The sequence below is a fragment of the Lytechinus pictus genome, chromosome 14, assembly GCF_037042905.1.
Source record: "Lytechinus pictus isolate F3 Inbred chromosome 14, Lp3.0, whole genome shotgun sequence".
NCBI classification, from domain to species: Eukaryota; Metazoa; Echinodermata; class Echinoidea; order Temnopleuroida; family Toxopneustidae; genus Lytechinus; species Lytechinus pictus.
The window spans coordinates 17,944,036-18,009,305 of record NC_087258.1 but is presented as its reverse complement, the minus strand read 5'-3'; the positions used below and the strand labels follow the sequence as shown (position 1 = coordinate 18,009,305).

Below are 65,270 nucleotides of genomic sequence, written 5' to 3'. Positions count from 1 at the left end.
AGGTGGTTTGTATAAAAATGAATAAAACGGCTGTTCTCGACTCGCCTTACGGCCGCCGTAGAGCAAATATGACCGAGGTATATAGCTGAAGCTAATGTACACTGTTTTGGCTCCTTCCCTCCTAAAAGACTGATCAATGAGCACATGTGTAAAAAAAAAAAAAAAAAACATATGCAGCCGCGGATATAGGATTTTTTTAAAAAGAGGGTGCATTTTGTTCCAGTCTATACACGTCGGAAGGACTATAGTTATTGATATATATTCATATTCCACAAATCCTCGAAGTAGGATTTCATAATAAATCATTTTTACAATGAAAAGATGCATTAACTGCAAAACACATGCATGGTTGAAACGTACACATGAAATGAAAAAGGTGGGGGTTTACTGAAAAGCAAAGCTTGTAAGAAGTTAGAGTAAAAATAATCAGCAAAATTCTATAAATTTGTATAGATATAAACCCTGTAACACGAATGTATATACACTATATACACAATTAAATATTGACTTTAATCAACACTACCGTGGATTATGAAGTATGAAGTTTACAAAATATTTGATTGAATCAGTAAGAATTCAGAAGAAAATTTTTGATGAGTATTATCTTGGTCACATTTGCTCTACGGCGGCCGCACGGCGAGTCGAAAACAGCCGTTTTATTACTTTTAATTCAAACCACCTCTATGTAGTTGGTACAAAAAAAAATATTAAAACGGCTGTTTTCGACTCGCCGTACGGCCGCCGTAGAGCAAATGTGACCAAGGTATAATTTAAATCGGTTCAGATTAGCTGCCTCTTTTATTACTCTGTCCAGAGAATTCCAGTTTTGGTACTGTGAAAAATACAGTTTTGCTAGTAAATGCTGTTCTACTTTTAGGTAAGTGATAGTCATTTGACTGTCTCGTATTATATGAATGCAAAGGATTGAATCTCATAAATTTCTTTTGTATGACATTCTAAAGGTATGCTACACTATTTTTATCTATCTGATACATGAATTGGAATGGTTGTAAGCGGTACAGGTCACCGACTTTAAGGATACGTTTGTGACGAAACAAGTCATATGTATGAGCTTTAAAGGACATGTTGCATCCAGGGGCGGATCCAGACTTCGCCAATAGGGGGGGGGGGGCGGAATTTTTTCAGCCATATTTTCCCCGATCGGCCGCTCGAAGATGTGGCTAAAGGAAAGTGGTAAATTAAAAAAGTGGATTTAGCTCCTTTTGGAAAAACTCTTCCTAATCAGACTTTTATCATTTCAAATCCAGCAATTTTGGGGGAAACTTTATTGGAACATTGTGTCTTGTCGATTGAGAAAGGTCATTCACATTCATGAGAATAGAACACAGCCTAATTTGCATATTAATGTTATGTTCTCACGTGGACATCGATCGGAGATTTATGAGACAAATTTTGAGGGCCCCAGATATGGCGTATCCGGCAAAATTCATAACAAGATGAGAGGCGAAGCGAGCGAGCAAATATTTTGACATTTACAAAATCCATTTTTTTAAATGAATTATGACATAATGTTCAGAATTCAGAAAATAATATATTTTACCCTTCTCGCTACTAGCGTACATCCGAGCGGTAAACCTGTTGTTCGGGAGGGGGGTTGACCTATTGTCTCACCCCCCCCCCTTGTATGACGTCACGGATTTACGCCACCCCCTCTCTTTTTCCTTTTCTCTTCTATTTTCTTGTCGTGATTTTTTGTTTGGGGGAGGGGGCAAGAGCTTCACCAAGCCCCCTATCTGTATGCCACTGATGGACATAAGAAATAAGAGAAAAACAAAAACAAAACAATGTAAGGAAAGCGGAACAGCTAGGGTACAAGATGCCGGATGATACTGAGGATAATGCGATGGGGGAATTTTTCGAGGAGGGGGAGGGGTTAAGAAACGCTCGAGGGAGATATACAAAAAGTTTTGAGATCATGATGAATGGAATTTAAAAAAAAGGTAACAAAGAATAGGGGCTAAGGAGGTAAAGTGGGGAGGGGAAGGGTGAGTGGTCGGGAGAAAACGTGTGAACGATGTGGAGAAAAAAAAGAACCAACTAAAGAAGTGAAAGTAGTTGTGGATATTTAAGGGTGGGTAGGGATGGTGGGGTAGTAATAAACCAACTAACAAAAGAGGTGGGAGGGGTAGATGAATACCAAATAATCAGCAGAGGATGAGATTGGATTTAACGAAAACAGAAACCCCTACTTCAACCTTTTTATCCGGTAAAGAAATAGGGCTGCTCAAAATTTTCTTTAGAGCACGGGGGCCCTTCCACCTATTCCTTTCAACCCTACGCTTGGTGCGGGGGGTCCCCTAATCACAATCCATATACCAAGCTCATCCCACTTTCTTTGTGTGCTAATTACGCCCTAATTACAATGAAAATATCTAATTATCGAGGCATTGTCACCTCTAATGCCCCCTTTACATGTCAAAGATACCCCTCTCGAGGCTACGGCCTACAATACTAAAGACTGGTGGATTTTGTGGAGTTGGAAACTAATGACTTGGAAAAGGTACAATCATGATTTTCGACTAAATCTTATGTTTTTCGTCTTTTTATTGGTCACTTTCAAGAGGGATTCAAAAAAGAGTTTCAAGTACAGGGGCACGCTTCGCACACGCGTCTTATCTTTGTGTGTTAATGGAATTTGTTTTATTTTTCAGGAAAGATTGGGAACTGAAATCCATCAGATCCTTTGAGCATTTTCACTTTACAAAATCTTCTTACCAGAGTATTGGAGGGTTTGTGCATATAGTTATGTCAATCAAGCGATACTTTCCTTTTATTCCATACACGTAGATAAGTTCCCTTTTATTACTACTGGAAAGAATAGCAAAGACACTTTGAAAATCAACTTAGGTTATAAACAAACGTAGACTCGGATATAATTTTTGAAACATCCACGGCTAGTTACTTAACTAAATCATGCCCAAACAAGACTGAGAACAAGGAATATTAGGCCTCACGTTATTGAACTAAACATAACACAAAAATTATATCCCCCTTTAAGGGTTACATCCGATTGCAATTAGCGTGTTTCGGGTAAGGGGCATTAACATTTACATTTTCATGATTGCAAAATTCTTAAAACTCTTGTTTATCAACATCAAAATTGTAATAATTTTCCTTTACTAGCTGGCCAACAAAGCCCTTTGAATTGCCAAATTAATTACAAATTGTATCACTAATCCAAAAATGTTTTTAACTTGCTTGCTTTCATCGCTCACATATTTCCCCCAAAAGTGCACCATTTATAAGACTCGGCCCTTCTAATTTTTTTTTCTAATTTACGCCACTGCCCATTACTATCAAAGCCTTGGGATAATGTTTGCAATCAATAAAATTGCAAAATGGCAATGTCCAAGATTTTGTATATTTTATGAACATTTTGTTTAAAACATTAACAATGGGGCAGGGAAACCTTGATTGCAATCGACTGTTGAGCCATGTTACCATGGCAATCATAATAGCAAAATTAACAGTTATAACTCATAATGGTACGCCCCCGAACCAATCACAATCCATACCAAATCTTTGTGTTATAAAATATTACGGGCATAGCATGGAACCGTTTTACAGAAATAATGTTTGTGCTATTCATTTAAGTACAAGTTTGCGCCTTTGAATGTTTTAACAAAAATACGACGCACGCAATATAAATGCTGCGGATCATCACATTCTTATATCAATTAAAAAGAGGAACATGAATGCATGAAAATGCATTTTTTACGTCACAGACATGCAATTGAAGATGGGAACCGGCCAATACGAGCAGTAGCGTACTACGGATTTTTGAAGGGAGGGCCCCCCCCCCCCTCCCTTCAAAAATCCGTAGTACGCTACTGCTCGTATTGGCCGGACCCCATCTTCAATTGTTCGTGATGAATGAAAAGTTGACAAGTGAGGTCATTTCGTACCAAAAAAATTGACAAGCAATAAAAAAAATGGGTTAAAAACGGGTTAAATAAAAATTAAGGGGGGAGATCCCCTGTAACCCCCCCCCCCCCCGCGTACGCTACTGAATACGAGAGTCATTGAAAGGCCGCAAACAAAAACATGTGACATTTCTTATACTTAATATTCAAACAGAGCATTAATGTGAACTAAATGAGGAACATGGACAATTCGTGTAGTTAAAAGCCGAAAAATTTGGCATTCCCATAGAATTAAACAGTTCTCAGGAGTTTATTGCATAAACTTCAAGGAACATTTGGCAGATCAACCATTTGTGGAGATGGTTTTAAAGAATGAAGCAGCCACATCAATGCGATGGTTAACAAATGGCCAAGGTTCGCATAAAGCGTATCAATTACAATATCAGAACTCTGTGTAAATTTTTGTCTCGGCTTATCAAATGGCATCATCCAAAAATGTGTCTGTAACTTGCCATTAAAAGACAAGTCCACCCCTGAAAAATGTTGATTTGAATAAATAGAGAAAAATAAAACTAGCATAACACTGGAAATTTCATCAAAATCGGATGTAAAATAAGAGAATTTTAGTTATGACATTTTAAAGTTTCGCTCATTTTCTAAAAACAGTTAAATGCACAACTCAGTGATATGCAAATGAGACAGTTGATGATTTCCATCACACTATTTTTTGTTTTTTGTTTAAATTATACAATATTTCATTGTTAACAGATTTGACCATACGGACCAACTTGACTGAACCATATAGTTTTAAACAATGCTAATTCCACATGTTCAGAGAGGAATTAATCGTTTTTTCACTTGACAATGAACAAATTAGAATATGTCATATAAGTAAATACAAAAGAAATAGTGAGTGGATGACATCACCAGTCTCCTCATTTGCATACAGACTAGGATGTGCATATATTGTTTTGAGAAATTCAGCAAAACTTCAAAATGTCATAACTTTCTTATTTTACCTCCGATTTTGGTGAAATTTTCAGTGTTATGCTTGTTGTAATTTTCTCTTTTTATTCAAATCAACATTTTGATGGGGGTGGACTTGTTCTTTAAAGCCCAGTTTTCTAAATACAGTCACTGGCTCGCTAAATTTATTCAACAGAGGGCGATCATTCACTTAAATAGTCGGAGTCATTGATTGTTTCTGTAAAGTAGTAGTCCATTATATTCAGTTGGATAACATTTCGAAACCTTGAACATTTCGAAACATTTCGAAACCTTGAGTTTGATTGGGTGTTCAATAATTTTGCTATAGTATTAACTGAAAGTGAGTCATTGTTAGTGGATATTTCTATCACAAATTTCAATGGCTTTTAATCTTAAGCATAGATGGATTTTGGGCCTATTTGCGGATAAAAAAAGGGAAAGAAAGAAAAAGGGAAAAGAGAAGTGAACAAAATAAGGTAAGGAAAAGACTTGGAAAATAATTTTTAAAAATATTTCACTGATGTCACTCTATAAAATTCTAAATCCAGTCACTGACTCATTTGATGGAAGTGAAATAAATAAATTTTAATTTTAATTTTAATTAAATTTATTCAACAGAGGGCGATCTTTCACTTGAATAGTCAGGGCCATTAATAGCTCTGTTATGTGTCACAAGAGAGTCTTGCACGTAAACCTTAACGTTGACTGAAAATGACCTTCGACCTGACCATGTGACCTCCGACTGCAGTATAACATGCAGGTCCCCGAAGTACATCTACCATCCAAGTTTGGTTTAAAAGTGACTTACGGTTGCGGAGTTATGTGTCATAAGAGAGTCTTGCACGTAAACTTTAACGTTGACCTGAAAATGACATTTGACCTTACCATGTTACCTCTAACTAAAGCATAACATGCAGGTCCCCTAAGTGTGTGTGTATATGTTTGAATTTTGTCAGACGTGTAGCAATCAGATATGATTATTTACGTCTGGGGCCGACCTTTAACGTCACCATCCGAAAGACGTGACCAGGGCTTGAACCTCGAACCTCTGTATCAATTTTCAACTTCCCCCACATAGCTTGGATTACAGGCGCACGCCACAAGGCCTAAGTACATCTACCATCCAAGTTTGGTTGAAAAGTGACTAACGGTTGCGTAGTTATGTGTCATAACGTTTGTGACGGACGGACGATCGACGGACGGACGACAGACGGACGACATTTGGATCCCTTAGTCTCGCCTGCACCTCTGGTGGGCGAGACAAATATGATGCAAGTCCTTTTCTGTTTAAAATGGATGGCACTTCATATGATGTACAGTTCATTAAGCGCTGTGAGATGAGTTTGATTGAATTGTTCTGAGGAAGAGACATCATTAGAGAGATGAAATGGATATAAAATCACCCACGTTAATGGCTGCTTTCGTTGTGCAAGGGCGTTACCTGGTTTTGTGCACCAACTAATACATACCGTATGTAAGATCCTCAAAAAGCTGTGAGCACCGGAATAGTTAGACTAGCATAGCTGGGGTAATATAGGAGCGCCTTGAGCACCTATGACAAGGTGGATACGCGCGTTATATAAATACTATATTATTTATCTATTTATTTTAATATGGATAAGTATTCTGAATTGAGATAATTTGTTTAGGATTCTTTTTATCGTATATACACTCAGCAAAAAAGTTCTTGGACACTTATAAAAGTTAAAATATTCCATATAGATATTTGATTAAAGGCAAATTATTGTATGTCAACATGACCAGACATTATTCCTCTTCCAGTATGACATGATATTTTCATGTGAACAGTCATGCATGGGTGGTTAAATGCTTTAAACAATAGCAATGTCAGTCAAAGAAAATTGCAAGAAATAGACCACTCAAATGCTAATGATCATGGCCATCCTGTAGGCATACATTCAACAATTTCGAAAGGTGGTTATCATTTGAATTGAATGCTTAGGGATGCATCATGAGATGCATAATGAGATGGATCATTTGGACACTCACTTTCAAGATGAAGCTTTCCAACCAAGAGCAATAGGAATGTTGCAGTCTGGGCAGTCATTTAGAAAAGTGGCTCGATATTTCCAAGTTTCACCAACAACAATGTCAAATTTGAACCAGCGGTATTTGGCCCACTGATGAAGTTAGAGACCGCCCTAGGAGTGGTCGACCTAGGGCCACCACCCCTGCAGAAGATAGGAGGATAAGAATAATTTTCTTTTGCTTATGCCAGGATACTGAAATTCGACATTTTTTTCATCGACTAACTTTGACTTAAAATTCCAGTGGAATAGTGATGCATCCAAGGTGGATAACTTTCTCTTCACTTTTAGAGTGGTATTTGACTTTATTTATGCCACACAAACATTTACAACTGAAAGAATGACTAATCGTTTTCTTGCAACTTTCTTTTACCGACATTGCTACTGTTTAATGCCTATAACCAGCCATGCACTGACTGATCCATTTCTTGCAATTTTCTTTTACTGACATTGCTATTGTTTAAAGCATTTAACCACCCATGCATGACTGTTCACATGAAAATGTCATGTCATACTGGAAGAGGAATATTGTCTGGTCACGTTGACATACAATGATTTGCCTTTAATCAAATATCTATATGGAATATTTTAACTTTTATAAGTGTCCAAGAACTTTTTTTGCCGAGTGTATAAATAAATAATTTCTTCAAATGCCTGTGGGCAAATTCTAGTTGGATTGTTGTCTGCTTAATTTTGGCATATACATGTAGGGCCTGGTGACGCCCTTGCACATAACAGAGTCACCGCGTGAAGGTAGCAGCATGACCCCGGGTTAGTAAAAATTAAAGGTGATCGGAAATCAAAATAAAGAACAAAAATATGCAATGACAAATAACGTAAGTATAAAAAACCCCAATGAATGGAAGGTGAATAAATGATAAAAAATACATGCATAGCAAATTTCACAAACAAATATATAAAAGCACAGGCACAATTATGCACAAATATACATAAATACATAGGCACTTACTGGCACAAATATGCACAAATATAAACATATAGGCACCAGACGGACACATGTATGCCAAAATATGCACAAATATACAAAGACATTTATATATTAAACAAAATGATAGGCAAAAACACAAAGCCGGAGCAAGCGACGCGGAGGCAAAGCGAAGCGCCGCTGCGGTAACCGTATAGAATTCACGGCGAATGTAACTGGCCAAAGAGTCGTGACGGGGAAATGACAAGGCCAAAGGTAACCGGCGAAAAGGCCGTGATGACGGTAACCGGAGATACAAGGCGAATGCAGCAGGCGAACAAGGCGATGGTGAATGGGGGTGAATGCCTAGGCCTACATAGGGGGGGGGGGGGTAAAATGATTAGGATTTCAATTACAATATTCCATCAGGAAAGATAATATTAACCAATGCTGCTGTCCTTTATGTCACTGGATTTCTGTAAAAAAAATAATTAAATAAAATGAACAGTAGCATGCAGGAGAATGATCAAAACGAGATTAAAGTCAAAACAGAACATAAGCAGGAAAATTTACACTCTATTCAAGATAGCCAGAGCAACCACCAATATGTCTGCTTATATGGTAAAAGCAGAGCTTGGTGGGAAACAAACATCTGAAATGGGTAAAGAAACGTTAAGGTTGAAATAAAATGGAGTTAAACGAAGCCAGCTGGAAGACCTGACTTGGACTCCCTGCTTGGGTAAAATAACAGTGATTAAGGATAATAACGTACATGTTATCACGGTTATTTCTAACACGATCAGCTGCATGGGTTGACTACAGGTAAAGCATGGAAGATTTCTCTATAACAGTAATTATTACAGGAAATAGGATTATATCATGTTCAGCAATTAAGGCCTGCTAGAAGTCTGCAAATAAGTACCGAAGCGACTACCCTGAATTTAATAAAGAAACAGGAGTTATTTTCCAGGGTGAATAAAGTTCATTATTATGGGAAATAAAATTATATCGTGTTCAGCGATGAAGCCTTAAGGCCTGCTGGAAGACAGCGAATAAATGCTTTAGTGACTACCCTGGATTTCACGTATTCAAATTTGAAAATGCATCCAACAATTACAATTATACAGTCATTATGGAGGCAAAATGATACCACAATGTTAATGATGTTTAGCAGAATCTAACGGAAGACCGATAAAGGCTCCTGGGTAAATAAGAACATTCATTAATAAGATTTTTAATGCGGGTAAGCCGGAGGAGAGTCCGGAAGTAAACAATGAAGTTGTCACCCTGCATCAAATAAAAAATAAAAATGTATAAATTATTGGGCCTGTTTGGAATGCTGCCATTATGGGGATTTATAATATTGCGTGAAAACTACGGCCTCCAGCCCTGAAAGAGATATTTCGACGTAAGAAGTAAAAAAAATGCTATATTCAACAATCATCTAGGATAAGTTTACATTTCAAATAATATATATATATATGTGTCGCATTATACCGTATCAACTTTGGTACTTCTGTTTTCTTATAACCCCATCTACTGAATAGGAAAATAATATCAATTTTAGAAGACAACCGGAAAAACCCGCAAGGGCTCCCCTGGAGAATTAAGGGTCTTAATTAAGAATGAAAACATACTAATTCTGTCAGCAATACAGCTGAGAGATCGTCAAAAAAATGCGAGCGAAGTGGCTACCTGATATAAAGAGTCACTATTTAAAAACGGAATAAAAAGTTCAGTAGAATGACCAACAATAAAAGCGAAAGTGTCTATGCTGGGTAAAAAACAGGCATCAATGTAACGCTTAAGACGCATCCAGTCTGAAAAGAGAATGGTCAAAAGTTACAGACTGTGGCAATCCACATAATATTATCGAAACTTGAATTTTTTAAATGGGACATCTGCCTTAAATGTTTCAGTGTCACTGGGTTGCCGCCTAAAATGTCAAATTCGTTACACTGGGTAAATAAAAGATATTACAAACAAGTAATATAACACACTAGTAGGGCCATTGGAAGCCGACCGCCAATAAAACTGCTGAAATTGACAAACATTAAACAGAGCCTGGTTGCACGTCCACTACGATCTGGAATGGACTCCCTCTGTAAATATGAACCTTTTCTTGAATAAGAGTAATTATTGTATTTTGTGAAAGGTGAGTCCGGTAGTAAACACTGAAGTAGGAAATACTACTGCATCACTATAAAGTTTATATAGGGCCTTGGGACTGTTAGAATGCTGCCACCAACGGTCATTAATTGTACTGCGTTAAAGGTATCCAATCCTGAAAGAGAATTAGATTTCGGCGTAAAAGTATAAAGAAAATAAAATTATGATCATCCTGGATAATTATACTTTTCAATATTTGCCTCATATGGAATTTAAAATAGGTCGTTCTGTCTTATCACCATCTCTGCTTTTACGAATGAAAAAAAAAACCCTAATACTCGAAGTAAAAATATATTTCATTATGTTAGCAATACAGCTGGAAGATATCAAATAAAACCCATGAGTGGCTACCTTAAAAATCAGTATTACCGGGAATACAAACTTCATGTTAAGCAGGGCCTGTTGAAAGACAACAAATAAAAGCTGAAGTCGCTATCCTGAGTATTATCTAAGATGCATTATCGACATTTTAAAACGCATCCAGCCTGAAAAGAGAATAATAATCAAATGTTAACATATAACATGCTATGTAAATCCACATAATACAAAAGAAAAGTAATCTTTAAACCGGACGTCTGCTTTTTATGATGCCGTGTCACTCACTGGACAGCCGCCATTACGTCCAACTGGATAAACTGGGCAATTGAAAGTTTATTACGGCCATTTGATGTCATGCAATAAAAGCCTAAGTGGCTACTAATGAATTAATATGAGCCATTATAAATGTTATGCGTAAATACTTATCCAGCCTGAAATAAGAATGTATCAGAAGGTATGAGAAACGGATATGCACGCGAATTACAGCTAATATATTAACCAATTATACAATTGAAAATATATACAATTTGAAACTTGACTTTTCTGTCTTTTATCAGCAACTCTCCTTTTGAAAATGAAAGAATTGAAATAAAATATTGTGCACATGTTAGCAGGGCATGCTAGAACACCGTCAATAATAGCTGAGTTGGCTATCAGAGAGGGAGCAAAATTAGGGCTATTATAAAGGGTATAAACAATTAAAAAATATCAAAACAGGGTCCCCTCTCCAGGAATACTGCCAATATATGCTAGAGTGAAGTGGCTACCCTTAGTAAGATAAGAATTGTTTATTTGGTTTTGTCACGTCTACCCTGTAAAGAAAATGATATATCAGAATGAAATATCAATTTAGCTCTTGAAACTATCGTAGCGGTATTTTCTGTACATCAATATCTTCATTGGTCATGGTCGCCATCATACCAAATGTGTGGTAACTGAAGCTCTCCTGAATATAACAGAAACAACATTGTTAAACCGACGTTATATAAATAATTCATGAAGTTTTAAAAAAGGTTACATTTGACTCTTATTCTATCTCCTGAATAAACATCAAATTATACACTTATAGGCATTTTTATTCAAAATTGGCCCCATAAATGATATATTCGATCTTCCTTTCAAAATCAGAGACTGAGCTTAATAAATGAAATATGTTAAATAAAATGTTTGGACATTATTATTCAAATTTGATATGAGGATGCTATTAAGTTCGCTGAATCGTTGAAAATTTTATTTTGCCACCTAATTTTACTTTCATTCCTGCTCTATTGTTGAAAATGTATTGCATTAAACATGTTAGAAATGTTATTTTTTTACGGAATTGATTAATGTCAAACCGAGATGTACCGCTTAAAACTATCCATTATCACTTACCGTTTTCATTAGAGAAAGGGTGACTTGATGCTCTTTGATGAAAGGGAGATGAAGGGTAACTTAATGCTCTTTTATTAAAGGTTGAGGAAGAGTGACTCTTTGATGAAAGGGTGACGAAGAGTTTTAGATGAAAGGTGACTTGTTGCTCTATGATGAAAGGGTGGCGAAGAGCGACTTTGTGCTCTTTGATGAAAAGGTGCCGAAGGACGACTTGATGTTCTTTGATGAAAGGGAGGCAAAATGTGACTTTAAGCTCTTTGATGAAAGGGTGACGTAAGGTGATTTGATGCTCTTTGATGGAGGGTGACGAAAAGTGACTTGATACTCTTTGATGAAAGGGAGACGAAAAACAACTTGATGCTCTTTTTTTAAATGACGCCAAATGACAACTTGATGCTCTTTGGTGACATGGTGACGAGGGGGAATTGATGTTCTTTGATGAAACTGTGACGAAGGGTGACTTAATGCTTTTTGATGAAAGGGTGACGAAATGCTCTTTGATGAAAGCGATACGAAAAATGACTTGGTGATCGTTGGTGATAGGGTGACGAAAGGTTACGATGCTCTTTGATGAATAGTGACGAAGAGTGAATTAATACTCTTTGATGAAAGGAAGACGAAATGTGTTGATGTTCTTTGATGAAAGGGAGACGAAAAAATAACTTGATGCTTTTTGTTGAAAGGGAGACGAAAAGGGACTTAATGCTCTTTGATGAAAGAATGGCGAAAAGTGACTTGATGCGCTTTGATTAAAGAGTGACGAAAACAGACTTCATGCTCTTTGTTGAAAGGGTGACGAAGAGTGACTTACTCTGTCATGAAAGGGAGACAAAAATTAAATTGCTGCTCTTTAATGAAAGGGAGGTGAAGGTTGAATTCATGCTCTTTAATGAAGGGTGACGAAGAATGACTTGGTGAACTTTGACGAAAGGGTGACGGAAAGTGACTTGATGCTCTTTGATAAAAGGGAGAGGAAAAGTGACTTGATATGCACTTTGATGAAATTGAGACCAGAAGTAACTTGATGCTCTTTTATAAAAGGGTGCCGAAGGACGACTTGATGCTCTTTGATGACAGAGTGACGAAAATTGATTTGATGCTCTTTGTTGAAAGGGAGAAGAAAATGGAATTTATGCTCTTTGATGAAATGATGAAGAAAAGCAAATTAATGCTCTCTGATGAAAGGGTGCCGAGGGACGACTTGATGCTCTTTGATGACAGGGTGGCGAATAGTGACTTGATGCTCTTTGATGAAAGGGAGACAAAAAGAGAATTAATGCTCTTTTATAAAAGGATGAAGACAAGCGAATTGATGCTCTCTGATGAAAGGGTGCCGTGGGACGACTTGATGCTCTTTGATGACAGAGTGACGAATAGTGACTTGGTCTTTGATGAAAGGGAGACGAATAGTGACTTGATGCTCTTTGATGAAAGGGAAACGAAAAAAAAAACTTGATGCTCTTTGTTGAAAGGGAGACGAAAAGGGACTTAATGCTCTTTGATGAAAGAAATGGATGCAAAAAGTCACTTGGTGATCTTTGGTGAAAGGGAGAAGGTGACTTGATGCTTTTTGATAAGGGATGATGAAAAGTATTGATGTTCTTTGGTGAAAGGTTGATGAAAAGTTACGATGCCCTTTCATGAGAGGGTGACGAAAGGTGACTTTATCTTCTTTGTTGAAAGGGTGACGAAAAATCACGACGCTCTTTGATCAAAGGGCGACGAAAAGTGACTCGATATTCTTTGACGAAAGAGTGACGAAATGTTACGACGCTCTTTGATCAAAAGGCGACGAAAAGTGATTCGATATTCTTTGATGAAAGGGTGACGAAAAATCACGACGCTCTTTGATCAAAGGGCGACGAAAAGTGATTCGACAATCTTTGATGAAAAGGTGACGAAAAATCACGACGCTCTTTGATCAAAGGGCGACGAAAAGTGACTCGATATTCTTTGATGAAAAGGTGACGAAATGTTACGATGCCCTTTGATCAAAAGGCGACGAAAAGTGATTCGATATTCTTTGATGAAAGGGAGATGAATGGTGACTTGGTGCTCTTCGATGAAAGGGTGCCGAAGATTTGTAGATGAAAGGTAACTTTTTGCTGTATGATGAAAGGGTGACAAAAAGTGACTCGATGCTCTTTGATGAAAGGATGACGAAAGTGAATTGATATTCTTTGATGAAAGGGCGACAAAGACTTGATGCTATTTGATAAAAGAGAGATGAATGGCGACTTGATGCTTTTTGATGGAATGACATAAAGTAACTCGATGCTCTTTGATGAAAGGGTGACAAAGAGTGACTTGATGATCGTTGATAGGAGATGAATGGTGACTTGATGCTCTTTGATGAAATGGTGACGAAGGGTGGCTTAATGTTCTTTGCTGAAAGGGTTCCGAAGATTTGCTGATGAAAGGCGACTTCTTGCTGTATAAGGAAAGGACTGCTCTTTGTTGGAAGGGTGACCTAAAGAGACTTAATGCTCTTTGTTGAAGGGATGACCAAAAGTGACTTGAAGCTCTGACGAAAGGGTGACGAAAAGAGACTGAATGTTATTTGATGAAAGGGAGACGAAAAGTGAATTGATGCTCTTTGATGAAAGGGAGATGAATGGTAACTTGATGCTCTTTGATGAAATGGTGACGAAGGGTGACTTGATGCTCTTAGCTGAAAGGGTGCCGAAGATTTGTAGATGAAAGGTGGCTTGTTACTATATGAAGGGTGACAAAGGGTGACTTGATGCTCTCTGATGAACGGGTGACCTAAAATGACTCAATGCTCTTTGATGAACGGGTGACGAAAAGTGAAATGATGCTCTTTGATGAAAGGGAGATGCTAGGTGACTTGATATTATTTGATGAAAGGGTGACGAAGGGTAACTTGATGAAAGTTGACTTGTTATTCTGTGATAAAAGGGAGAAGAAGAGTGGCAGATCTTTGATGGAAGGTTGACGAAGGGTGACTTGATGCTCTTTCATGAAAGGCAACTTGTTGATGTAGGATGAAAGGGCGACGAAAGGTGACTCGATGCTCTTTGATAAAAGGATGACGAAAGTGAATTGATATTCTTTGATGAAAGGGCGACAAAGACTTGATGCTATTTGATGAAAGAGAGATGAATGGCGACTTGATGCTTTTTGATGGAATGACATAAAGTAACTCGATGCTCTTTGATGAAAGGGTGACAAAGAGTGACTTGATGATCGTTGATAGGAGATGAATGGTGACTTGATGCTCTTTGATGAAATGGTGACGAAGGGTGGCTTAATGTTCTTTGCTGAAAGGGTTCCGAAGATTTGCTGATGAAAGGCGACTTCTTGCTGTGTAAGGAAAGGACTACGATAATTGATTCGATGCTCTTTGATGAAAGGTGACGTAAAGTGACTCGATGCTCTTTGATGAAAGGATGACGAAAAGTGAAATGATGCTCTTTGATGAAAGGGAGATGCTAGGTGACTTGATATTATTTGATGAAAGGGTGACGAAGGGTAACTTGATGAAAGTTGACTTGTTATTCTGTGATAAAAGGAAGAAGAAGAGTGGCAGATCTTTGATGGAAGGTTGACGAAGGGTGACTTGATGCTCTTTCATGAAAGGCAACTTGTTGATGTAGGATGAAAGGGCGACGAAAGGTGACTCGATGCTCTTTGATAAAAGGATGACGAAAGTGAATTGGTATTCTTTGATGAAAGAGCGACAAAGACTTGATGCTATTTGATGAAAGAGAGATGAATGGCGACTTGATGCTTTTTGATGGAATGACATAAAGTAACTCGATGCTCTTTGATGAAAGGGTGACAAAGAGTGACTTGATGATCGTTGATAGGAGATGAATGGTGACTTGATGCTCTTTGATGAAATGGTGACGAAGGGTGGCTTAATGTTCTTTGCTGAAAGGGTTCCGAAGATTTGCTGATGAAAGGCGACTTCTTGCTGTATAAGGAAAGGACTACGATAATTGATTCGATGCTCTTTGATGAAAGGTGACGTAAAGTGACTCGATGCTCTTTGATGAAAGGATGACGAAAAGTGAAATGATGCTATTTGATGATAGGGAGATGAAGTGAGACTCGAAGTTCTTTGATGAAAGGGCGACGAAGGAATACTTGATGGTTTTCGATGAAAGTGTGATGAAACGTAAATTGATGCTCTTTGTTGAAAGGGTGATGCAAAGAAAATTCATGCTCTTTGTTGAAAGGGTGACCTAAAGAGACTTAATGCTCTTTGTTGAAGGGATGACCAAAAGTGACTTGAAGCTCTCGACGAAAGGGTGACGAAAAGAGACTGAATGTTATTTGATGAAAGGGAGACGAAAAGTGAATTGATGCTCTTTGATGAAAGGGAGATGAATGGTGACTTGATGCTCTTTGATAAAATGGTGACGAAGGGTGACTTGATGCTCTTAGCTGAAAGGGTGTCGAAGATTTGTAGATGAAAGGTGACTTGTTACTATATGAAGGGTGACGAAGGGTGACTTGATGCTCTTTGATGGACGGGTGACCTAAAATGACTCAATGCTCTTTGATGAACGGGTGACGAAAAGTGAAATGATGCTCTTTGATGAAAGGGAGATGCTAGGTGACTTGATATTATTTGATGAAAGGGTGACGAAGGGTAACTTGATGAAAGTTGACTTGTTATTCTGTGATAAAAGGGAGAAGAAGAGTGGCAGATCTTTGATGAAAGGTTGACGAAGGGTGACTTGATGCTCTTTCATGAAAGGCAACTTGTTGATGTAGGATGAAAGGGCGACGAAAGGTGACTCGATGCTCTTTGATGAAAGGGTGACGAAAATATACGATGCTCTTTGACGAAAGGGTGACGAAAAGTGACTAGATATATTTTTATGAAATTGTGACAAAGGGTAATTTAATGCTCTTAGCTGAAAGGGTGCCAAAGATTTGTAGAAGAAAGGTGACATGATGCTGTATGAAGGGTGACGAAAGGTGACTTGCTGCTCTTTGATGAAAGGGTGACCTAATATGACTCGATGCTCTTTGATGAAAGGATGACGAAAAGTGAAATGATGCTCTTTGATGAAAGGGAGATGGGTGACTTGATGTTTTTTAATGAAAGGGTGACGAAGGATGACTTGATGTTCTATGATGAAAGGGAGACGAAAAGTGGCAGATCTTTGATGAAATATTGACGAAGGGTGACTTGACGCTCTTTGATCAAAGGGTGACGAAGATTTGTAGATGAAAGGCGACTTGTTGATGTATGATGAAAAGGCGACGAAGAGTTGTAGATGAAAGGGTGACGAAGAAAGGTGACTAGTTGCTCTATGCTATAAAAACAAAATAATCATAACAACCTAATATCAACCATACACTATATATATCTGTATTTGCTTTACTTAATACCCCTATTTCTAACTCGTCTTGAAAGAATCAATAAAACGTTCAGTTATATGTTCGTTGCTGTGACATTCCTTTTTTCTTCCATCGGCATGTGGCTCGAGCAGAGCTTGGTTCATTTTTACGAGCCTTTTTTCCTCGTCAACATTGTTGCAGAAACTTCTCTCCTAAACTGCGCGAAGATGTATTGACATTTCATTCCAGACCTGTAAGAAACAAGATAAAGTATTTTTGTTCTGATGGTCGAGTGTCATTTTTTTTTTATTACACTTGAATTATAATTACATATAATTATCATGTACCATATAGATCTAGAATATGAAATATACTTCCATAGAATGTTGTCAATTCATAATGTAGGCCTACTCGTTATTTCTATTTTTACCTAGATCTAATATCCAATCAATGTTCCTACTAGTTTCATAATCACCATTAGAAAATTCAGCGTTTTGTAAAACTAGTTTTAAATTCAAAATAGTTTTACTAAGTAAAATGTCTCCATCACTAAATTATGCGTATGCGCATAATGTAGTACTAAACAAGCCTAATTACGAAAATTTGAAAAACATTCATTGTCTTTTGTTTGACAATGATTATCATCACTTTTATCATGTCCATACTCATCATCATAAACTTGTTTCTCCAAGATTTTTTTGTTTGTTAGCCTCTAAATAACCGAAAATTGGGCCCTTTCCTATCAACGAGTAACATTATTTATTTCTATATTACGTGTGTGGGACTGCGCATGGGACGGTTGTAGCTTTAAACTGCCGAACAAGAATGACGAAAATTATCAGCTGTGCATATTAAATCTAGGCCCTACGTGTATGAAGATGTGGAATTCGAAACCGCCTCTTGTCCTTATCCACATTTTGGCACTGAATATCAGATCTATCTCACCAAATCAATGTTGCTACAAGTTTATCATCATTATTAGTATAAGCGCTTTGTCTATAACTAATTAGTCTAAACTCCCCTTTCATATTTCTAAAATTCAAGAAAATTTCACTAAGAAATATGTCTCCATCATCGTACATACACTTGCAGGAGAATGTGGTTCCATACAAAAATGTTAAAATCAAAGAAAGTTGATTTACAGCAATAAATCAATGACGAATGAAAATATCTATATCAGTGAATGATGTTTTCAAAGAAAATTTCAAAAAGAGTGTTAATGATTTTAAACTTACCGCGATCATTCAAAGAACGAGACGATCGATGAGTTATGATGTGCATGATGAGTTTATAATGACGATTAAAAGCGAAAAACATACGACCGCACGACTTGATTAACAACGGATATTTGCTAATCAAAAGTCTTACTTTAGAAAGCAAAAAGCTAAACGAAACAATCGAACTATCCCAATGAAGTTGAAAACAAGTTACCAGTAGGTGACATTACAGTAATTTTCTTGACATGAAATAATAAATCTTAACGAGCTAGTTTAAGAACAAGCTTAAACTGCCAGGCGCCTATTGGGGACCTAATGTGTGAATTTTACCTAGAAATCCCGACACTAAACTTGGCCTCAACAAACCAGCTCGATAAAATTCATAGTTTCATTAAGATCATAAGTGATATTACTGTATTGTTCTACAGGTAAATAATTCTTGCAGAATTTTGGTTTACTCAGGTCGACAGGCCGAAAAAAATAAGCAACGGTTTTTTTTTTAAATCAATCTAAACAGCTCCTGTATCGGTGTATTGTGAAGATATTTTGAGCATTCCATACCTGAAACATAAACACACAAATAGATCAATGTTAATGAAATAGCTTGGTTTTTATAATAGATTCTTAATCTAATAAAGTATGCACTAGATCTAGAATATAAAACAAACTTCATTGTGCTTTACAATTGACAATGATCATTATCATCATCATTAACCGATTTGTTTCAGCAAGGTTTTCTGTTTCAGTTACATTCTTCATAAACTTAATTTTCTTTCATATTTGACAATAATCATCATTATAATCACTTTCAAAATCATTATAAACCTTTTTATTTAGCAATGTTTTCTGTTTGTTAGATTCTAAACAAAATTCATTGTCTTTTATATTTGACAATAATCATCATAACTTTCATAATCATAAACCTCTTTGTTTCAGCAAGGTTTTCTGTATCAGATAGATACTAAGTAAACTTCATTTTTTTAATATTTGACAACAATCATCATTATAATAACTTTCATAATCATCATAAACCGTTTTGTTTAGCAAGGTTTTCTGTATCACATAGATTCTAAGTAAACTTCATTTTTTTCATATTTGACAACAATCATCATTATAATAACTTTCATAATCATCATAAACCGTTTTGTTTAGCAAGGTTTTCTGTTTCAGTTAGATTCTAAACAAAATTCATTGTCTTTTATATTTGACAATAATCATAACTTTCATAATCATAAACCTTTTTGTTTCAGCAAGGTTTTCTGTATCAGATAGATACTAAGTAAACTTCATTTTTTTCATATTTGACACTAATCATTATAACTTTCATAATCATAAACCTTTTTGTGTCAGCAAGGTTTTCTGTATCAGATAGATACTAAATAAACTTAATTTTCTTTCATAATTGACAATATTCATCATTATAATAACTTTCATAATCATCATAAACCGTTTTGTTTAGCAAGGTTTTCTGTTTCAGTTAGATTCTAAACAAAATTCATTATCTTTTATATTTGACAATAATCATTATAACTTTCATAATCATAAACCTTTTTGTTTCAGCAAGATTTTCTGTATCAGATAGATTCTAAGTAAACTTTTTTTTTTCATATTTGACAACAATCATTATAATAACTTTCATAATCATAAACATTTTTGTTTCAGCGAGGATTATTGTATCAATTAGATTCTAAATAAAATTCATCGTCTTTTATATTTGACAATGATCATCATTACTTTTATAAAAATCATAAACTTTTTTTGTTTCGGCAAGGTTTTCTGTATCAGATAGATTCTAAATAAACTTCCTTTTCTTTCATATTTGACAATAAACATCATAATTACTTTCATATCATCGTAAACCTTTTCGTTTCAGCAAGGTTTTCTGTGTCAGTTAAGTTCTAAATATCTGAAAAACTAGGTTTTTGTCAAGTAGTCTATAATTATCATCACCTTCCCCACTGTATGCACCAATGACCATTTTTCATCCACGATCCTTTGAGTAACCATGGCAACGATCTCTAGATCTATTTCTATATTATGTGTGGGACTGTGAATTGGACTGTTGGTGGAGCTTGAAACTGCCGAGCAAGAATTACGAAAATTGCCATCTGAGCATATTAAGAAAATTATAAAAAAAAGAAAAAAGAATATACTTACCATGCCATATTGAAATATACGATTTAAGAACGTAAAAAAATAAATGAAACGAAATATGAACGGAAAAAAAAAGAAATGAAACTCACCTTGTAAACATACGAAACGGGTATTTCAACGAGGACAAACGTGATGTCCATTTTCGGATGCGAAATCGAGTATCGAATATTGTTGACGTTTTGCGCAAATTTCACCACCCAAAATCTTGGCATGGTAAAGTATTTATATTCAGGGGCGGTGCCGGGGAATTAGGGGCAAGGCTACCAAAAGGTAACATATTTTTTTTACCAATTCAATGATAGGGGTCTATTTATCGACCCAAAACTTGAATGCTTGAATTTCGTTCTTTATTCGCTTTTTTCCTCTTTTGTGTGTTGATTTTCATCGGGGATGAAGCCCCGTGCCCCCTCATTGTGGCACCGTCCCTGTTTCATACATAAACGAACAATTCTACAAGAATTGTCTGGAACAGTAAAAGCGTTACCACCTTTTTATACAAAAAAGTTGTAAAGCTTTCGGCGAACAATCAACATTGTTTTTAAATATGAAATTTAATGTCATTACCCGCAGGTGACAACACAGCAATCTTTTTGACATGATGCATTACATTTTATGGAAAAGGGCTGAAGAATAAGTTTCGACCAGGCGCCTATTCTAAGCCTACGGGGGGGGGGGCTAAATTAACTTACGCTACGAATCCTGGCACTAAAACCTAGACTTAACCAATTTCCATAAAATTTAAAGTTTCATTAAGTGATATTGCCGTATTGTTCTACGGGTAAAAGGACTCACTCATACAGCAACGTTTGGTCAGTCTCGGCATGTTCATCTGTCCTCTCTTTGGTGTCGCCATGCATCCATGATCCAAGTAACACAAATTCAGCAACATTACAAATTGTCATTAAGATCCAATAAAGAATATTTCTCCAAAGCTCCACAAACATGTCTGTCCGCTGATAGTCACAAAATTATCAAGTTCAAATTGATGAAGCAGGGGCAGAACAACCGTCCAGAGACCCATCAACAAACCTCCCGTGAGCTGGGGCTGAGGTTCGGATTAGCCTCGGCGAAGCTCTGCCGTAAAAATGGTGTCTTGTCCGCACACAATAATTGAAGACTTTCTGTCCAAGAAAAAACTTTGTAAAGTCATTCTGAATATCTCAAGTTCTTCCTGTTGATATTCCAATGTATAGGGATTCGCCAACTGCCAAATATATCTTATTAGATATAAATTATATCCCGTTTGAGTAGCTTCGGTATTACTATTAGACCTGTTGTGCCTGTCCTCGGGGAAAAAGGATTCTGCTTGGTCACGTGACTTAAAATATGACGCATTAATTTTGGTGAGATGGATGCAGTTGCCGCCAATATAAACGCAACATGCACCTGTGCAGTGGAGCGAGGAATGTATCGCAAGGAATGTTTTGTACATATTCTCCGTTCTTCGTGTCCATAGTCTACAATTGCAGCCTTCTTATCTGAAGCCACCAGGTCTCACCGGCTGCACTTCTCATTGAGGTTACGGCATTGGAGGGGTGTGGTATTTTGGCAGTACTAAAGTTGACGATGAATGAATTAAAACACAGTCTTTATTGTTAAAGTGTTCGTCGTACATTCCATTTCATCTTCATTTCCAGATTTCGGAACGAATTTTTGATAACTTCGAATTCCCCAAATCCGTCAAAACTGTGGAAATGAATAAAACACACAAAAAGGATTGTGAATACAAGAACAATAAGGGTTATAAATATAAATAAAGTAAGTTGTCACAAACCTACGCAATATCTGAATTATGATGTCAAATTTGGTATTATCCTGAATCAAAGTGCTCCAGGCTGAAAATGATTTGAAAATATAAAAAAAGAAAATTGAGAAAAACAAAACACTGTACATTTGTTCACACTTGGACAAGGAATATCAAAGTTATATAATGACACGATAAAGATTTGCAATAATTCGGTGAAACAGTTCTATGCATTTCTTCAATATTCAATAAGCAAATTTATGTCATATCCCTACTTGTTCTTTTGTATTTTATTAAATGAAATGAATTAATAATTTATTATGTTTAATCGAATTTTGTCCAAGAATTATCGCCAAAAATGGTATGGCAGCTGAATTATTGCATTAGATATTTTTGCTGCAACTCATATCATTATGACTATGAGGGAGACATATCATACACACATGTATGAAAATGTGAAATAATTATGATTTCATATAACATAAGACAAGAGAAAGTGGGGACATTACATTAGCCCACCCATATTGCCAATATTCAAAAGTAATTAACTTATTTGTGTTCAGATGTTGATGAAATTTTGAGCATTTTGCTCTGAGAATTTTACTTTTGTTTATTCAAATATGATTATTTTCCACCCGGGGTACCCGTCTGCTTAGAAATGACAGTCCGCACGTGCCGCGCACACTTCATCCGTCAACATCAACGGGTCGTGAAATTTACATCTTTTTTAATGAGCGCGTGCTGGCATCCGTGAAAAGTACAAATTTCTCTGGTAGAACGCAAAATCGAAATACCTTGCTTGTTATTTCATAAACTTACTGGCAGCTAACTACGATCAAGAATTTGGGCTCGTGAGATCGAAGAATGCGAGAGAGTGAGAGAGAGAAAGAAAGAGAAAGAGAGGAGAAGATGCAGTGGCGGCAACAAGGCGAGGGGGCGCATGAGGTAATTGCCCCCTCTGAAATTTTTGACAATTAAAAAAGATGTTGTGGAGTTAATCCATCCTCCCTCGCCCCTAAACATTTTCCTTTGTCCTTCACTGCCCCTAACTTAAAAAAAATCCTGGTGCCGCCACTGAACAGATGAAAATGTTTAGTCTTCCGCACGTTTTACAAGAGTAAAATATAAACACAAGCATTACAAACTATTGGATTCTCACGTATACGTTTCTTTTTTCGTTCTCTCAATTTGAGAACTTAAATAATTCCTCAAACAGAAATATCTATTGCTTTCTGAATTTTGCTGTAACCTCAAGCACAATAGTTGACTTTTGTAAGATGGTTACAAGTCAATATATCTTTTTATTATCCATGTAATACTAGTATTTTTTCCAGGTTGTATACCATTTGGGGAAAATATGTCAAAATTCACGATATTTCCCAAACTGCCTCAAATTCTCAAAAGGTCATAAAAGTGGTATCAACTTGTAGGAAATGTAATATTCTTCCATTGTAGAGTACTTACTATTCTTCCATCGCTCTCGTTACAGGATAGGCTATCGGCACTGAGACGGTAATGCCTTCTGTTCTGGGCTGATCTTACAATAACTGTAGAGTTGCTTCCTTGTCTCAAATTATTCTACAGTGACTTGCCTTCTGCTGTTCGTCGAGGCTGACCTATCCTTAAAAAAAAAAAATAATAATTAGTCAAGATGGAAGTCTTTCATTTTAACGCCATCTGAGATCTGAACATATTCTTTAGGGGCAAATATTTTAAATCTTGTGTCTTATAAGATGTGACTTTAAAAACATTTTCCCTGTTTTTTTTTCAATTCATCGGAGTGGACATATGGAACTCTTGTCCCTTTCTGATCCGGTCAATACTGTCTTCTGGTTAAACTTGGATTAAAAGTCTTACTGTATCGCACAATTATTTTACTTTGAATTCAGTGTTCAAGAAATAAGCTTCACCGTCCGTCTTAATTCAATGCAAAGGTAAATTAATTATTGTATTTTAAATTCAACCATCGAGAAATAAAATTAATGATCTATCTTCACGATTCAATGGAAATGTAAAATGCATTTGACCATTGCCTTAACATGCTTTTGTGCCCTTTATATTAACAAAATTTTGTTGTGTCAAGTAACAAAATAATATACAAATTCCCTTCATACCTAATAATATTTCATAAAAATAAAAGATTCAAATAATAAACTAACCTCTTTGTTTGCATTTCAGATGACATTAATTGTCTACACTTGTAGGATGAAACTGATAAACGTGGAACTGCAGCCTTCATCCAAACAACTAGAATGATTGAGCTGATAATGAGCTGTGATTACAGCGCGGATGAATACACATCTACGCATCCAGATCATGCGGTCTTGCAAGTCGGCGGCGCAGTACAAAAGGTGTTTATTCCGACGTCGCAACAATTAAGCATGGTATGCTATCCCCTTGAACGTTAATCCATGGTTAATCCAACAACCAGTCACTGGTAACCAGGAGCTGGTACTGCATTTCATATGTGGGGGAGGGGCACGAAAAAAACTAATTATCTCCGAGAAAGGAGATATCACAAACATTCAAGAATTACATAATTTCCTCCTTTTTGAGGGCCGGGTCTCCCCCACTCCCCGATCCATTAGGAAGAGAAAGCACAAGCATCGACCCTGGACAGAACGGTGTTTCATCAGTATCAATATATTATATTTATATTATATTTTAGTATCTTTATATAAAATTTTGGAAATTAGCCTTTGTGAAGAATACATTAATTTTGACGCAGGCTTTTCCATATATTTCCCCCTTTGTATTTTGTTAAACAATTGCTAAAAATTCATGAGGTTATTTCTTTCCCCCCTTCAGCCCCTACTAACGTGGCGTCGTCCCAGGGCGTCGTCTATGCACTTTTTTGTTCAGTCGGATAAATAAATTCGAATTGAGTAAAACGGTCATTTGAATAGACAGCTCTTCCAAAAAATATGTTTGAGGTCGAAATATTCTTGTCACCTGCATTTTCACTGGTCATTATGGGGGGTGTATTTCAAAAAATAAATAGTCAATGGTTTTTAATGGCAAATTGGCTCTGAGCCAATTGGGTGCATGGATTTAAGTAGCTTGTAACAATCACTGATTATATTTGTTTCGTGAAATGCTCCTCATTGAAACTTACATTGTTGTTGGCATAGTTGTACCAAATACTTTCTGACCCATCAAAGTACCTTGCAACAGCTGTGTAGCATTCTTACGTCAAGACGTTTTTTTTTTTCGCTCTCGGCTTGCCCGAACGAATTAATCAATGGATTTGGATTCCTTGTTATGTTGTTAATTCATTGGTAATGATATGGATAAGTAAATTCAATTCAATAGAGTATTAATCTGGGCAACTTGTTATATTGAAAGGGAACACTTGGGAAATGGAAAAAATAAATATAGCAAACCGTAAACAGATCAGACGTTTGGATCGTTTATATCCCTGTTCGATTGAGAAAAAAATGACCCTTTTAGGTCATCTAGCTGACTTGCTCCCCATCCATAGGCGGATCCAGGGGGGGGGGGATCGGGTTATATTATTCTCAATACTTTTTTCTGAAGTAGCAAGCAGTGGCGTAACAGGCGGGGGGCAGGGGGGGCAAGCTGCCCCCCCCCCCCCTGGCGGATTTCACCGGGAAAAAAAAACGGGAAAAAAATAAAAGGGGGAGAAAGAAAGGGAAAGGGGAAGGAAAGAGGGAAAGGAAAGGAGGAAAAGGAAAGAGAAAGGGAAAAGTGGAAAGAATACAAAGAATTTTTTTTTTTTTGGGAATGGAAAAGGAAGGAAAGCTGGAAGAAGAACAAAAGAAGAACATTTGAGAAAGAACAAATCATTCCGAAATAGACCCAAGTAGCGCAATAGCATGATGGGAAATAGATTAAAAGATGGCAAAATGGCAAACAATAGCGGGAAATGAAGGTAGAATGGAATTAGTCAAAAGCTAAATTGGAAAACAAAGAAAAGGGACAAGAAATAAAAACTTAATAACACGACCGGGCTGACGAGGATAGAAAATAAAGAGCGGGAAAAAAGATGGAGTGCATACAACATTGTGCTATTAGCTTGCTAAATTTTACGCAAATAAGCTACCTGGGCTTCGCCCCAGACCCCAAGCAGTAGGGGCTCTTCATCTATGACCTGCAAATGGCTCTATTACGCCCCCTGTAGGGACCCTTCCTACATTAAGCTTAACGTTCAATCACTGGCGTACAGGCGCGGGGGGGGGGGGGTCTTGGTTCAACACCAAAGAGGAAATAAAAGAAATTATAGGAGAGAACATAATATGAAATGAATGGAAACAATGAAATGTGTTATTTGCTGAATATAATGGAGAAATCTATCACATGATTAGAATTTAATTTCAATAGGCAATTTTTTTCCAGCTCGCTTTACTCGCTGGCGACTGTTTTTTTTTTTTTTAAACAAATTTTCCCACATTGCTATGTTTTGACCCCTCAAAATATTTGGTTCAACTGGGTTGAATAGATATGTTGTGTAAAAGCTATATTCTGTATATACCCGCGATTTGATTAAATAGCGGCAATCTGCGAGGTTTAAATGTCTTTGATATCAAGAACTTCCGGGGGCTCCGCCACAGACCCCAACCGCATAGCACTGCCGTATATTAGTATGGAAGGGTTGGGCCATGGTCTCCAAAAGTTCTACCTAGAAAAAAAGGAGGAAAGAAAAGCAAAGGAAAAGTGTAGGATATGGTTTTATTTACTGAATATAACGTCAAAAATATCTCAAAGTTAGATTCTCATGAAAAGGTGATTTTTTTCTCGCTCGCTTCGCTCGCTCGGGACTTATATCATGCAGCTTTTTAGCAAATGTGCCATACTACGCCCCTCGTTGTTTTTTTTTTTTACTCTGCACGCTACTTCCGCAAATAATCCTGTTCACAGTGGCGTACAGATCACAATAAAAGGAATGGAAAGAGAGACGAGTGAAATATATTCTCTGGATATCATGTCAAAATCTATCACAAAATTGGATATTTATATTAAAAATGTCAAAATTTTTGCTCGCTCGCTTCGCTCGCTACTCAAAAGATAAAATCTGCCTGATCCGCAATGTCTGGCCCTCTCAAAATCGTCGCCTCATTACGCCTGTTCATACCATGATATGACCGGGAAATTTTTGGCTCTTGCCCCCCCTGGCCACCGACCCCTGTTACGCCGCTGGTAGCAAGACTTTGTTTAGTCTCGTTTACTTTTTTTTTCGACTGGGATATGAAAGTCTTAAGGCCTAAACAAACAATAGAAACATGACGGGCGAGCCGATTTTGTGTGAACTATCAATAGGCTACTTTAAACACAATTTAAATTTATTATCATAGTCCGTATCTTGTACAACATAATATAGCGCGAATCACGAGATGAAATTTGTTGAGATACTGATCTTATAAAGGGTACAGTTTTAAAGATTTTCTAATGATGAACTAATAAACAGAACAGGAGGTATCTCTTCAAATGAATAATAATATAGAGAGACCTGAAATTGGGTGGTATTCTGGAACACTGTCATAACTTTTGTCATAAATTTTATAATTTCTCTCCGAGATGTGACACCGCTATGATTGTCACAAATCGGTATTCTGAACATTGTCTTTTCCCTGTCATATCTCTTAAAGTTCCCGCCCTTCTTTTCGGAAGCAAACCGATCAAAATCATCGTTAGTTCCCAGTGGGAGCCCTTCTAGCCAATAGGAAGGCTCCGTTGCAGGTAGGGCGTATCCCCAATACATGTTACCGTGTTTACACTTAATCGGCTTTTGAATCGGCTCGCGGTTCTGAACCGCGAGCCGATGCAGCATCGGCTTTTTCATAGCGTGTAAACGCGAGTAACTTGCATTGGCTCGCGGTTCAGAACCGGCAATTTGCACCACCAAAGTAGTTGGTTCAGAACCGCGAGCCGATGCAGAATCGGCTTTTTTACTACGTGTAAACAGAAAGCCGATTCTGCATCGGCAATTTGTGCGCATTTCATTTACTTTACCACTGTGACGTAATTGTAAGCGCACTGATCCAGCGTTGTCTTTATTATGACGTATATTGTTGGTGTGCGTATCATTTCAGGTTTTTGCATCGGCTCGCGGTTCTGAACCGCGAGCTGTAACAACGTGTAAACGCAAACCAAAAGCCGATTCTGCATCGGCTTTTGGTTCTGAACCAAAAGCCGATCAAGTGTAAACACGGTAACAGTTGCTGCTATCGCGCAACTACGCGTATATTGATGCGCTTAATTACAAATAGAGACAGGGAGCTGTGGAGGATTTTAGAAGAGAAGTAGAAAAAGAAGGAAAACAGAGAAAAAAGGAGTAATTTATATGTAGGGCCTAACTAATTGTAAAAATAATTTTGAAAATTGTCATGGATGATGAGTGAAACTAATACCAAACTCTTATCTAAATAATATCATTATATGCTTGACATTCAGTCGGCAGGGTATCGGCATATTTGGTACTAAAAGATATGACAAAATTTATGACTGCTACCCCCCTGTCATAACTTTTGTCATATCTTTTCCTTGTAAAAAAGGATTACGCGCATTTAAAGCCGCGTATGTTTGGTGCGCGCTAAAGAGAAGAGACAAAAAAATGACAATTTTTGTGAAAAAAATTATGACATCCACCAGAATACCGATTTTGTCATATCTCTGAGAAAAGATAAAATATGGAGAAAAGACAATGTTCAGAATACCGCCTTGTAACCGGAAAAAATGCAATCGCAAAGCGCATGCAAAAGTTTTGAATAATAATCTTCTTTTAAAAAAAGAGAAGAATTTCAGAGAATTTGTTTCCTACAAACGAGCACGGTCCGAACTTAATTGAGTTTTAGATTGAATTGATTTAATGTATATGATGCGGATGCAGGTTTCTATATAACAAAGAATGCGTGTGTGAAGGGCAAGCTGCCATTCTAGTAGCTATTTTTTGCATTGGCTTTTACTTTTTAGTTGTTTTTGTTTCGGGGAAGGCAAAACATTGAAGGGGTCACAATTTTGTTACTGTGTGAGATTCTCCGCGAGGATTCGACTTAGGAATACAGCTTTCACCAAAACCGTATCTCCCCGAAAGGCCTCAAAATTAAGCTGTTCGGGTTTTTCTTCCTAAAAAAAATGAAGACTTCCAGTCATTAAAGGGCCTATAAACCCGAATTCTTATACTCTAAAATTAATGATTGCATTAAATCATGCATAATTTATATTCCCATCATCATATCTGAATATCTATAATATTGATTAAATTTCCTCATTTCTCGCAGTTGTTACATTCTATTTACAAAATTAACAGTTAATTTATAAAATATGTTTATAGAAATTCCCATTTTCTTCATGCACACTCCCTCGCCCAGTCCCATATTTTTAAGAATGATGCATCATATTGCGTGCTAAAATATGCCCCTCCCCCCCCCCCCCCCCCCACTATCCTGGCCAGCTGCTTTTGCCGAATTGGGAAATAGTGGCGGTAAGTAACTGTAAATACCGCCTAGATAATTTTTTAGGAAAATGGGAAATAGTTGGAAATGCAGGGACAATGATAATGACAATGACAGTTATTCCCATGTCACCCATAAAGTGGGTATTGGAGAAACAATCATACAAATGTACAAAATCATCAATAGTATTTCATCAAAATATTTACAATTCATTTAGAGTACATTTAATAAAAAATCAATTAAAAAAATACTAATTTTAGCATAAAAATAATTTCATTATTACGGTTCAAATAGTACCATGAAGCTTTAAAAATATAATCAAAATTTACATATGATTAAAAAAAAAAATCCAAGTAACGATATAGTCACATCGTTGGCTATTAAACCACCGTTAAAAAAAGTATCATATTTCGAGCATAGCAAAGTTTAGAAAATTTTATAATTAGGCCGACAGTTGAGATAATGGATTAATGCCCTGAAGCTTATCATTGGCTGTTATATATACCACTATTTAATTAACAGCTCCTTAAAACCCTTGCGGGCTCCCTAAAAAAGTGCTTGAGAAGCCTGGCTGGCTCCCTAGGAAAAAAGTAAAGGTCAGGCCCTGTTAATCACAAAATTTATCCAGTTTTTCTGTTTCTCTTGAAGTAACCCCCATAGGAACTCGGCAAAGCAGCTTTCCGCTGCATCAACACCAAGCTGGTATATATTTTAACCAGTTACATAGGAAACATAAGGTGTTTAATTAACAGCTTAAAATATTGAATTTCGAGCATAACTTAATAGAAACGAAGCATAATTTTCTTGCAAAATTTTACCAGGTTGGAAGGGATTTCTGGTTTTTCACAATGAAATAGCTGATTAATTTTTAGTGTATTCTGTCTTAATATTTTCTAAGATGAAACTTTCTTTCTTTATCAAAAGAAGGACAAACGAATAGATAGTGAAATTCATCACCAATTGATTAAAGGCTGCATTATTTACAAAGCCTCATGCTTCTTTGACGGTTTCATATCTTCATGAGGCAATAGAAAGTCGATGATAGGGAAATATGCCTAACCACACACGTCTTTCGAAAAAAAAATCGTTAATATCTTCATTGTGACGTAGGCGCGCGCAAATGATGAAGCAGACAACGTTTTGCATTGTTTCGCAAACGGCGCGAAATAAAAAGCGCGTAAAATTGTTACGTAATTTTTGCGCTTGGTAACCGTCTCCAAAATAAAAACTACACTGGCGCTAGCGCAAATATCGCACGTGCACAATACCAATTGACTTCCAACTAAATTTGCGATTTTTCGTTATTTTTATACAATTTCAAAGGAATAACAGAAATTCATGTTTGGTTGCTATCATTTTCTTCATGGTACGATAAAATGCATCTTGAAGTATTACCATATGTAATGTCATGGTAATTCGATTACAAAGAGACGGAAATTTTTTCTTGTTGGTGATCATTTGCAGCGTCAGAGGTGAGCCGAATTATCAAGTTTGAGTCTAACATTAGTTTCTAACTTCTAAGAAATATCAGATAGATTTAGTTTTAGACCCTAATGAATAATTGTCAGATCTTCCTATTATAAGCCTAACGTTAGATCTACCTTTGCATATTGACACGGTTTGTTTATTAAAGAGAACCCGAACTGTTTAACGTTAGGTCTATGGGTCTATTCTAAATTTTATCGACCTCGGCATAGATCTAACGGTAACTTGTCTTATTTTAAGCTTAATTGGACTTATTTTATTGATGACAGACCTACTCTAAAATATTATATCTAGATCTATGAATCTGAATGACTAAAACAAAAAAAGATTTAGGGCCTACATCCAGTGCCACAGCTTCAGAGCCGTGCCTTGCACGTAGGCCTAGGCCTAAATTAGCCGGTTTTAGTCATTCAGATTCCCTAGATCTAGATATAATATTTTAGAGTAGGGCCTAGGTCTAGATCTCGGAACCCGGGATATGATTTTGTATGTGTGTGTGTGTTGAAACCCATATCAATAACAGTTGGAAGGCCTTCTGCCATTAAAGATGGAAAAAAAAAAAACAATTTGCATATTATTTTGTTATTTGGTAACAATAGTCTTCTGCGACTCACTGGATGGGTTAGCCCCGTGGCAGCCATGGACGAGATGCAGTGTGTCGTGTGGAAAGGGAGAACAGACACGGAGACGAGAATGTCCTCTTCCTTCGCTTCCAGGCAAGGAGGAGAACATACAGAAGATGCTTTCCGAAGAGAATGGTTGCCGAGACAACAAGAGTGTGATAATAAGGCGGCCTTGCAATATGATACCATGCTCATGTAAGTTGATTCAATAGCTTTCTTCATCATCTTCATCATCATCATCATCACCACCACCATCATCATCATTACCATCATCATCAGCAGCATTCATCATCAGCATCATCATCATCATTACCTTTATCATTATCATCATTGTCATCATCTTGATCAATTTTAATCTTCATCAACGTCATCATCATTATCATCATCATCATCACCTTCACCTTCACCATCATCGTCCATCATCATCATCATCATCTTCATCACATCCACATATCCCATCATTATAATCCTTATCATCATCATCACCATCACCCTCCCTAGCATCACCATCATCCCCATTATCGTCCTCATCGCTATCGTCATCACCAACATCACTATCATCACCATCATCATCATCATAATCGTCTACATCTTAATTTTCATCACTTCATTCTCGATCATCTTCATCTAGTAAAATATCTATTCTTTTGTTCTTCTCATTATTCTTGTTCATTTTCTTCCTCTTCCCGTTCTTCTTTTCATTCTCATTCATCTTATTATTTTCATTCATCATTAAAAACATAGGCCTACACCAATAATACCACTCCTACCAAATCCACCACCAGATCTTTGTTATAATCGTATTCTACACTTATTGTAACCACTGATGATTTGAAACGCCATTATCCATTGTGATTGGCGATAATTGTTGATTATCTTTGTCTTTCTTTCCGAACATAATTTATATAAAAGGAGAAAAAGAATATAATACGAAAATTTGTCTTCTTCTCTTCTTCTGTATCCTTCCTCCGCTGTATCGGAGATCCGCAGTTTAATACTGCATTAATATTTAATAGCGTTACATATTTTGACGTGAGAGTAAGGTAGACCGAGAATGGTGAATCTTATTCAAGAAATTTAAGACAAGTAGGTTGAGGTCGTTTCTGGAGGAATCTGTTTATTCGACGTCAGGTAGAAACAGGACGGAAACGGTAAATTGTTGAGGTTCTTGATCATTGAAATGCTCAGAAAAATACTGCAGTTCCTCGTCTTCAAACATAATATCACATAGAGAAGAAATCGGGGGGGGGGGTAGCCCATTTTGATCAATACTCTTCTGCCTTGGGGTGAAAGAGGGGGAATGAAAATATTGCTCATATTTATCTCAGCTTAATTCGAACCAGACATTAAATGCTGATTTAACCATTTCAATTTTTAGAATGCGTTTACGATTGTTTGAGACAATACAAAAAATGTCCTGATAATCGTCTTCTATAATATTAGAAAATGCATCAAGAGAAGTTTTGACTTATCTAAAATCACGACCCCATGATTCCTGTCTACAACTCTCTGAGTATTCCTTTTTTTCGTTATTTCGCTTTAGCTATTAGTATTAGATGTCCCTAATTTTCTTCATAAACAGATTTTGAAGCAGAAATCGACCCTTCATCTCTCTCATCGTATTCTTACTCACTGACGGATCCGGCAAAACTTTTCCCCAACAAAGATGACTCGACTGCAACTGTCGACCAATACGGCCTCGTCGATTATGATGACAGTTCGGCAGTGGAGATGGCATATGATGCAGGGTGTTCCGAGCTCGACCAGTCAGCAGCATGCAGCAATTCTACCGAGGAGCGTCACAGGCTAAGAAGGGCAATACGTAAGTTCTTGAAATCTTTTCCCTCCTGTTTAATGGATAGGTACGGCAGCTTTTAAGTGCCATCGACTTGACGAGATGGCGAAATATTTTATCTTGCCAAGTCGAATTAATAGCGTAATTATATTTGACATGACAAGATCCGTCCATCACGTATCTTGTCATGCTGACGATTGTTGTTGTTGTCTATAAAAGAGGAATGTGATCTAATAAATGCATACTGTACTTCTCTGCAACACTTAACTACTTCTTAAAAGGATGCGGTATGTATATAATGTGATTGTAGTAATAATAACAATACGCTTTTATATAGCGCTTAATACATCGGAACGACGTGTCTAAGCGCTTTACAGGTATATTATTACCCCGGTTATCGGATTTAATCAGTCATTTCCACATACAATGTGTGCACATCATCCACTCCCTGGGGGGTATTCCAGTCAGTCGCCGGTGAGGCGCACACAGTACTGAACAAGCTACAATGACTTTCTGACTTTCACGTCCTACCGGGTACCCATTTAGCACCTGAGTCGAGAGTGGCAAACTGTGGATTAACGCCTTGCCAAAGGACGCCAGACCGTGGTGAGATTCAAACACACGACGCTCTGGTTACAAGGCGAGAGTCAGAGGCCCGTATTCTAAATTCGGGTTTAATTTAAACTCGGGTTTAAAGTTGTGGTTTAAGTATGGATAGCCAATTGTTACATAAATCACTAACAGTACAAATATCAAACTTCAGCTCATTTGGCTCTCAAATCATTCATAATTGTCTAGGAAGTATACATAGATGATTGTCTTCGCCATCGATGAATCAGGAAAGAGCACAGTAAACATAAGAAACATACAACTAAATAAAAATTTTGATACTTTTGGCTTCCCATACTTAAACCACAACTTTAAACCTGAGTTTAAGTTAAACCCGACTTCAGAATATGGGCCAGAACCACTACACCACGGCTCCTCCAAGTAGTCTAGTGAATGCATTTTTTTATTCTTTGAATAGTTTGAATACAGGCTAATGTTCGTTTAACATTTAATATGTATTTCAATTACAAATGCATTTCATTTTATATCAACCAACCTTATCAATCTTAGGCCTATCTCTTGGGGAGATGATATACTCCAACTGGACACCATGGTCAACGTGTTCGTGTGACACTGAAACCAATAAACGCTATCGCTTTTGCATCGTCAATAAGCGGCAGTGCCTTCGGATCAAGGGACTGTTCCCGACCGTCGAAACGTCACCCTGCTCGTGCTGGGAGTCCACGAAGAGGACAACCAAGTACAGGTCTCGAAGTAAGTAATAGATCGAGTAGGCCTACATCCACTTTGATGAATTCTGAGATACTGAGTTATTTGCTGAAATGGTTTACGGTACACCATGTTGTGAGTTCTAGAAGGACAAAGAAAAGAAGATAGAGGTAGAAGTGCAATGAAGAGGTGTAGGCGAGAAATTGAAAGGTGAGTTGTTAGTGTTATCATACCTTATATTCTAAGGATGACTAGCAATCTACCAATGATAAGATTAGGCCTATATTGAAAGGATTGGCAATTGTAAAACAAAATGCTCATAAAGAAGGAGAATTCATTTTTCTTTCTAATGTTGTCTCCAATTATCTCAAGGCATCTCTTATCTATAAATGCAAATCATCTGCGTTTTTTCATTTTGACAGAGTTCCCCTACGATAAATATGACCCTTATAGTCCTTGGTCTAAATGGAGTGGGTGTCCCTGTGAGAAAGACGCATTCCGTAGTCGAAGCCGGATGTGCCGTCCAGGACACGAAGTGGCCTGCTTTGAGAGAAAGCAGAAAACCGGCATCGGCATCGCTCAACTCAAGAGATGCAAACCGACTCCGGGATGCAACCGGATCGGTCCCATGAGTAATCTTGTGGACGAACGGAATCTTCTTCTGGAATATCCACAACAACCATACCCAGCCCCTGCTAGGCAGGTGCCCCCTCGACCTTCAAACACGATGACTGTCGGACACAGAGTGCCAGCGATTCCTCCACAACCCGCGGTGAACTTTGAAAGTCCTGGAACGGAAGAATACAGTCCAGGGATGGAGGAAGAGTATCCAGAGGAATCCGAATCAGAGGAAGGCTACACAGAGAGCGTAGCAAGCTGGTCAGCTTGGAGTGAATGGGAATCGTGCAGCAAGTCGTGTGGTACCGGTCAAGCAACGCGATGGCGCGAATGTCTTGATGGGAACGATCAACTCACGCAAGGTTGCGGTGGTGGTGATTATTCAGAATCGCAGAATTGTAACACTCAATCCTGTCCAGTTGCAGGTGAGTATAAAAACTCATCACAATGTACATGTATGTCTTCACAATAGATTATTTCAAGTTTGGTGTTAAACTTCTTTGGTGCTTCGGCAAGTAAAACAAACACCGACCACAAACACCGGATTGAAACAATGATTGTTGTTTTGACTATTAACCTCCTAAAGGGCAGTGCAACGTAGTCACCTCTTACAAAAACAGATAGTGCCTACGATTTTAATTTCGGGTAGGGTTTTAATTTTAATCATTTTACTGGTAGTGAACTAAGACTAGTGATAAACGATGTTGTTATTGTTTTGGGGTGCAAGATTGAAGCCTTTCCCGCAATATTAATAACTTTAGTCAAACATAATTAAAGGGACTTGCGACATCTTTTATAATATTCGTTAACGTCGTGATGAATTCACTTTCTGCTTCATTTCTTCTCCCTCTTTTTTTTACACAACGTAAGAAACGGCACCTGTGTATAATCAAATGTCTGCATCACCAGCGGTCGAAGAGTCGTCATACGGTCAGGAATCATCAGCGAATTTTGACGGCGTTTGCCGGGCGTTTACCAGTGACATGGTGAGGACGAGGCCGACCAGTCGTCAGCCGATCACTGCTGGCCTGCTTGACACACGACCAGAATACGACGAATGCCCGGCGTATTACGGATTCGTGGGGGAATAATAAAATAAAATGACAAAATCATTGTTATGTTGACAACGTATAGGCCTTCCACCATACTTGGAGAAGTGACGCATGACGTAAGCGTGACGTAAATGGGGGGAGCTTTTGAAAATACAACGGCAGGCAAAGAAGAGGCAAGATCAGAATGAAAAGTGTTTCTGCACATTCTTGGTCTTTCGTCATCCCGACCAAAACAGTCCGAATTCGTGAAGGATGTTTGGAATTCGCGGTTCAAACCGACTTGGTTAATGCAGATTTCATGTAAGCCCTGTCATAGGCTGAATACACGCTTTTGTCACAGGGCACTGAATAGACTTTATGCATCGACGTCATCATGCCGCCAAATGTCGTTGGTGATCTGCTGCTGGCGCATCTCTGACAACTCCGTTGAAGCGTATTCCTATAGCTCATGTGGAAGGGTGTTATATATATATCTGCTATAGCCTTATGCTATATATGCTGTATGTAAATAAGATGTTCTTAAAGAAATAAAAAGGAGTTCTTTTTCATCCTTCGATGTGGGTTGCTTCGTCGTCTTGTTCCAAAGCTTCGAACGTTCGCTCTTCAAGACAGTAAACCCTTCGCGCTTTATTCTTTCCGCCGTGTTTTCGAAGGCTGTCTGCTGCTATTACCAATCTACAATAACGTACGAAATGTTAGGCTATATCACCTGGCTTTGCTAAAATTGTCCAAGGGGCTGACCAAAGTATGCCGTCAATGCATATGACGTCATAATCTCATAGCGCCCTCACTCAGAGAATATATGAATGCGCATAAACAGAGTTGTCAGAGATGAGCCAGCTGTAGATCACCAACCCATGCAAGGCAATGGCTTCAGCCTCTAAGATGGCGGCGAGATGCCGTCACTGCATAAGGTCTATATAGGCTCAGGCCAACATAAATGAAGGAGGGACTACGGATATTGAAAAAAAAGGTTAGTTCACTGAGGGAAATAGTCGCATATACCCTACTTATAACCGTCACTCTCCTTCATGTAATATTTGTTTATCAAACGCTTTTGATTTTCATTTTGTATGATAATGTATTATCGTTCAAAATTGATCTTTAGTTTTTCATCAATCCTTTAATTTATTCATTCAATCGGTTACTAATATACCTCCCTTATGAAATTAGTTCTATTTTCAAGTTAAAAAAACCGTGATTTATGTTTTCTATCTAGTTTGCAATAAATTCATGAAAGCCATGATTTATTCTTTTTCACTTCAACTAGAGACAAAATTATGAATCAATGAAAAGACATTACTGTAAATCTGAATGCCGAAACGTGTCTATACACCCATCATCCTTAGGTTGTGCAGTAAGGTTTTTCCGAGCGTTCCTAATTTTATCTGTCTCTCACTTGGAAAAATATCCTAATGAATATGACAAATAAAAGATTTCCTTTACTAATTTTCACGTTTTGACAATCAGAACCTTAAACAGTCAATACACTTTGTAAAATAATGTGAGCAAAAATGACGTGTATTGTAGTGTCGAAGAAGATCATGGTCTATTGATATTCAAAACATGTTGTTTGTAGATAAAGTATTGTTATTCAATATTTCTACATGCATATGCTTTTAAAAGGAAGTCATAGAAAAATAACGTGATCTTATGAATTTCAATTTAAGATAGTTTATAGTTTCGGTTTTATTCTTTGACGGCAACGATAATTTTCTTGCATTTAAAACTTGGAGAGTGGAGAGTCCGTATACTAGAATTTGCAAATTTTTTTTGAATGGACTATTGTGGTATATCTTTTTCATTCAATGACATCCAATCCTTCATTCATTCTTGAATCATTTGATTGAATTTTGTACTTTGTTGACATGGTAGTTACGAGTGAAATGGCATGCAATGGGGGTATAAGCTTTTATCTAGTGGGGTCACTTTAATTGTAGAACTGCAGTAGATTTGTGAATGACGTGTTTTAGTAAAATGCATAATAAAATTTCGTTTCGCGAATGACAAGGTGTTTAGCTTTTATACCTTTATCTTTATTTGAGTAAGAGCATATCAAGCAAGAGTGTTATTATATAGGATGGCGCTATTGGGAGATATACCCCAAACCGATTTTTTGAAAAGGAGGAAACACGAAGGGCATTTTTCCTAAAAATAACTTTTAAGTTTTCCTTTATCATGTTTATCGTGGAATGTACAGTGCTTCCAGAAAATAAAACACAATACCGGGAAGATCAACGGCCACAACCATTCACTCATCAATGGCGACAAGAGAAGAACATAATTATGAGGGCGTAGAGACATGCAGATAACGTGGTGTGTGGTGTTTATTAACCATAAACAGAAACAGAAACAGAAAAAACGGAAACCTCTGTATTGTACAGAAGACAAAAGAAAACATCATGAGTATAAGATAACATAAATCATTAGTTTTTTCTTCAGTTATCAGACTTATGTACAAATAAGCAGTTTAATATCAGTAAATCGATATGGAATATCAATTGTAGTTATTTCACCAAACAATTCATATTATCTTATTTTATAAAATAGCTGTATTATTTCAAGCATCGCGATTGGTCAATACGCGTCACATGACATCCAACTTTTTTTGTGCACTGCACGGTAGTGCAAAAGGTGTGCAACGAAAATTGACATTGCACGCTCGAGCAAACCAGTGCGGTAGAAGTCCAACAAAACTGTACTGTAACTTTTTTTAAAATTGTTTCTGTGTTGCTATTTTATAAAACAAATAATGCACTTGCTCTGTCGTGCGTAAAAGTAAATGCAGAGAAAGCTCGGTTTCTTCAGATGGAGCACACTGGGCACTCGCCGCAAGCGGCTCGTGCACAGTGCGACTCCTATCTAAAGAAACCTCGCGTGCTCTGCATTTCCACTAACGCACTCGGCTGCATGCATTATTTGTATAATAATAATGTCACTGCCCAGCTACCGGGCCTTTCCTAATATATCTCCGCATATAAATATTCATGACGACACATTCTAATGCATCGAAATATGATATGCTAGTGAATATAAAGTTATATCGACATTATTGTGTAATATATATATATGTGTATATTTATATTCATGCATATATGTCCAACAATTGAATAGTAATATATGTTTTAAAATTATAAAGGGGAGGACTATTTTTCTTCGGTGGGATGACACGAGCCCCACGTGATCCCAAAAAGTAATTAGGTTTCGCGGTCTGTGATAAAAATTTTCCACACCCGCATTGGTCGTATGGTGGTAAAAAAAAATAGAAAAATCAAACAGAAAAATTAAGAAATCAGTTTGGTCACTACAGATGCATTATCACGACTTGATCACAAATATGATTAACAAAATGACACATCTTTGTGAAGTTTAAAGTCTCTACTGTCGTCTTGTACAATTCATGTAATACATAGGCATACTGACGCCTGATTGGGAACAAATTGAAGAGAAAATACCAAAAAAGACAGCAGAAGTAAAAGAAAAAAAAGGGTTACAAAAAAAGAATGTCATTTTGTCCCACGTAAAATATGAAATGCAAAAAAGGTCCTCACTTGTGAATGAACGACATATTACAAATATTTTCTGTGACTTTCAAAAGGAGGGGGGCACACTTCTGTATGAACGTCATATTACATTTAAAAAATTGAATTTGCTTCTCCAAGGGGGGGGGGGCACGGGCCGGATGCGAAATTATTTTTCCACCGAGTTCTGGACCAACATATGAATATTCATGACTTGCGTCTTCGGATTAAGAGTACGCATGCGCGTGGACTTACACGTTCAAGCATTTCAAGCATTCACGTTCAGTTGCTCAGAATGAATTAGCATCGCCAAATTACCGGTACCCTTACATAGTTACATAGGCCTTACAGGCTTAGATCTATATAAATATATATATATATCCAATTCTTAAACACTTATCAAACTAGATTCCATTAATGGCAAGACATGTGCTAGGCTAGGGCTCGCTTAGGCTAGCGCAGTAAGTTTGAAATGCCTTGACCTTGAGGTTTTCAGGCCTTGGCCTTGGGTTTCCATGCCTTGGCCTTGGCCTTTGATATTTAGGCCTTGGCCTTGGCCTTAGAGGTTTGAGCCTTGACTACAACACTGAATAGCCGAGTACTGCCATGGTTAACTTCGAACTGGTTAATTCCGAACTTTACGTTTAATTAGGTTTAGACAAATGTTAGCTTATTTGCCATGGTTTGTCTAGTCCGTATACAAAACCAGTCCTATATCTAATTTTTTTTATATATCTTAGTTCGAGTCTAGTCTCTAGATCTAGACTCTGATCTACGATTTATCAGCATGGAACAACTAGTGTACCAAGGGGGGGGGGGGGGGAGACTGCCCCTCTGACGAGTCATAACTGATTCAGGGGACGTGCCCCCCCCCCCTCCTTGAGAAGCCAAATTAATAATTTGTAATGTAAAAATGCAATGAAAAAGACGTATGCCCCCTCTTTTGAACGTGAAGATCTTCTTCTTTTTTTTTTTTTTTTGGGGGGGGCTTGTCACATTTTTTCGCGGACGAAATATCCTCCAAAAATTTGCCCCCCTTTTGGAAAATCCTAGGTACGCCAGTGCATCAGTGGCGTTGATACGGGTGGGGGGCCTGGGGGGCACGTGCCCCCCCCCCCCCCCAGAAAAAAATTGGCAGAGCAAAAAAAAAGGGGAGGAGAAATAAGAAAAGAAAAAGGAAAAGAAGAATAAAGACAGAAGAAAAAAAAAGAAGAGGAAAATAAGTGGAGGAAGGTGAGGGAATGAAATAATGTGAGGGGAAGACTTGAAAAAAAAAATCTTTCATGTTACTATATAAACATTTTTGCTTGCGCTTCGCGCCAGAATTGCCTGTTCGATGATATTCATATCTTGCTCAATAGGCTGATATGGAGCAAGTTTTGAAGTCAATAGACAAATCATATTTTAGCTCGCACTTTGTTCGAGCTTTCATTATTATTTATTTTCATTTACAAATTTAAGTGCTCTGTATCTGTAAAACGTCCGTTTTATGGTCTACATATCAGCATTTTAAGCTCACGCTGCGTGGTCACATTGTTTGATTTGCCAAGTTCATAATGTCTACGTGTATTCCATAATGTTCCATTAGACAAATGTATTCAGAATGCCCAGATTCTAGGTCTAAATCTCAAACATGCGCGATAGCCTGCATGTTCTTTATTTAAAATTTACTTAAATTATCCAGTTTCACATCAGAATATCAATAATTGTCTGCTCACGCTTCACGATCGCATTATTAATGATACCCAATTACCACTATCCTATTTATGATTACAAAAATGAATAGAGTGTCCTGCTTTTAGGTCTAAAATCTCAATTTTCTTCCTCTCACGCTTTGCGCTCGCTTCAATTGTTTAGTTTCATACCTATCCCATTTATTAATACAAATTTTTTTAGGTCGGAATGTCAAAAATTGCTCGCGCTTCGCGCTCGCATTTTTGAAATATATACCGTCTTCGTGGGTAACTGAAAGTAGTCCTTAACAGGTCCCTTTTCGATAATGCTAGAACAGTTAATACAAATTTCTGCTCGTACTTGGCGTTTGCAGTAACCATCTAGCAGGGGCGTCGATCCATTTTTCAGATTGGGGGGGCGAAATCATTAACGTTCCAAAGGCGCTCGATCGTACAAAACACCCACCCACACACACACACACACACACACACATACATATATATATATATATTATATACACACACACACACACACACACACACACACACACATATATATATATATATATATATATATATATATGTATATATCTATATATATGTATGACTCATGAGACACAGACACGTATCTCACTACACAGATAGTACGAGTGCCGAGAGTGAGCTCAAATTTCTTTATATTCTGAGCTGAAAACTTGATATTCTAAGCATTTTTGGTACCAATGATTAAGATTTGTATCTAAAAGAGAATAGATGCGAGCGCGAAGCGCGAGCTGAAAATTTTGATATTTCGATCTGAAAAAAATGACAGTTTACTGGACGTTTTTGATAAAGAACAAGCTATATATCCAAGAAAAGATGATTGCAAATTGAAGCAGTTCTTTTGAGGCTTAGAACTGAAAATGGGACATTTACATTCACCAATTTAATCATGAAAAGTATGGGTTTTTGCTACAGAAATGATGCGAGCGCGAAGCGCGAGCTGAAAATTTTTATATTCCAATCTGAAAAGCGGACATTTTGAGCACGATTTTAAATAAAGAACGAGTTGTGTATCTCAATCTCGCTTGCTGAACATTACTTTTTTTTTTTTTAATGCATATCCGGAATTATTGGGGGGGCAAAATGATATGTTTGCCCCCCCAATATTTTCATTGGTGGGGCGATCGCCCCCCCTGCCCCCCCCAGGATCGACGCCTCTGCCATCTAGTTACATACGAATCTTGTTCAGGATCACACATACCATTGCCCAAAATCGCTCGCGCTTCGCGCTCACACTTTTTATAAGGCTTATGAGATTATTTCATGTTTATGTTGTTTTATAAGAATAAAACTAAGAAATTACTGCTCGGGAAAATATAGGTGAAGATAATTTTGGGCCCCGTCCCCTATTGGCGAAAGTCCGATCCGCCCTTGTGACACATACACACACACCGGAAAAAATGGCCGGTGTCCCCCTTCTGAAAAAGCAAGGACCCCCCAGTGCCCCCCAGGAAAAAAATCCTAGCTACGCCACTGCAGTGCATGGAACGTATTCTAACGTCAGGCACAAACTAACGTCAGTGATCTTGATCCCCGTCTTCACACCAAATTAAGGATTTCTTAGCTGAAAAAAATTTGACAAGCAAAAAAAAAAAAAAAAAAAAAAAGATCTTCACGTTCAAAAGAGGGGACATAAGTCTTTTTTTGTTGCATTTTGACATTAAAAATTATTAATTTGGCTTCTCAAAGGGGGGGGCACGTCCCCTGGATCAATTGTAAATCGTCGTCAGGGGGGCAGTCTGCCCCCCCCCCCCCCTTTGGTACACTAGTTGTTCCATGCTGATACAGCGTAGATCAGAGTCTAGATCTAGAGACTAGACTAGAACTAAGATATCTTTTTTTAGATCTAGGACTGGTTCTGTATACGGACTAGACATATTAAACCATGGTAAATAAAATCAAACGTAAAGTTCGGAATTTACCGGTTCGAAGTTAACCATGGCATTAGTCGGCTATTACTATTAGGTTTAGGCATTAGACAGGTCCAGATTTGAGGTATTAAAAGTTAATGCGCTAGCCTAAGCTAGCCCTAGCCTAGCACATGTCTTGCCATTAATGGCAGCTAGTTTGATAAGTGTTTAAGAATTTGATGTATATATATATATATATATATATAGATCTAAGCCTATAAGGCCTATGTAACTATGTAAGGGTACCGGGTAATTTGACGATGCTAATTCATTCTGAGCAACGTGAATGCTTACGACCGGCACTGGTCGAGACGAAGTCCACGCGCATGCGTACTCTTAATCCGAAGACGCAATTCATGAATATTCATATGTTTATGTTGGTCCAGAACTCGGTGGGAAAAATAATTTCGCGGGCGGGATAGCCCCCCCCCCCCCCCTAGATCCGCCGCTGGATTGCAGTATTAAATTTGCAATGGATGCAGATCCATTAAAAATTTTGCAAAGTGATTTCAGTCTTCTATTGTAATACACAGGCCAAGAAGAGTCAACTCTTAATTTGTACTTGTGAACATTGATTTAAAGGACTACATCGACTGCGTTGCCATACTCAGACTCTTTCTTTTATCCTGGTGGGGATGGGGGAGGGGCAAGATCCGAACAAAGTTTCGAAGAAACTCGAAAGCGAGAGAGGAAATCTACTGAGCTTTTCACGGGAGCGCTTTTCTTTCCATATTTGTATTTTTTAAAGTGAAATTGGCGACTTTGGTGAAAATCTTCAGTAATTTTTTATTTATTTCAACCTCCCCCTCTCACTGAGTATGGCCATGTTTGATTTCAAGTTGTTTTATTTTTCAAGGTCCTTTCTATCTCGTTTCTATATAGCTTGTGAAAACATCAAAACCTAGCGTTCAATGGCACAAACTTTGAAAGGTTCTGGAGTCATGGATAACCCAAACCTTCCTCGCATACTATGGGTTGGCTGGTTTGGAGGAAACCTGAATTCAAACTGCTGGAAGAGATTGGTGAAGAGCAAAAACATCTCCATCTTGGCGAGTTGAAGCCCCAGACAATCGCGACGGCCTGCGAAAAAAAAACACTTTGTACGTTTGAAAATTAATCAATTAAGATTCGAGTAACACTTTTCTCTACACTGTTAAAAAAAACCTGATTTTACAGAAAAAAAAGATGATTTTTCAGAAAGCAATAGCAGAATCATTCTGTAAATTCATAAAACAGGATTTTTTCTGCAATTTAACAGAACAGGGGGCCGTTTCATAAAGCTGTTCGTAAGTTAAGAGCGACTTTAAGAACGGCTGGTGAGCCTTTCTTACGCGCTAAACCATCGCCAATGAATATACCGTTTACCACAAGAAAGGATCACCAGTCGTTCTTAAAGTCGCTCTTATCTTACGAACAGCTTTATGAAACACCCACCAGGGGTCCGTTGCAGAAAGAGTTGCAATCAATCGCAACTCTAAAAATCATGCGCAACTTGATTTTCAACCAATCAACAGCGCGCATTTGGGACTTGCGATTGATTTTTTGACTTGCGTTAAGGACGTTCCACAGTTATGTTTGTGCGCATTATAATCTGCGCATAGTTTACACTCTGCGCGCTGACGTCACAATGGATGAACAGGTGACTAATTAGCTGCGGGTATGAGCTGATTTTTCTCATCTTCTGCACTTTAACTGCAGATCCGATGCGTTATTTCATGAAGCTAATAAATGGAATTATTCCATGGACCATTCAAAGAAAAAATTCTCTACAATTTCAAAATACTTTACTCTGCAGTGCTGCCAAGAATCACGAATATTACCCCGAGTTTGAATAAATGGTAGAGTGGTTTTGATTTTTTCTTCACATAGATACAAAGCATTCGGCGCATTTTTGGTGTTTTAAAAAGCACATTTGCTCTAATAAAAATGCTGTTGGTTTAAAAACAAGCACATGAACCCCTATTTTTTAATGTTTGTACCTCTTAGGTATACCTTCCTCTACAACTCTGCAAATTTTGGTGAAAATGACATGGATTTTGAATAAAGTGCAGCATTTATTGTACGTTTGTAGTTTGTTACTGAAATTTCACATTTTTTTAATTGGGATTTTGTTATCTTTTACGCCATTTTTAAGAAATGACAGTTCTGTTAAACTTAAAATTGCAAAACAAATAGCACTATAAATAGATTCTCCATTCTAATGATACAATTATTAACTCTCTTGCGAAATTTCATGACTTTTTCGTGTATTTTGACAGAGTAATAGAGGTTTAAACTCATTGTAGTAATCTTGGGCGGTCTAAAAATGCCAAATTCTTGTGAATACGCGATTCTTAAGAACATCAATTTGGGTGAACTTTGAAGCTTTATAGCAAAAAATCAAGCACATGGACCTATGTTAATTTTTGCATATTTCGAATGTTAAGGTTCTAAAGTATATATGTACAAAGTTTGGTGAAAATGACATGGATTTCACTTTAACTGTGGAACGTCCTTAAACGCAACTCTTTCTGCAACGGACCCCAGGTATGTTAAAAAGGGGAAAGGGGTGTTTTCTTTAAGGAAGATTGTAAGGTTCCATACACCAAATACCAATTTCCTGTAAGATTACACAATCTGGTAAGATTACAGGTGTTCTCGAGACTCTGCTGCAGGAACTTCTTTTATTTTAAGGATAAATTTTCTAACAGTGTAGACACTGACATTTATTGCTCTAAAACTGTCCCGACCCGGGTGTGTGTTTTTACTTACAGCGCTCTACTCGGTCCTTCAGTAAAGGTACTTGATCAGAATCTATGACCATCATCATCATTAATAGTATTATCAACACCTTGAATAGAAACTGTCTTTAATTCTTTGACATTATGTTCCCTTGATTCAAATACGCATATACAGAAATCTATGGGCAGAGATCTTTAAACCATATTGTTTCATTACTGACACCATCTGGAGCCTGATGCATACAACTTTTGCCATAAAAAAAAATTCTGGCAAACAAAATTATACCACTGAATTTTACACATTAAAAACTCTGGCAACAACAATTGGCAAAGTTTTTCTTTTATGCAACCGGCCCTGGTGTCGATTTCAACGTCCCAGTTTTTACACTGTCAGGTGCCAATTCATAAAAGTTCATAAAGCTGTTCGTAAGTTAAGAGTTAGTTTAAGATGACTGGTGATCCTTTCTTGTGGTACATGATATTCATTATAAAATGTCCATTGGTGATTATTTAGCACTTAAGAAGGTTTCGCCAGTCGTTCTTTAAGTCGCTTTTAACTAACGAACAGCTTTATGAAACACACACCGCACTGGCGGATCCAGGGGGGGGGGGGCAGAGCCGGCCGTGCCCCCCCCCCTTTTGAGAAGCAAAATTAAAATTTGTAATGTAAAAATGCCGTTGAAACAAAAGTGTGCCCCCCCCCCTTAATCCGCCCCTGACCCACCGGATGGCTTACCAACGCTGAAAGGCATCCAGGCATCGTGTTTCACCACTTTCTGACCGTCAGCACTTAAGAACCTGTCCGGGTTGAATTCAGAAGGATCACGCCACTCCTTCGGGTCGTGATGGACCGCCCATATGTTAGGAACAATGATGGTTCCTTTAGGAATCGTGTAAGCTCCAAGGGGGACATCTGCTGACGTCATGTGAGGCAGAGAGATTGGAAGGACGGGGCGGATCCGCATTATCTCTAGCACAGTGGCGTCGCAGTATGGAAGATTTGGACGGTCGTCGATGGTTGGCTGTCGGCCACGCCCGACAACTTCATCGAGCTCTCTCTGTACCTGTTTGGAATGATAAGAGGGGGAAGTTATGTCTTAATTTTCTTTACATTTTGTAGCAAGCAATGTCCCTACCCATGGTAATTGGATCGATCAAATGAACGAAATTAAATAACAAACAAATAAACAAACAAACTGAAATAAGAAGAGGTTAGGTGCTAAACAACGAGATTACAGGGAAAGGGAAACAGTGTAATGTTTTGTATGAAAACTCTCTTAAATTCACAATAATTGTTTATTTTAAAAAAGTAGTAGATTTTGCCTCGTTTCCATCATGTTCTCTGCAAGCAAAGTTTGTTCAAGGCGCACGAGAGTGATATTATTACTTCTTTAGATTTGGGGGTTTTGGGGGCGCTTTGTACCTCATAAAACATACCCGAGTTTAATTCCATTTTCCACATGTTATTACGGGATATTTCTCGAGAATTCAAAAATCGCTAAATGACACGATTTTTATCGGCAGATTACGTACAGGCCTTAATTTGTTTATTTAAAGATTTCTCCACCAAAGCAAATATAAACGGAGAGACCAAGAGCAAATTTTTATTCTAAAAAATGCCTGAGGTTCAAATGGAATCAGCATTGGAAATGAAACCTCTAGTATTCCTCATGAATAGAATACAGAGGAAGGAAGCAAGGATATATTCATACCTTCGTCTGTATATCAGTGTAAGAAGCTAGATAAAGCATCGCCCATGAAGCAAACACTGATGTTGTTTCAGTACCTCCGGCAAAGAAGTCTAGGGTGATTCTTGAGAATTCGTTAATGGAGTAGTCTTTCGAGATGCCATGAGACAGAAATGCATCGGAGAAGTCGCGAATGTTGTCTTCCTGGAGCGTTTCTTGGTGACTGGAGAGATGAGAGACGATAAAGTCCCTTAGCTTGATCATGCTGTCGCGGTACTGCTTATACCGTGGCAAGTGGACGAGTGGTTCGAAGATATTGACTGGGTCAGTATCAGAGACCAAACCGAAGGCACGCGTCATTGCCTTCATAACGTCAATGAATTCAGAATCATCGTATTCATACCGACGACCGAAGAGCAATTGTACTATGATGTTTGCAGTTGCTTTGTTCAAGATGGTCGAAGGATCCATGGGTTCACCACGAAAAGCCTTGATTTCCTCGGCCAGATAGCGAGCCTCAAGGTTGATCTGTGGCACGAGGCTCCTCTTTCCCAAGCCAAATGAGCGCAGAGCAGGAAGCGAGAATTTCCGTTGGTCATCCCATGGTTTACCTTGGCTCCAAGCAATAGCAGCTATTGGGGGGAAATACAGTTGAAGGAGGGGTTATAGAAGAACATCGCTTCAAACGTTTCATTATTACCGATAAGCCACGACAGATCCCAATTGACAGAGTAATGATTATGATGATGATGATGATGACGACGATGATGATGATTATGATGATGATGATGATGATGATGAAGAAGATGATGATGACGATGGTGATGAGGATGATGGTAATGAACATAGCGTCATTATGTTAAACAAATTCTACGGCGCTGGCTGGCACATGTAGTCTTTCATAGTTACATTATTCTTACAGTTTCTGGAAAAGATAGGCATTAATGTTAAAATTCAAGAGCTGAATGTTACAATTACAGAGTTGGATTTGTAAAGAATTCCAAAGGCGCAACGCAACCATGCAACGAGGTTGTGTCAGAAAACTGTCAACACTGACTTAAATCCTTGGTTTTAATTGTTACCATGGTAACTGTAGAAACCGATATTTTGGATAAGTGCTGGCACTATATTGTTGAAAAACCCCAAAGATAACCAACAAAAAGACGAAGCCCTATTCTTATATTGGTATTAAAGCATACCGCTTTCAATTTCGATCACAAGGATTTAGTTATATTCATACATCCATTTATGTTCTTTCACCCCTTTCTCGATTCCCGTTAGACTTAAAGTTGAATTAAGAAGGGGGTTTTCATAAATATGGGTTCCACATAGTCCCGAACGAAAACAAGGCATTAGAATCGTCTAAAATCGCTACAAAGAAGAACAGTTTTAACAATGTAGGGACATATAATTGACTATATGACTTTGAATAATTATTACTTCCTTTCAATGTCGTTCACATAAAATCAATAGCGATAAAATGAAGTTTTGACACAAAAGTAAATATGAAGGCGTACGTGCATACCGGGACCGAATACCCCCCCCCCCCCCCCCCCCGGTGACGTCACAGTCAGAGAACATCCGTCTCGGTAGGCATTGCAGGAGCGAACTCAGGGGAAATGGGTAGGGATAAATCGTTCAAATTCACTATTTTGAAAAAAGAAAATGGAGGGTCGAATCACCTCTTAGTGTTTGGGGGGTTGTAAGGTTGCTATTAATGTTAATATCTCAATATTTGGAATCGTCTTCTTAATTCAACTTTAATCTTCATTGCATCAATAATTGCTTGTGGTGAGAAACTTCTGGTTAGGGAGACAGAGATGGCAAGCATGTCAATCCCTTCAATCTTCTTCATTATTTAACAGTAATGTACGCAAGCATTACATGATATTTCCTCACCCTGTTACCCTAGCATCTCCGAGTCATTTTGGGGGGATAAGAAATCTCTAAAGCTGACCAAAATGAATACTTTACCATTCTTTTTAGCATCCGGAATGCCCCATCTGACATGCCCGGGTATGAAACGATCCGAAAAGAACTCCCCTGCCTTCACAAGCGCTTGTACCATGCTATCCTTGTCATTCAGAACCACAAAGAGCAAAGGACCTCGGCGGATGCTGAAGACCGGACCATACTTCCTGGCCAACTCGGCGTAGGTTTCATGAATCAATCCCGAACCGAACCGGTACCCGATTAGGGGCAGAGACCATGGCCCCGGTGGAAGATCTTTTGGACGCCGAACGAACCAAAAAAGAAAGAGGAACGCTGCAAGTCCAAGCAGTGCCGAAGAGGACAAGAGAATCATTTTCAAACCGTTGAAGAAATTTTTAAAATGCCCGGAAATATAGTAAGAGACCACTACTCTATGTTCTGTGATAGATGTGGGGGATCCCTCGCATTTATGACGAAGTAAATGTAGTTTGTTTACTTTTGATCGATCGGTGCTTGAGCCCAAAGATTTTGAGAGGAGGTACATGAAAATCTCGCAATGGAAGGGTTGGGGTCTGCTACAACCGATAATGTCGCATCAACGCATAATGTCACAACAGGGCCTGATCTCATAAGCATAAGTTATTTTTTGCTTTTTGGAAGGGTGAGAGTACTGTTTGATGAGGTCAGTTTATTTATATTTACCACGTGATTTCTATTTTGCGTTGTATTCATATTTCGGATCGCTTTTATCTGTTATTATAATCACAAAGACACCCGTTGAAAAGTCGAAGAAATGTATAGGTGGAACTGTCAGTAGATTTGCATGGGGAAGGTGTTCAGTGGGGTATGGAATGTAAATGGATATATATGGAGAATGTTTTTAAGGAATATGTCAAACTCTCAGGGGGTTTCATCCGACATAAATTGCAATCCAACATGACAGTTTTAATTTAGTGGCAGTACACTCAAATTAAATCCAATCCGTGCACATGCCAAAACGTGGGCGTCTATGCCCATGCCCTATACTGACGTTAGGTAAATTGATCTTTCTTAAATGTGTCGAAAATTAACAAAAGGACTTTCCGAATGAAAGGAATGTGAAATGCCAAAATAAGGAGGTTTTTTTTTTCTTTAATCATGGCTTGATGTCTGAGTAAAATTGGGATTGTATTTTGAAATAACCCCAGTGGATTTGTCATCTTAATATAATTTGCATCTTTCGTTTTGATCTACTTGAACTAATCATGAGAATATATGTATTTTTAGCCACAATTGCAGAGTTTGTTAAATTACGTATTGATTTATGAATGGTAATGACACTTATTTTATCATACCAGCTGATATGACTTTACGAACTGCTTGAACTGCTTATGCAACAACCCATAATGGTCTACACTGTTTTCTTATATTTCAAAACAATTTCTTATGTCTTTTTTTTCTTCATTATTTATTGCTTTCGTTTTCTAGTGTTTTTTTTTCTTCATAAATGCTGTCGCGACAGTTTGAGTTTGCCGACGGTATGATATTGCGCAGAGTGTGTGTGTGTGGGGGGAGAATGTTATCCCCCATCTTCCCTATAATAATTTGGCTGCGGCCCAGTATGTCAACCACGTGATGTCATCATCACGTGGTTACTGTTTCAAGAATGTCAAAGATCACCTTGAACTGTTGACGACAGGTCTCTTCAAATAGGCATATCCTCTTCATGGATAGATACTCGTTTGGCCTTGATCCCCAATACATTATACACTGGTTTATATCTTTGACACTGACCCATTATCCCTAATGTGTATATATCGTTTTCTCTATACACAAGCGAATAAGTCCCCATTATTCTTCATTGTTTGATATATATTTTCTTATCCACTAAACAGCATTGCTTGTAGAGCGTGGATCCCCTCATGTCCATACAGGGATTTGTTATAATGTTGTAATCATATTTGATTTTTATTTGTATTTGTTTATATATATGATATTATGTTTGATTTGTATTTGTTTCATCATAAGTATGTCCATTTACATAGCGCAGTTACTATGTGCATATATACTCAACTGCGCTTTGATACTTGGTATCAGAACTATTATCACCCCGGCTGTAGCTGAGCCGCCATATTCATAGCTAAAGCGTTCAAGGTATAAATCCTACCGGGTACCCATTCACCTCACCTGGGTCGAGTGCAGCACAATGCGGATATATTTCTTGCCGAAGGAAATTACGCCATGACTGGGATTCGAACACACGACCTTCTGTTTCAAAGTCCGAAGACTAATCCACTGGGCCACAAGGCTCCAATAATGTTAATGATGGAAAAAACAACCTGAACTGAACTTGAACTTGAACTATATATATGAAACATAGACAAAGTCAATTTCCACATCGTTCAATAAATCACTTGAATTTGATGTTAAGTGATCTCGCATGTAGAGTTGCTGACCTATCACGTCCCGAACGAAATATGACTACCCTGTTTGTTTGAATTTTATTAGCTAAAGTTTGATATCAGATGTTGAATGGCGTTATTAATAGATTGACACACAACATGTTTTTACTCATGTTTTAGTTGAAAGCAATACTTTCGTCCATTGGAGTATAATGAGCCAAAACTGTGAGGGGGCAGAAATGGAGTATGGGGCAAAATTTATAGAAAGATATGGGAGAGCGAAGCGAGGGAGCAAACGTTTGAACTTTATTCAGTACAAAAATCTTGGTTTATTTTTTTTAGGATTTGATTTATTCAGAAAATGGTTCCATATTTCACACTTTTTCCTTAATTTTCTTCCCTCTTCTCTTTCATTTTTCTTGGTAGTAAAATTATTAGGGGGTACATGGCCCCATGCCCCCTCCCCATCTGTACACCAATAATCTCGTCTAAAATTTATTAACTCATCTTTTGGCCTGTCACTTTTCAGTCATTCCAAAGTCCACAGTCGCACGTGACTTCAGTGTTTTTATCAAATTAAAAACATAGTATTTCTCTGAAGGGAAAAAATTCGTTGCATCCACTAACTTATTTGTATTGATTTCATTGTCAGACATCACGCATTCTCGATTCTTCTTCGACATTTTTGACAGGATATTTTTACGAAGAAAAAAAATGCAGAGAATTGTTTTCTAAAAATATAATCATAAGAATTTAACTTTGTTTTAAAGTGCTATTACATATATTCTGACGACTTTATACTTAATTATTCAATACCAAGGGATCCTTTCACTGTTCTGTTGTTCTTTTACCAATTTTGTTTTATATGTTCTATTGTTTTTATTTACTTTAAATTAATAAAAAAGCAATTACCTGAATTTACCTCATTTTCGGAAAGACTATCAATGTATATTTCAGCTCTGTAATACAATCATGATACTGCTTCACTTGTTTTTTGACACTGGACATTGCTATTTAGGGGCCGCGGAAACGGGGGGGGGGGTGCGGGGGGCACTTTTTTTTCTAAAACCGTGTACAATAACGTAGAAATGACCATCTGGTTATGATTTATTGAATGGTCAGCCCCCTCGCTCTCCAAACCGTTCCGCGGCTCATGCTATTGAAAAATTAGTCCGCGATGGATGAAATATCGGGGGGCGGGTCACCGAGAGCCACTTTTTTTATCCTAGCACAAACCACAAAGTATATAAAAATACCAATACTCATAGCCCAAGCCCCCCCCCAAAAAAAAAAAAAAAAAAAAAAAAAAACACACACACACACACTTACTCACTTCGTTTGGTTGAAATTAACGGAAAGCAGTTGAGACTTTAACCAACATTTACAAAGACAGTAATACTGCCATCTTGCTTCTGTTAAACGGGCTACCACACAATCGACAGTTTCGCGATGGCGGTTCACGGCATTTTCCCCCGACGTTGGATGCAACCGTGACAATTTAAAACTTTATCCAATTATGGGTGCAGGTTTTAAACCAATAATGTGTGCTTTGGGTGAAAATTTTAAAGTATTGGTTGAAAACTACCCAGAGGTGGATTTTTTTAAAACACATTGTTGTGTGGACATATGTTGCCCAACATTATAAGAGTGTAGGAGGAGAGATAACTATCACACTATCATCCACATTTTCCCGCTAAAAGCTGATTTTTTTAAATTGCTTTTTAGAGGGGTAGACCTATTAATCGTACAAAGAAGATAAAGTATCTCATGAGGCCTAAATATATCGTTCGAGCGCAAATAACAATATTAAATTTTTATTTGATTCATTTGAATTTATATTACGCATTTCCATTTAATGTACGTAGACCTGAAAATTGAACATTCTGACAAGTTTTTGTAGTCATGAACAAGACACGAAGCGCGAGCCCAAATTTGTATTACATTAGACTGAAAAGGGAACTGTTATGGACTGTTGCAGTGACTCATGAAGATGGTGGCCATTTAATTAAACAAATGATTAATTGAATTGCAAAGCACGAGCTAATTTTCTTATTTTTGAAGTGAATACTTAATTTTTAGGGCGATTTAGACCTAAAACGGGACATTATCAGCAATTTTGTATTTATGGAAAGGGTGTGCATGTGATTTAATAATCAATAGGGAATGTAAATCACGAGCTGAAAATATTTTATTAACTGATCTGAATAAAGGACATTTTAAAGACTGTTTGTGTGAATGAATGAAGAAAATACATTTCTAATTCATTCTGCGAAAGCGTAGCTTAAAACTTCTGGACCCTGTCTTACAAATAGTTGCAATTGATCTGATCAACCACAACTATGGAAAGCTTGCAACATCAACCAACATTTAAAATGGATGTTTATTCAAAATATTATCTAGATATGCTATAAACGCATACTTTCATCGTTTTCTTAAATTTCAGTGTGCTTCTCTTTCTTTACAAAGGACATTGTGCAGATTTTTTTGTAGAAAAAAATCATGACATCGATGGATTTCCATACAGTTGATGTTGATCGGATCAATCATTCTAAGACGATTGTTTGTAAGATGGGGCCCCTGATATTCAGTACATTTTTTAAACCGTTGATATGCGATTGCCTCTTTATCAATCGAGTCTTGGAAATATTTGTAATCATCAACAAAAGAAAGTCAACGGTATGAAAGCATGGATTATAAAATGACAGTTCTATCTGATACTCAGTAATTCATTTTCCTGATTTGGAAACGGAATAAGAGGAAATGAAATATTGTATGATTTTACATATTCCGTTCCTGATACGAATTATTCATAAATCACCGTTTTTTGTTTGTTTTTTTAATTAAAATATGAGATTAAAATCAGAATCAGTTTTCACTCAATATTTCGTTTTTCTTATTCTCTTTTCATATCAGATAAACGAATTTTGTGAACGTACCTTAAATTTTTAAGGTTATCATAAGCTGAGCTACAGGAAGTCATACTGTAGGTTTATTGCCATTTCGTCTACTGCCATTTTGTCCGCTCAGCACATGGTCTAATGTCACTTTGTCTACCATCAGTTGGTCCACTATCCACATTGCCCAATTACCATTTTGTCCAATTACCATTTTGTCCATTAACCAGTTGGTCTAATAACCATTTCGTCTATTATCATTTGGTCTAATAGCCTTTTGGTCTAATTGCATTGTATGTCAATTGGTCCAATAGCCACTTTGTCAATTTTCATTACGTCTATTACCATTTAGTCCAATAGCCAACTGGTCTATTAAAAGGCAAATGGTCTATGCATGACCACTTAGTCTACTTTCATTTCGTCTATGTTCCATTGGGTCTAACTGCAGTTGGTCTACTATCACTTAGTCTAAACACATTTCGTCTAATAATCATTTTTACTAACTGCCAGTTGGTCTAATCACCAATATGTCAAATTGCCATCTCGGCCAATCATCATTTCGTCCAATATTCATTTCGTCTACAATCATAAAACAGTCTACTACTAGCAGCCCTACGTGTTCCGTGTCTGTGTATTGCTGACTCGACTCCTGTTGCTATTGTGATTTGTTATTAATTTACACCTGTTGTTTGGTTAATCTTTTAGACAATTGGACACTATTTTAAGCTCCATTATAATAATGTTCTTACGCACTGTAAAAAATATTGGGTTAAATTTAACCAGCACGAGATGGGTCCAACCAATTTTGGGCAGTATTTAACCCAATGCGGGAAGCATATTGTCCAGTAAAAAATGTGTTTAGACTAAGTGATAGTGGAACAATTGCAGTTTCCCCAGCAACCCCGCTTCCCAGGGTCATGAGTATTTTGGGGCATGTAAGGACACAAATGTATTATGAGAGTTGAAGGATTTCGTGAAAACATTTGAAGTGTGTCTGTAATTATGATCAAATTAGTTTCGAAGTGTGACGACCCTGACAACTAGCCTGCCGGTGGGAATTGTGCTGTTTCCGTCCCTCCACATTCATCCAAAAAAAAACGGATAAAGAAATAAAGATTATGGGCATACTGGTTATACCGTAGTCACATTTCCCCTACGGCGGCCATACGGCGAATTAAAAACAGCCGTTTTATTCATTTTTATTCAAACCACAATATGTAGCTGGTACTAAAACATATTAAAACGGCTGTTTTCGACTCGCCGTATAGGGGTAATGTGACTGAGGTATTAGTGTAGCCAATGCTGTTCAGCTGAACAACAAATTGGACAGAATCTGAAACATAGAGGTCGTCATATAGCAAAGAAATTGTCAACCGCCATGCGTTTAGTATTTCGCAACTTACGAAGAGCTATATGAAAGAACCACTTGACATTAAAAATTGATGCTTACGTGTATGTTAATTTGATGCTGATAATGCTTTTATTCTTGGTTTCATGGTAAGATATCAAATCAAATAGATTGTAACAGGAATAATAAAAAAAACGAACATTCTTTTCATTGTTAAGCAAAACAGGTAAAACCAAGCAAAAAATTATTTGTAATGGTAGCTTAATATATTCAACTAACGTGCAATTAACTTCAGTTACCCCTTCATATTTTTACGACGATGCGAGTATCAATTTGTAATGGCAGCTAAACATCTTTAACTCATGTGCAGGTTGCGGGCTTCAGTTCAACCTTCATTTTGTCAAATATGCAAGAGACTGCATTTCCCCCTAGCATGCCTAGTGGTATTAATAATTGATCGCTCTCTCTCCTCCTTAGCCCCTTTCTATTCCTCCTACCCCCTCCCCCTCTCTCTCTCTCTCTCTCTCTCTCTTCCTCTCTCTTAGTGAGCTGAATGCACACACCATCTTTCCTCAGCTCTGCTTCATAAAAAATAGTTCCATCCAGCTCACCTATGAAGTGACTGTTTGTCCATCACTTACTCCAGCGGCGGTTGCTTGCTCAAAACCGGCGCCACATGTCCAAATGTCGGAGATAAAATGAAAATCCAATGGGAAATAGGGATGATTGGAAATGGTTCCATTTTTGTTGAAACAAATATTGAATTCAAACAGATTTATTCAGTCAATAATTGATCATATACTTGCAGATACAATCTTGGTGTACATTAATCGAATTGCGAAAGATTTGTTGCAGGTCATATTACATGAACAACATAGAACTAGTCAAATCAAATTGAAATAAAATCCAGAAAGAGTTTTAGATTCTTTAACAAATGATTTGTCATTATAAATCGTAACACTTGATCATAAATTCATAAATATATCTATACTGCAATTGGGAATATTATCCTATTGTTTCTAATAATCATTTACAAACATACATTTAAATTGAAGTAGTTTTATTTAGTTTTTATCATAATTCTACATTTGTTCTTACATATTGAGATCATGCCCGGCTGAGTTTGCTACTTTCTGGTCAAGTTTATGATTTCTATGTAACCTTTATTGTTCTATCTTATCCTTTAAACATCTGAACATTGTTTTTAAATCAATCAATCAACGGTTTTAAAATGATATTATATACCAATAATGATGGTACTATTACAACTGCTAAACTATGATGATGATGATGAAGATGATGATGACGATCATGACGATAGAGATGAAGGAGATGATGATGATATTGATCATGATAGTAATTAAAATAAAGTATATACTAATGATGAAATAAATAGTAATCATAATAATTTAATATTAATAAACGCATGTGGCAACTCTCAGAAATACTATTAAGCGCTTTATAATTGTCAATACACTAAAGATTAAACGAATATATTTATTTAGTTTTTGGACAGTAGATCTGCGGTTGACTTGTTTATCGCAGTAGAAAGTGCAACTGTTATAAAGATATACAACAAATATATTTGTATTTGGTGAGTATTTCAGAACCAAAGTATTGCTGATTTTACACGAGGCATCAATTTCGCAAAGAAAGACATGTTTTAGAAAGACATAGGTATGAGATATACATGTGAATATACAAAATATTTCAGAAATAATTATGTACATTCTCAGTCAAGTTTTATATTTCACAACACGCGTAGGCTCAGTTACAAAAATAATTATGTTCGTTTCTGTAGTATATAGAAAACAGGGAGTCGACTGTCTCCAAATAATTGACAATAAGAAATTGCTATTTCAAGTCTCTGTTATAGCTCCTCTCTTCTCCTACATATTCTTCGAACTACTTTTGTACAATCCTCTCGAAATCTTGGATTAACGTAACTATAAATCACGGGGTTTACAGCCGGTGTCGTGTAGTAGATATGCTGTAAAATGATGAGCACAGCAAAAGCGAAGTCATTGTTTTGTCGGATTTCTTTCCACCAAGTTTCCGCCTGAAATTCGACGAGCCACATGATACATCGAGCGGTCCACGTGATCACGAAGACGACTGTGGCAAGAAGCAGCATTTTACCGGTACGCCGTCGTCGCAACGCCGGTTGGTTATTGGCTTTGTCCTGGGTGGTATCTTTGGTTTGGCAAAACGCCGTCGACAGCGCGATCTGACTGCCGAAGTTGTGTACGCTACAGGGGCGTGACCGCAAGTCTGACGTTGTTGACAGGTCCAGACCGTTGGCGCTACTGTGACGCGGTAGATTCACGTTCCATGTATTAAAATCGGCGGTTAAAAAGGTATTCTGACTAATTGTAACCGTATCAACACCTAAACTTGCCGAAGGATGTAAACGCCCTGCTTGAAATGATGTAGCTAGACTGACAAGTGTCACCTTCTGTTCTAATTGCTTGGCGATCATCATCCGATGGGCTTGGTTCCATTTGCTGTTTTTGTTGCGACGATGGGTTGGAGAGCAGGGGAGAGAATGAGAGCGTACAATTGTCGGTTCCGGTCGCGGCGTACTCGATTCGTTTCTTGGTTTAACTTCAATTAATCTCGGTCCTACCTTTGTCCGTTTTCGAACTTCTCGAAAGACGAGCCAATAGAAGATCAACGCTGATCCCATTAGCAATGCAAACGCACTGAAAGTCAAGGTAGCAAACAAGTACAAAAGAAGTCCATCGTTGATAATCTTGCACTCCTGACTGTGGACTCCGTAGATCAGGAACGAAAACAAACTAAGCAGACCGCTTACGACGGTACAGACGCCGATTGAGATTGAAGCGCGTACCGGGGTTATGATCGCAGCGTGAGGCTTACACACAGAAACGTAGCGGTCAAGCGCGATTGCGGTTGTTATAAACGCGGTTAACATCTCGCTCCAGAAGCCAATCCAAGTGAAGAGTTGACATGCCGTGTTGTTGTAAAATTGTTTCTCGTTGATCCACGAGTATAGGCGGTAGCCGGTCAGCGCGCAGACGAACAGGTCAACCGCGGCAAGACCGCTAATGTAAACGTTCATACTCAACCGTCGTGCTTTGCGTTGGTAAATAAGCATGACGAGGATATTGCCAGGTATGCCAACTATGGCAACGACGCAGAGGAGAACCACGAGACACCATGTATATGCCTCCATCGTTAGATTGTACAATCACATTGATATCAGCTCATCAGTGCATCCACTTAGACTGGCAACCGCATATCTGGCCACCTCTTTTGCTAAAGTCTGCAGGTGCCATTATACCTTATATCAAAGACAAACGATGTTCAGAATTATTTTAATTTTTGAAATGATTTCCCACGAAAAGTCACGAAACTCACGATTTATTCTGTAATTACGTTTTTGTGATCCCACAGAAGTATCAATGGACCCGATTCTGCAGGCGTTGGTAATGCTTTCAAATAATCAGAAACATATTTTAAACTTGGTTCTTGTCACGCATCCTGTGAACGAATAAAAACAAAGTGAATGTATATAAGTTTGATTTTTGTCAGGGAGCTAACCGTGCTATTAAAAAATTCGCTGTTTATACAGATGAGCATAATTATGAAACCGTCTTTCGAGTAACCAACGAGGTGACACAATCATAGTGGGTGAAATTCCGTCAACCAGGAATACAAATGCTACTTCAAAGGATTCCAAATGAATAATCTCATGTTCGTTCCTCCAGAAAGTGTTATCTATTCCATGAGCTACACATGATTGGCATCTATACACTTTTATACATATTCTTAAGATTCATTGCAGCCTTTCATCATGTTTACGGAGAGAGCTATTTTGATCGATCTCATCCACTTTATGATCTCAGTGAATTGCAGGCCAATCCCGAAGATGATCTTTATTGACGTCTCAAGCACTCTCAAACTATTAAACTTTTATCATTATCGCGACTGAAGTCTTCTGCCAACATCACGTGGTTCCGTGGCCAGACGAATTTACCTCGCATTTTCACGAACAGTTTCCCGGGAGGAAGAGAATCCCCGGTCTTGTAGTCGTTGTTTTTTCCTTCTGGGAAGCTGGCTTTTGGCCTTATATTTGTCACGAATTCTTGTTTTATCCTTGCTTGATTTTCAGAGAAACGACCAATGGATGCATGTGGTCAATCACATTTATGTTTTTTGAAACAGACCGTTATTTATCAAACCAAGTGGTTCGTTATGTCCATAAAAGCGATGAGGCAATTATACTCTTCCTGTTGTCCCGTTCTCCTAGCCGCTAATCCACAAGTCAAGTGACGCGTCATTTCATGTATTCACAAGTTTAATAAATTCCATTAATTTAGGCGATGAAATTCATCCATTTGCGGGTTTTCAAGTTGATTCTTTTCATGGACAGGGACCAACTGATATACTTCTTTATTCTGATTTTTTTTCCCTTTCGAAATTGATTTTCCAGCAGGAGTAATCTGAAAGTGAAATAATCCCTTGTAGTAAATGTCTAATCGAAGTGATATCGCAATGGCTCTTTACGGGACGACTAGACGATAATCAATCAAGCATGATCAATTAGAAATTGCCAATCTCGTCACCATGGAAACGCTTAGGGAAGCGAATGCTCTATTGACGGGGTGTACGCAAAAGGGAGCACCGGGCATCATGACATGGTTGGGGGATGACGGAGTATCGTGGCATCATTGGGGAAATAACCAGGCCGAGACGTCGGTAACTGATGCTGAAGATATGTTGTAGTCGCAGCCAGACAACCTGTCGATTGAAAGAAAATAGAAAACGTAATGCATCAGGAAAAAAGTTGAAACATCACGGGCTTTATTCTTATTTCAATCACAATACCAATGTTGTAAGGACCTATAGTGTCACTGAATGTGAGAAAATCCAGTGTAACAGACATTACATTTACATTACATTACATTGGGGGCGTCGTGGTCTAGTGGTCATGAATCTCGTCTTTCAATGAGAGGGTCGTGGGTTCGAATCTCAGCCACGGCGTGTTCTCCTTCAGCAAAAAATATATCCACATTGTGCTGCACTCAACCCAGCTGAGGTGAATGGGTACCCGGCAGGATTAATTCCTTGAATGCACCAAGCGCCTTTAGCAGCTGGAGCTACAACCGGTGTAATATAGGGTGCGCCACTGTATACGAAATTAGATAATCGGCGCCTCATAAATGATATATTTCATTATTATTATTGTTATTAAAGTTAACTATATTTTGTCAAATTTTGTCACTTATTTCTAAAGACCATCGTTGTCATACTGAATACGTCTGTATTATTATATTATATTACCCTAAAGACTCTGACATGTCTGTTTATAATTAATTTCTATTAAAATATTATGGTAGTTATCAAGCAAAATGTTTGCATAGCATAGGGGGCAGGATGCAATTGCACTCCCCGTAAAAGTTTGAGAACTTACATTTTTACTGAAATTTTCACAAAATTCCCAAAAGTATGCACTTAATCCTTCCAATTTTTCACTTTACAAATAAAAATCGCCCAGTGACAAGCTTATTCGCTTCGCTCCGTCTTTTTCGAGTTTCTTCGACAGTTTTTTTTCGCATCTTGCCCCCCCCCCCCCGGAAAAAAAATTTATGCGTATGGCCATAGTAACGGGCATTACATTTTGAACCTGAATGCGCATCTAAAGTGTATTTGTCAAATATGTTTGAGCTAAGAAGACATAAACCTCATTCCTTGTTAAACGGGTATTCGTGTACTGCTTTTGTATATAGTTGTCAGGACAACAAGCAGGTTCATTAGTTATATGCCAAACAGAACCAAGCTTAACAATGTTCTTTATGGACATGTAATTGTGAGCAATGGAGATTACAACGTTTTCCGATAATTCAGGTCTTCATTTTCATCCTCTAAAATTGTATATCAAATATGAAGCCAATACCAGTCACTTTGGGTCATTTCTTATTGATAGAATATTTGTCAATAATAACTTCACAAAACTAAACAACAACAAAAATAGCAAGATTTTTTTTTTCATAGAAAACTATACATAATTGAGCTTCAGAATTATTTGGATACCACTGGAACTAAAGAGCTCGATGGTTTCTAATTTGTTGCATAGGCACATAGTTTGGTAAAAAAATCAGGGGGAATTTTAACGTTTTTCGTTGGCCCATGGAATTGACCATATAATGCTTTCTGAAGCTTATGAAACCATGAACTAACGTAAAGCAAAGGGATCGTAACTGTGAATGAACTGTGTTCATTGTTAAGAGAAGCGCAGTGTGTGGCGGACTGACAGCATTTCAACAGGTAATTGAAAAGGGCCCGTTCACACCATAAGCATTATAGTTGCATTTCCGATTCTCCATTTAGGATGTTTAGCGATTAAAAATTTTGAAAAAGAAGGTTTCGTGTTCCCTCGTCACTTTTCGTCAAACTTTCACTACATGTAATTACTTTTTATACTCCTGCTTCGCACTTTAATAAAACATGACTTCATAAGAGATAATTGTGAGGCAGGTTCACTCCAAGGATAATGACTATTTTTAACGTAAACTACATTTTTTTTGTAATTCATTAGCGGATCAGGTGAAGGCCACCGATGAGGTCACAGGAGGCAATCACCGGCAATGTTAATAAGGTAATATTCATTTAAAAAATGACAATTGTAATGAAGATGAAAATTCCTGTCGCCGATATTATATCGTTTCACTGCCCCCACCTCCTCTTCATCTCTCACTCTCTCTTTCTCTCTCCCTTCCTCCTTTTCTGAAAAATTGTCCGATGTCTTTCTTCTCAACGAAATTAAAGACACTACTAATACAATGGTATACTCATGTAAAATATGACCGCGTATTAGGGAATATGGCCCTTTTCAATATCGTAATCTGTAAGATCCAATTAGATTGATTTGACATTACAAAGCGAGGTCGGATATAGAGGCGGAGTTACGGGAGCCAAAACATATTCTACCACGGTGATTACGAAACAAAACCTTTGTTTCTTTGTCATGGCAGTGATGGATGGAGGAATAAAAGAGACATGACAAAGAGCAGGCGGGCTAATAGTATGGCTAGGTAGTTAGTTATCGGGTGTATTTCTCTTATGTTGGTGGGCAAGAAACACGTTTACGCTGGGTGGCGAAGGAGAGAATGAAAAATTGGAAGTTAAAACAATTGTTATGGGGGAAACAAACAAATAAGTGGCGTATCTTTGGGTAAGGAGGTTAACCCCCTCCTACCTCCCCCTCTTCTACTTCCTAAAAAAAGAAGAAAAAGGGAGGTAGTCAGGACGGTGTACGTGATCGAGAAGAACCCAAAATGCCTTCATATGGGATTGATAACCCCTCCCCTTTTTTTTCTTCAAATACTTGGTCCAACCGGTCCAACCCCTCTTTGCAAAGAGCTTGATCCGCTACTCCTAATTTGCATGAACATGAAAGGAAGAAGGGAACATTGCGATTTTATCAGAAATCTCCATGGATAAACAAAGGATTAAAAGTGTATTATGTTGTTCTTTACTTAGGCGTCTCTGTTGCTTTAGTTTTGTACAGTGTTGACATTTTATCATTATGCGTAGACCTATAAATAATTTAGGCGTGGAAGTTTAGTTTACAGTGGCGTCAGAACTTTCTAGTAGACGTATTTTTCCTTTTCTTTTTTTGTTTTGTTTTTGTTGGGGGAAGTTTAATCATCGTTAACACACAGTATTACTCAATCTCATAAAGTTTTGTTTGACACTGGAAGTTGTTGTTGCATAAGTGTGTGCGGATGGGTGAGTGTGTTTACAGTTTAGTGGGTGTGGGTTTATGACGTGTGCAAAATAGCATGTCGTTTACAATAATTTACACTACATATAGCTTTTTAAGTAAAAATTTTGGTTCCACACCAAAGCCTATATAAAGAGAAGAAAGGGGATCATTTTTACATTAGTTTTGAAAATACAACGGTGGAGAGCTCCCCGTCCCAGCATGTTACGTTTGGGATATAGTTGATTTTTGTTTTAACAAATACATTCACACATAAAAAGAGAGAAATTGAAACATACAACTTCGAGTAAAAATATCTTTAAACATAATTATAAAAAAGTCAGAAAAATACTAAAGAGGAAAATATATATCCATATGTCATACGAACAAGACCTTTTAAGACATTTATTGAAATTATAGCCCATCTAAGTTTTCTACAGACTCCTCTATAACCTGGTAAACAACAGACTCTTCATATAGTCCAGTAGATATGTGAAAAAGATGCTCGAATCTGGCAGAAAGTGTGAAATTTGGCATACAGGGGTATTTTTGGGCGCTGATTTCAAAAATTGCCGGCCCCAAGCGATTTGACCATCGGGTCGGCCGCCATTTTGAAATCCAAGATGGCCGCCATGAAAAATCATTAAATGTCAATTTCTTGAGTTTTACATGACATGTGACACTGAAATTTGGCATATAGGGGTATTTTGAGGCACTTATTTCAAATATTGCCGGCCCCCAGCAATTTGACCATTTGGTCGGCGGCTAAATGGCCGCCATCTTGAAATCCAAGATGGCCGCCATGATATATTATTGCAATCATTTTCTCGAGTTTTATAGGAACTGCGGTATTGAAATTTGGCATATAGGTATAATTTGGGGTGCTGATTTCAAATATTGCCGGCCCCAACTGATTTGACCATCGGGTCGGCCGCCATTTTGAAATCCAAGATGGCCGCCATGAGAAATCATTAATGTCACTTTCTTGAGTTTTACATGACGTGTGACACTGAAATTTGGTATGTTTGGGTAT

At 37.7% G+C, this 65,270-nt stretch overlaps 2 protein-coding genes and 1 long non-coding RNA gene across 3 annotated transcripts; all 3 read right to left on the bottom strand.

Annotated features, from left to right (window-relative positions):
* Positions 1-21,190: 21,190 nt before the first annotated feature.
* Positions 21,191-24,377, bottom strand: LOC135156696 (uncharacterized). The gene is made up of 3 exons (XR_010295738.1): positions 24,296-24,377; positions 23,601-23,757; positions 21,191-22,078 (listed from the first exon to the last, which is right to left on the bottom strand). It is a non-coding gene; the product is annotated as an uncharacterized LOC135156696 (long non-coding RNA).
* A 19,530-nt stretch (positions 24,378-43,907) lies between these two features.
* On the bottom strand, positions 43,908-50,353 carry LOC129276166 (cytochrome P450 2U1-like). Its single transcript, XM_054912594.2, has 4 exons — positions 49,928-50,353; positions 47,978-48,585; positions 47,002-47,329; positions 43,908-44,625 (listed from the first exon to the last, which is right to left on the bottom strand). The coding sequence occupies exons 1-4, from the start codon at positions 50,256-50,258 to the stop codon at positions 44,447-44,449; spliced, it is 1,446 nt and encodes a 481-aa protein (XP_054768569.2). The 5' UTR covers positions 50,259-50,353; the 3' UTR covers positions 43,908-44,446.
* A 6,685-nt stretch (positions 50,354-57,038) lies between these two features.
* On the bottom strand, positions 57,039-61,267 carry LOC129276167 (growth hormone secretagogue receptor type 1-like). Its single transcript, XM_054912595.2, has one exon. It carries the CDS (start codon positions 59,702-59,704, stop codon positions 58,379-58,381), a length of 1,326 nt encoding a protein of 441 aa, XP_054768570.2. The 5' UTR covers positions 59,705-61,267; the 3' UTR covers positions 57,039-58,378.
* Between the last annotated feature and the right edge of the window lie 4,003 nt (positions 61,268-65,270).

Excerpts from the sequence above, each read along its gene's own strand:
- LOC129276166 (XM_054912594.2), bottom strand. The coding sequence starts at position 50,258 with ATGATTCTCTTGTCCTCTTCGGCACTGCTTGGACTTGCAGCGTTCCTC. Across the intron at positions 48,586-49,927 it reads TCCGGATGCTAAAAAGAATG|CTGCTATTGCTTGGAGCCAA; the intron begins GTAAAGTATTCA and ends TCCCCCCAATAG. Across the intron at positions 44,626-47,001 it reads CTGGATGCCTTTCAGCGTTG|GCCGTCGCGATTGTCTGGGG; the intron begins GTAAGCCATCCG and ends TTTTTTTCGCAG.
- LOC129276167 (XM_054912595.2), bottom strand. The coding sequence starts at position 59,704 with ATGGAGGCATATACATGGTGTCTCGTGGTTCTCCTCTGCGTCGTTGCC.